The 72,089-nt window shown below is 38.1% G+C and overlaps 1 protein-coding gene and 1 long non-coding RNA gene across 2 annotated transcripts in view; one reads left to right on the top strand and one right to left on the bottom strand.

Moving 5' to 3' along the window:
• Nucleotides 1-29,583: 29,583 nt before the first annotated feature.
• On the bottom strand, nucleotides 29,584-67,636 carry LOC107078457 (uncharacterized). The gene is made up of 3 exons (XR_001479391.2): nucleotides 67,394-67,636; nucleotides 64,894-64,989; nucleotides 29,584-31,542 (listed from the first exon to the last, which is right to left on the bottom strand). It is a non-coding gene; the product is annotated as an uncharacterized lncRNA (long non-coding RNA).
• Nucleotides 67,637-71,294: 3,658 nt separating this feature from the next.
• LOC102694428 (protein Tob1) overlaps nucleotides 71,295-72,089 on the top strand; it is a 4,526-nt gene continuing 3,731 nt past the window's right edge. Inside the window, exon 1 of the mRNA XM_015356738.2 lies at nucleotides 71,295-71,455. The gene's annotated coding sequence lies outside the window, so the exon portion shown is untranslated. The remainder of the gene's footprint in view (nucleotides 71,456-72,089) is intronic.

Here is a 72,089-nt window from a genome sequence, read left to right as displayed (position 1 = left end):
AAAATGTGCTCTAATTGGTGGGGGGGTCCTAACATTTTATCCGGTGTGTGTATGCTGGCTTTAATGGTAACTTTATGGCAACCCCTTCATTTTCATCTCTCTCAATTTAGGGCCTGTCCAGCTGGAGAAAGTACTGTACGTACATCTGGGGAATGTGTTGCCTCTCATTCATGAGAACATAAACCCACAAGAAAAGTTACAAATGACAAAAGGCCATTTGGCCCATCTTGCTTATTTGGTTTGTAATTAATCCAAAAAATCTCATCCAGCTGTTTCTTGAAAGAAGCCGGAGTATCAGTTTTGATTACATGAATGGGCTTGTTGTTGAACACTCCTACAACCAAAACTGTACAGAATAATTCTAAATGAGGCCTTGCTTGTGTGTTGTGCAATTTTACCAAGATATCCCTGGATTTAAATTCTATGCTTTTCTCTTGACCCCTCTCTTCAGCAAATTGCAGGTACATATGAGTTAAATACACAATTAAACCAAACCAGACCCAGTCTGACCAATTCTAAAAATATATGACTTACTGTATAATCTCTCCTTGCTCATAATAACAACTTTTCATGTTTGTGATGCAGGTATAAATTACACTTTGTAAAAGCATCTATTGACATTTCAGTAATTACTCTGAATTCTATTATTCTCCCTGCTTTTCTGAAAAACTATTTTTCCAGTTTTTTAACTCTTCAATGAGGACAATATACTGTAGTTTTGCCTCCCTTACAGTACATACATTTGTTTCAGTGTGTTTTTGTATTTGCAGTCCAAAAAAGCAATGAAAGATCTTATTCTCACAGGTGTTATTGAAATAGTACATTTGAGATATCTGGCAATAGGACCAATTACTATGAATCTAGTGTTTGGGTCATCAATAAGTACAATTTTGTACCTGCAGAGATTCCTATCCTGCCTTTCTCTAACTATAATGTATTATCTATAGCTAAGGTGCTAATCTTCCAAGGCATTGAGACAGCACAGGTACAGTATTATACACAACAGAGAAAAACAAAAATGAGCAGAATATTATTAGAGGTGATATTTATCTTTTATAAGAAGTGGTGCTATGATGGGACACTGTACAATTCCCTTGTGCAGTAGTAGGAAAGCCGTTGAAATGAAGAATTGCCAATTCTAAATTGGAAAATATTAAATGGAGATTTCAAATTAAATAAAAACAGGTGTTCTGGTATCAACGAGTGAAAACTATATTATGCTTTTATATTTGGAGTTGGATGTGTGCATGTGCTTGTTTTAAATTTATTTAAATAAATTGTATTTTTACCTTACTATTACATTATTATATATTGTTCATACTGTTGTTATTATCCCTTGCTTATATTCATATAGAACATTGATGCTTAATCTAATATTGCTGCACATTATTTTAGGTACATTTGACAGCCAGGTTTTCTGGGGCTTGGTTTTTTAAAGAGATGGAAAAGTTAAGTTGGCTGAATTATTTCTTTAATCTTTGCATTATTCTGTAACAGAAAAGTATAATTACACACAGCAAATTAGAAGTGCACATCTGTTTGGTAAAACACACTTGTGTTATATTTATATGGTTATATAGTATGCTAATTCGGCAAAGTGGGACATTAAACAATCTGCTGCAAAACTGCAGCAAAGCCCAGTCAGTTCCATATCTATGTGTTGTGAATTACATTATCCTTTTCAATGCTCTTTAGCCAATGTTTAAATTTTCTTTTTGAAATCATAATGCACAAAATTAAAGAAATATTTTAAATACATGATGATGTATGATGATGATGATGATATTTCTCAGTTGTCTTGTGCTATATCTTTTTTGACCAAAGAATGAATACAGAGAATAAAACTGCCCTTTCACCAGTTTGAAGTTATTTCAGGAGGCTATGGTAAAGGCTGGAGTTACGCTCCCATAGGCCAGGAGAGATATTAAGGCCTCTGCTTTTTTTCTCACCTTAGCTTTTAATAACTTTGTTGATACATTTTATTTTGCCAAATAACTACTCTGCCACATCTTTATCTATTGAAGTTGATCAACTCCCTATAAAAAATGTAGGACCAGTAACATAACTCATTGGAGTCTACAGCTCCTATCTTAGAGCCCCTAGTGTTCAACACTATTCAATTTTCTAAAATCCCAAAACAGTATGACTGCTTTCAGTTCCGCAGGATACATTTGAGCATATAAATATCTGGGATAATCCCTGTATTAACTGTTTGAAAGCAACAGAGACAGCCCTTTGCCAAGTGAATTTCAGGTTTGTGCCATATCAACAGCATGTTGTGTGCATCCCTTCAGAATTTATTTCATTTCACTCGCCTACAAACCACTAAAAGTAAATAAGACAAATCTTTCGGTACAGAGGTTTAGTGTTCATTTAGTGTTCTATTTTTTTCCTTTACTTTTTTTTCCAAGGGATTTTTCCAAAGGCAAATCAACAGAAACAAATCCATCAGGGGTGGAAAGGCTATTTTTGCCTCTAGATTTCAGAAGGAATTACGTTGCAGAGTCTGAGTCCCCATAATCGAAAGGGTTCAGACGATGACAGATGGCAGCATGGCCCCAAGCTTTGTGCCTGCTTCTGTTGGTTTCTACAAGGGTTTCACAGGATTCATGATACGTTCATCTGAGGTGGAGAGTACCTCATTCTGCCAGTGTGAAAAAGCAGAGTCAAACTTATTAGCATTAACAATTGGCACAAGGGAGGGTCCGTAAAAATAGATATCCAATTAGTCATTCCAAATTAAACAAAGAACAATATGCCTAAGTAATAAATGAATAGATACCTTGTAATTAAGCAAGAGTGGGCTCCCCAGGTCTAGAGGAGCACAGTCGTCAATATTGGACTTTCCTAAATTATTACATTTTGAAGCACTCTGAAACCATGTGAGTTTTGATCAATTTTATTCATGGGAATAGATAAGTCTTGAATTGCCAACTGTGGTCTTTGAGAGCTGGTCCTTTTGTTTCAAATTATCTCTAAAATGATTTTGTTACATTTAATTTCTGAAAGATTTGCTTGCTTCAATTATCAAAACTAAATTGTTCATAGTGCTTTGAAATTGATGAAATAAGGGTGGACTGTAAAACATGCTGGATTTGGGTAATCCTGAACCAGGAATTTAAGTTGAAAAATAAAAAGTGATATATCACATAAAGTAAATGCAAATTCCCTGTATCCGCATTGGTAATGTTTATTCTACAGTAAGTGTGTATTTTTATTTTAAACTATTAAAACCTATTGGAAATTGCAAACCTTATAAATATTTTCAGTGTACTCTATGTTCTTAAAACTCCCAATAGAGTTTGATAGATTCATTTACAGTAGTGTATATCAAACTTTCATTCTGCTTTTTAATTTCCCTTCTCAAAATCTGTTGAAAGCAGGAGACAAGGAAAGCCTTTTTTGGCTTTAATGTACCATTAAGCATGCAATTTGCCAAGATCTCATGTTGACATCATGGGGACCAACTTAAGAAGAACATTAACAATAATAATGTTTCTTTATTAGTCCTATACAATTGCATTAGGAATTTGTCTTTTCACATACCCCGGCTTTTCTCCATGGAGACACAGACAGGGAGAGAAGCTTGGGGTCAGAGCGCAGGGTCAGCCATTGTACAGCACCCCTGGAGCAATTAGGGTTAAGGGCCTTGCTCAGGGGCCCAACAGAGTAGAATTCCTCTGCCAGCCACAGGATTTGAACTGGCAACCTTCCAGCCACCGCAAGAACATTGGCATGTCTCTCTTTAACTTCCTCAAGCCTTCTTAAAGTCATAACACTGCAAGCTCCCAGAGTAAGTTAATGGGGTCATTATCATGTAGCAGGCTGGCTGGATATCCTAGCTGACTCATGCTTGTCCAAACCCAACACTGCTTGCCCAGTTGCAGAATCCTGGGCACAGAAGGTTGAAGATACAGCCCCGATTCAAAAGGCTGTGGCCAGATTGCTTTGCTTAAACCATGCTCTGAACAAGTGCTTTCCTGGCTGAGACACAAGAGATGATCTCGCATTCACACCCATGAGCCATAAGTCGTCTTGCTGCTGCCTCTCTTTCTTATTTTTTTATTATACTTCCTTTTCCTTAGTTAATTTTTAGCTTGTGTCTTTTTTATCTCAGTTACTGTTTTATCTTTATTTTTGGTTAGCTTTTTTAAAGTAGATGTATGTCGCATCTGCAGCTAATAGAAGCCCTCCACACAAACGGTCTCACCCCAATCAAACACCAGTTGGAGGCAGTCCCCTCAAATGTCGCTGATCTATCCTTCTTCCAATCAGAGGTCCTCACTTGCAAACACACCCCTCCACTTCTAAGCCTTCTCCGTTTCACTAAAAATCGTTTAGTATTGTTAGCTTCTTCTGAACTTCTTGCCTTGCTTGGAAAAACTTTGGATCTTGCTTTTGGATATTCGAACCCGGAACTCACCTTTGACCTTGACCTCGTCTAGCACTTTGGATTTGTCTGCCTTTCTCCGTTTGGATAACCTTTGGTATCAAACCCAGAATTCACCCTCGACTACGTCTCTGCCTAATTTTAGATTCATTTTGGATTCTCTCCTGACTTGGCTCCCCAACTCCACATAGGGTTCTTCACTCGAACAACAGAGCATATTGTTACAATGTATGGTTTAGGATATGTGGGAGGGAGCATCTAGGGTCTGCAATTTAGGCGATTCGTAACTTGGAACTGTGATCAGTTGTTTATCTCAATATGTTGTTCCCCTTGCATATCTTCAACATTTGAATTAGGAGTATTTTTCATTATTTCTGAAAAGCAAACATCTATCCCATCAACTATTTTAAGCCACCTATCCTAGTAAAAGTCACAGCAAGCAAAAGCTTTTCCTGGAAGTAATGTACACAGAGAACTCCACTTCTTTTCCTCTTCAAATGGTACCAGTTCATTGTAGTCCTGTGGAGAATAGGACAGTTTAGAATCAATCTTGGCCAGCATGTCTTTGAAAAACGTGAAAAAATGGAGTACTGAGAGAAAAACCAGAGGGAGAAAATGAAACTCTTCACAGGCTGAGTGAGCCAAGGCTGGAATTGAACCTGTGACCTTGGAGCTTTGAAAGTAACAGTGCTATTGTATCATCACCCCCATATACACAAGGAAAGACAAAAAGCTTGGAGAACAGTAAGGGAAGCAAAATATCTGGTTTGAGTTTTTAAATTGTTGAACATGTTGAGCCTTTTCTATGTCCCCAGTGCGGTGTACTGTATGTATCTTTAAAATACAAAGATTGAATGGCTGTTTGGTAAAAAGAAGTCATTTTCCCAAAACTAAGAAATGGGGAAAACGGATGTCTTGCACTCCTGCTTCCATTTGTTTAAATAGATTTAGAGGTATTAAACATTGATCTGCTTCTTGTGTAGTTTTAAGCAAAACAAAGACAAATATATATTGATCTCTCTTGACTGTGTGGTAGTAGTGAAGAATCCATTCAAGACAATCAGAAGCATTTGGAATGACTTCCTGAGCTCCCATTCTTCATTACCACTTTACTGGTGGATGGAGAGATGGATTTTTAGAGCAGGTTTTACTCTTCAACATCATTACACAACACAATATCCATTGTGTGATGTGTATTATTTGAAGTCTGTATCTTTTTTCTAATTGACAAATTGCTTTTCTTTTAGTCCTTGCAGATCAAAGCAAAATTATTCTTGTGCGCATATCCTGCTCCTCCTTATAGACTGTGCAATGTCTCATGGAGGGAAATGATTAAAGGAATATACAACAATTTATATTATGTGTATGAAAACGTGACCATTACGTGCTTTCTTGTCATTTAAAAAATATGTTTTGTAGAGATAGTAAATATACAGTGCTGAAAACACCAAAAACTCCTTGCCAGATGGATCACAGTTCCTTTCGGAAGCCAGCTGGTTACATGTCACGTGAAGGGTTATGTCCTAATGCTCATGCTTGCGTCCGGTTTCTCTTACACTGTACAAATTCTGTCTTTGCTTCCTGCAAAAAGTTATCTATCACACTTCAGTCTGGAAAATATCTCCTTTCACTTGCATATACAGTCAGATGATTTGTTGTGCCAAATGATTATTAATTTTGTTTTTTTTATTTTATCTCAATCTATGTTATAAAGAATATATAGAATTTCAGTAAGAAATAAGGCAGCCTATGAATGATATAAAGAGAAGCTGTGCGCCAGATGTAAAGAACAAGGAGAGGCAGAGAGACAGAAACTACTGTAGATGGGGCCATGTGTTCATCTCTAGAGCCTGATCAGTTCTGTCGGTCAATCGAAAACAAAACAGTACTGTGCTTCACTGGCATGGTCATGGCAGCCTAGCCTCGCATTGCTGTACTGAAGTGTATATGCTGAATGCTGAATTCCGTATTGTACCAACAGGAAAGATAGAAAGACAACATTTTTATTCACTTGTAGTTAAGCCAAGCTGAGTAAAATTATTAAGAGTGGAATGATGTGTGGTTGGATTAACGAGAAGTGACAGAAAAGGAAATGAATGGGTCCAGGCAAAAATAAGCATGTGATATCATTGTAAGAGTGAAGAGAGTAAAATGGCAGTGGGGCGGACACTTAACAAGAGGAATGGATTGTCGTTAGACCAAAGAAATACTGGGCTGGAGTCCAGGAGACAAAAAACAACAAGCAAAAATGAGACCTCCTGTAAGAAGGCAATATAAAATCAAGGAGCATAAGAATACCTAAGACAGAACTGAGATTCAAATGCCGATAGATGAACATGCGAAAAAAATGCAAACTCCATACAGAGTCCTGGAATAAAACCCAGGACCCCTAAAGAAACAACACTAAACCCCACATCACTGTGTCACACTACAGAAAAGCATACTAAAATTGAAAGAGAAATCAAACCTCTGTATAGTCTGTTTCAAACCTGCTGTTGCTCTTTCAAAGCTGTTTTTACTTTTCTGCTTCTGAATGCCAACAGGACATTTCTGAGGCATGAACTCATGCTAACCCATTCCTCTCCACTCCATTCCTCACATCCCTCATGTAGGAGCTATAACGGATGTCAAGATTATTTCTAAGATTCAACTGTGACATTTTTCCCCAGAGAAGAAGTCTCAGGTACTACATCGAACACACATACGGTACCATCCATAAAGATGCCTCAGTCTTTTTGTTTCAGAAGGCCTTTTATAAAACAGATGTGCTCTAAGATAGCCGTCTCCCCAGAGAGGATCCTGGAGACGCTTTCTATCTTTGGTCTCGTAAAGGCACTAGTGAGCCACTGATATGGTAATACTAGAGACTTGTCCTCCAAACCTGGGGGGTAGTGTTATTGAGAGAAGCTTGCAGTTACAGTGACTTCACCAGAGAGGGCCACAAGCTCAGACTTGCCATACAGTAAAACATCTTCTCAAGATCTAGATATAGACGCAGGAGGTCTGGCCTGGGTTACTTTAGTGTTCTCACTCAAGTGTATAAGATTAGAAAAGCATTTTAATGCAAAACCAGATTCAACACTTCCTTAAACGACAGCATACAGGTATGTCTGTTGAAGAAGTTCCTTGTTGACATTCCACCAGTATATCTATGGACTGTGGGAGGAAACCCATACAAACATAGGGAGAACATACTGTACAAACACCACACAGATGGCACTCCTAAAATTGAACTCAGAGTCCCAGCACTGCAAAGCAGCAATACTAACAACTGCAACACCGCGCTGCCCCCATTCATAATGTTTCATGACTATTCCTATAGTACTGTAGGTATATATGTATTCATACTAACATATAACATTATCACTTGTGTTTTGGGGTATACTGTAGTTGAGGAAAGTATAAAGGTTAAGGTTAAGGATATATTTTAAGGCTGTATTACATATTTCTACATCTCTACATCTTTTCGAAAATTTCTGATCAGAAATACAGATTGGTAATGCAACATCTGTGAATGTGTTATGCTAGCTGCGTGACCCTTCATTTGATGAATGCAATATACCTAACAAACTTCAAACATGAATATTCTTGTAAAATTAGCTGAAGACTTTAAAGAATTCTCTGTTTTCTCATCAGTGTCACTCTTTTTTTCAAGTCTTTTTTCGTTATCTGTCTTTCACTGCTTCTCTCTCCCACTCCCCATGTGTATGTGAATATTGATTACTCAGACAATTGGATTTTTGTTCTTGTTGTCCCAAACTTGATAAACGGGCAAGTAATTTATTTTAATAGATTTTTTTTTAATCCACTATCCGTATCAAGATAAAAAATTTTTGAGGCTTAAAGTTTCTTTGGCAAAAATTGATCAATTCCAATTATTTCCTGAGCTATAAATAATATTTCAGTGATTACATTGTGCTTTTTGTCCAGTAAATTTTCTTTTTTTTAAATTGAGTACCACAATGCCTTACAGAAGAATGAATGTGTGCTTTGAAGTTTAATAAACCAATTTTAATCTTTAGCCTGCAAACTTCTTCCACAAAATTACACTTTAGAAAATTGTTTAATGGCAGTAACAGCAGTAACAAGTGAGCAATTAAGGTATTATTTCTATTTTAGTCTGACATTTGAAATTTAATGAGTATAATGGACTTATAGTTGATAAACCACTTCAGATAGAGCTCTTTATCCTTTAAAAAAATCAACTTCAGGTGTCACCTTCCTGTAAAGTGGATGAGTTTGAAGAAGATGCTGTGAACTAATATATTAAAACATAATTCTGGATTTAAGTAATAAAGATGAGATTTAGAGTCCAAAATTCATGAGATGAACTCAATACTTAGGTTTTCATTTATTTGACTTTTTATTGAACTTGGGGAAGAAAACCACAGACAGCTAGGTCTCAATTTTATTGGCTTTTTAATGGAATTTTTACTGATGATGAGACCTTTTACAGAGCAGTTGAAATTCCTCTAGTTTTGTACTATTGCCTCCGGATTAGAACAAGTTTTGCACAGGACAGCTACAATTTCAAGTGTGCAGTAGTCACATGTTAATGGTAATTAAAAAAGTAACAGTTATAATAAGGTGGTCAGATACTGGAATCTTGTGATGCAACTGTACAGATTGCAGGCATAAATATAATTCTGCTGAGCACATGAAATTTGTGTGCTGCTCTTCTATAAAAAGCATCCTTATGTCTCGAGGCTGGGAGAAACTCTAGCAACACCTGGAAGGATCATATAGTTTTCTTAAAGTCAATGAGAACACAGTATTCTGCTGCAGACCAAAGAACATCAGCACCCTTTTCTTACAAAAATCAATTAATTAGAATTTATTAAGAACTCTTAAACTACTACTTGGCTAGGATTGTAAATGGCTTATACAGTATACTGTATAACAAACGGCATTCAGAACATTACATATATTAATAAATAACATTGTTTCAGATACAGAGTGACATTTTTTATGTCTGCAGTTCTGTGTGGCTCCTCTAATGTTCAACATTCAGCATGTCAAAAAATAGAATACATAAGGGAATCCACGCTCTTTTTAGAATCCCTCCCTTGACAGAACTAAAATATCCTTAAGAGTGTGCAGTGTGATACTGAGGGTCAAGCTTTCATTATGCTATGTAGTATGTATACTACAGTCCAGGATGCAATTTAAATGTCTGTTTGCTGCTATCAGGTGATTGTGTCATATCCATTTTCTTCTGCTGCTTGACTTAAAACTACTACAGTATGTCTAGTCAGCTGTACTGGACAGTGAGTCTAATGCTCACACCATGCTGTTGCTCATTTTGAAATGATAAAATTCAGTCCAGCTCTGCAGCTGCAGGAGGGCAAAGATGACTGAAGATTGAATTTCCTCCACATGTCCTCTGATTTTCGTCCAGATCTCTTTTATTCTTCATCTTAAACTGTGTGGGTGATTTGAGCTTTTTTACTCTTTTTTTTGCTCTGTAATATCAAAACAACTTTCTCCTGCAAGTATCAAAGCACTATTCCTGGAAGCAGGGTTTAGTGTGCAAAATGAAGTGGCACTCATGTCGGCAATTGCCCCTCCGACATGTTGACTCAGTTATGTGATTGTGCAATGCAGCTACCTTCTTTAGCTCCCATGCTAGCCTGGGGGCAAGAAGTACATTTCAGAACAGCTGCTCAAACTTGCCTAGCAGGCCAGGGCTGGCAAAACACCAGCTTCTGCCAACTTCTGGCCACAAAGGGAAAGAGTATTAACAAACCAACTTGTCACACCAGTAGAAAAGATAACTCTTTGGTTATGAAAAGATTCTGAGGGCACTCTTGACAGTGCCAGAAATGCAATCTTGTTGTTTCTCACCTTACTTTCTTAATCACGAAGCAGGAGATATTTAATTATCTAAAAATCATATAATTCATCCTTTCATATCTAACAAGGAATAACAACATCCAAGAATCAGATCCTTTGCGAACGTTTGGTGGCTTAACCCTCTTGGTTAAGGCTAGTCTCCTGGCCATTGGAGGAGGAGGTGGCTCAATCCCCATTTAGAGAGGTGAATTAACCAAGGTGTAGGTGAAAATGGGACAGAGGCTGGATGCATGCAGCAAATTGCAGAGAGAGGTGTTTACAAGAGATATACTGGATACAGTACAGAGAAGTTCTGTAATGACTGTGATTTAAAAACAGCTGAGTGAAACTGGCTTTGTCTGTTTTTATCCCTCCGGAAAGTTGGTTGTGAACTTTCATGTAAAAAAATCTGGCTGGTAAAGTGCTGATATTTCCACTTGTCGCTTGCCATATGGAACCACAGAAAGTGCTGCATTTAATGCATACATGGTGGTTGCAATACGCCTCACTAATGCAGATGTTTATTTTTTTCACTTTCATTCTCATATTAAGGGAGAAAGTGTATAGGCTTTTAAAGACGTGGTGCATGCCGCAAGATTTAAATCAGTTCCTATATTCCTTGTCACATTTGCCATGGTACACAGTTGTGGTTTTAGGGGTCAACCACTCCCTTCCCATCGTAACATGCAGGAGCACTGATCTTGAAATTGAAAAAAGGAAACTGATGTATGAATAAGTTAAGATACCATAGTTAATTATGTGTTCTCAAGCTAGTCAAGAAAAATACAGAATTATAACAGATAATTTGTATTATTTTATTAATCATGGAAAAATGCACTAATAAATAAAATATTGATAAAAATGTTTCCACTTTATTCTCACCCCTCCCTTTATTGAAAAAAAATGCATTGATAGACAGTAGGGAGGCATGGTCGTGCAGTGGTTAGCATTGCTACCTTATAGTAGTGGGGGCCTGGGTTCAATTCTGGACCTGGGGTGCTATCTCCATTGAGTCTGGATGTTCTCTATGTGTTCACGTGGGTTTCCTCTTACAGTCCAAAGATATACTGTAAGCTATGTTATGTATACTGTTGCCTTCTGGGAAAATTGGCTATGGTTTGTGTGTTTACAGTATGTCTCTGGTTGCCCTGCGATGGACCGGTGTTCTGCCCGGGCTGTACCCTGCCTGGCACACATTGCTTACGGAGATAGACCCCAGCTTACCTGCAACCCTGACTTGGATGAAGGCATTAGAAAATGAATGGATGAAAGACAGTAAAGCGAAAAAACCAACATTTTTACATTTTTTCAAAATATGTTCAGGGAGATCCCTCCCACACTTCCCCAAACTATCTTTCAGTCTATCCATCGATAACCCCCAATACTTTTTTCTTAAAATCCTTGAGCTTCCTTGAGTTTTTTATTTGTTAAACATAAAGCATTTTTCATAAACTGCCAGAAGAAATCTTAAAAGGTACTTTAACCTCAGGTTCTTATGTTTCCCTTTTTTCTGGTTTGCTGAGAAGCTTCATTCAGTTGGGGACCAAAAAAAAACCAAGTGCCTGGCGACCAGACAATTTCTGCTGATGAGGTCATCCAATCCTGGTACAGTACACTGCATAGCCGACAAGGGGGAAAAAAATTGCAGAAATTCAATTCAGAACTCTGAACAAAGAAGCAGCCCCTGGTCACTTTAGAACATGTTGGTGTGAATGAATTTCGCTCACCAAAGGACAGTGAATACACACACCGTTGTAAACGGAACTCATTTGTACTTGTCACATTCTGAAAGCCCACAATAGCTAAAATGATTGAATTTTACATAGTTTCTTCACATGAAGACTTAGCCAATTGCTCTTTGTATTTGTTAGGATTCTGCTATGTGAACAGCAAGGCTGTTGGATTACTTTATTACAAAGCTGACAGCTTTCAGCTTTGCTGCAAGTGAATGAAGCTTGCAAGAGTACAACACTCATATCTGCTAAAAAGTTATCGACTTAAGACAAACTTTTGCAAGGCTGTGCAAAAGTACTTTTTATTTCACTGCAGGCATATGGTCTTGAATGAAAGCACCAACCTGCAGGTTTAGTTTAATTTGTGATGCAGGTGGAAAATGAATATTCTAATCAATTCAGTGCTTTGCATTCAGCACTACACACTATTCAGAACGTGTGCAAGTGAAACTCACATTAACTCAGCACAGACAGCTAGATGCAGAAAGTCACGAAGGCATAAGTGACTAGGCCTGATAAACTGCTCAGAGCTGGTCACTTTTTTATTTAATCATATGGTTGTGTTGATTCTGATTATTCATAATATATCACCCCAAAGAATTTAAGAGCACTCCCTATTTAGGATGGGACCGCCTTCATCCACCATTGAAGTGCAGCACCTGCTTTGTGAGAAACATGACAGTCAATCTGCAGTCAATAGCCCCAGGAAAGTAGTGAACAGTTACTTTACCAGTTGAATTAAGAGGGAGCTTTAAGGAGGGTAGATTGTACAAAATCCTAGAGTAAAATACATCCAGAACCCATAAAACCCTTACAAACAATACTATGATTGACCAATGACAAATTACTGCTTCAGTTTAATGTCTCATTCAAAGGAGGTATTGATTTAGAAATTCATGTTTCTCCAGTCCTTCTGGTGACCAAGCCCAGCCTTACTTAGCACCTGAGATGTGATGAGATTAGGCTAGAAGGTGGCAACACTGCTGTGCTGTTGCTGCTGCTCATAATACAAGTCATGGAAGAACCAAAGAGAATTTTGGATGCAGTAAATGAGAAAAGTTACTGTATAATGGATCTACTACCATGTGTGATCAGCAGAACATTTACTCAAAAGCTGCTTTACCACATCAAGTAAACTTCGATTTTATCAGACATTTTCCTGATTAAATCAGCTGATTTTGCTGTTAAAAAAGCTTAGTGGTGCAGCCAGAGATTGAAAAGTTGTCAATATCTCACTCATTACTACATAACTACAGTACTTTCTTTAAATGTTACAAATCTGCAATATTTTGCAGCGCGTTTACAGTTCATGCAGGGTGAGAATTCTAGGCTGCTTAAATGGAAACCTGCAATAAAATATTACCTTGCTCTCCTTTTAATAATGCATGCCTAATTAGCTGAAACTGAAACAGAACGAAACCGAAGAGAGGTCTGGAAACAGAAGATTGAAAAAGAGTCCAACTTCCTTTCCCACTGGGAAATACAGTGTATATCGGCTTCAAGTCAGGTATCTTTCAGACAGTCCTGAACACAGAAACACACAAAGCAAGCCATGCGCCTTCTAACCAGTACAAACTGTACACTGATAATGAGCTACTGTATAGCAGCATAATCTGAAAGGAATAATTACTGTATATTTGATTCTTTACACGTACCTTGGCGATACTTTTAATACATATCTAAAAAGAGCATAACCAATCATTGACAAGAGACAATGTTTTTATTTTTTATGACAAAACACAATTTTGTTTTGATCTACTGACATTTTATTATTTAAGTAAAGAGGTACACCTGACAGATCTATAATTTTGTAGTATAAAAAGTAGCCTTTCAGCTATGTGGATGTGTAGAGAGGAACAAATACCCAGTTAATGTCCAGTTTCTTGTTTTTTTTTCTGATACATGTACCTTGTATTTTCTTATTTTCACATATGCTCCCTATCCAATCATGTTTTTATACTCTCACACATGCAGACAAGGAGCCATTCATTCCTTTAAATATGCACTGGCTTCAGTTTGCACACTGCAATCTCCTCTGTGCTTCATGGGAAAATTAGCTCTGAGTGGAGGAGTGGCGGCACCACAGGCCACAGGGGTCACAGCAACACAGAGAGCTGGGGATCACTGATAAGAAAGCCGTTAACCCAGTCTCACCCAACCCCAACAATGCTCTATCAATATCATTAAGAATCCTCATACTGTATGTCTATTCATCACCAAATTGTCTAGAGTCAATTTATTGCTTAATTTATCCACTGGGTCCCAAGCTCATCTCTTGTATACATAGGTAGATGGTTTACAAAGGGACAAAATCCTAAAAATAAATATTTTAATAATTCTTCCTTTTGCTTGCTGGTCAGAGCTAGAGTCTCTAGATACTCTATGTCAAAGGATAAAAAAGAGTCCTTCTATGGTAGGTTAGGAACAATTTGAATTAATGTGAGAAAAACCTATGAGGTGTTAATGGAGAATTTTAAATAATAATAATAATAATTGCTTACACTTATATAGCGCTTTTCTGGACACTCCACTCAAAGTGCTTTACAGGTAATGGGGACTCCCCTCCACCACCACCAATGTGCAGCATCCACCTGGATGATGCGACGGCAGCCATAGTGTGCCAGAATGCTCACCACACATCAGATATCAGTGGGGAGGAGAGCAGAGTAATGTAGCCAATTCATAGGGGGGGATTTTTAATGACCACACAGAGTCAGGATCCCGGTTTTACGTCTCATCCGAAGGACGGCACCTGTTTACAGTATAGTGTCCCCGTCACTATACTGGGGCATTAGGACCCTCATGGACCACAGGGTGAGCACCCCCTGCTGGCCCCACTAACACCTCTTCCAGCAGCAACCTTAGTTTTTCCCAAATAATAATGCAAAAATGCTTTTTAGACCATTTAATAATGAAATAGATGCATCCTTTCTCTGGTCCTTTTCTGGTTTGAAAAGCTATTGTTTGCTTTGTTTTCTAAATTGTTTTTTTTAACCTTTTGAAAATGTCAGGGGTGCTGTTTTTGGGAAGTAGGGAGGGAAGCAGCAAGGAGAAAACCGCAATGCTATCAGAAGTGCACTGAGTGTTTTTCATTGCTTTGCTGTTGTTCTTACGTAAGCAGTTTAAATCGAAATCCTTTCAGACTGAAGAAGAGTTTTTTATGTGGAAACTTTTAGAGCAGAGGGGTAATAGCATAGACAGATGGGGATTACTAGCATAGCATTTTAAAAGCCAAAAAAATCACTTTAATTTTGTGCAAAAGTCCACAGTCACATATTTATTATTGTTGGATTTGATTTTGAAGTGTTTCTGTTTAAAAGCTTTTTTTTACACAAAGCTGTTTATGTGGAATTGCTGGTACTGTAGCACTTTTTAATAAAATAATTAAAAAACTACTAGCCTTTGTTTCAGATGTTTAGCCTTATTTGAATTTTCCTATTTGACGTAAATGTGGCACACACTTCAGAAACAAATCTGTAATTAATCTGAATAATCTGAGCAACATGATTATATTTCATACCCTTTGTATTTTACTTCAGCTCTGAAGGCTGACAAATGCATTCTAAGTGACTACATTTAAGCCATACACTACTTACTCTTACTACTTACTCTAAAACAGAGTTTTAGAAAAGCCATCACCTCCCACTCAATATGGCATTTAAGTTTTTTGTATTGCTATTACATAATAATATACAGTATATACTGCATAAGTGGATTTTTTAAAAGAAATCTGGTTATCCCCAGTATTGTGTTAATAATTCAATGAATTAATCCCCAGCATCATCATTTGAGGGGTATGTACAGTATATGCCTTAGATTCAAATTAATGCATTTCTATTCCTGTGATTTATCTCTCTTGGCCCATCAGATAAACCCAGACAAAGAGCGTTATAAAAAGTTCTTATTATCCCTCGGACTCTCACACTAGAGAAGTAACTTAAAGTAGCTCTCTTCTCCCTCAAAGGAGAAAAAACAGCTAAGTCACAGCTGTGGGATTAATAGTCCAGCTGTCGTCTAAGCACACGATCAAGCCTGTCAAGCATGATGAGGACCTAGACACTCAGCATAGTTCTTAACAGCTAAAGAAGCACAAATCATACCCAAAGAGCTTTAGAATTGATTCCCTGCATCCCTTCTCAGATAAATGAAACACTTAAGCTCCTCTATTTACTCAGATTTTCTGAATATGGAGAAAATGTGAATTATAATAATGATGGAAAGGACAAAATAAAAAATCTCACATGCTTTTTTCCCATTTTTATACTTTCCCAATGTGGAATTAATCAGCTTAGTTTGTCGCTGTACCCATCACACAGGCACAGGGAAAATAAGGACTCTGTGCTTTCCTCAGTAATGTACAGTTTTCAGAGCCACTTGCCTTGTTTCTACACTCTGAGAGCCATACAGGTGAGCTAGAGTGACGTACTGTAGCTCCCCTGATTGCACTGTCAGCTCACAGTCACCCATGAGGTCACAGGGGTCACTGTTACATGGTAAGGTCAGTGTCTATTGGTTGAATAAATCTACTCCTTCAATTAGAGTCACAGCTTTTGTTCCTTACAGCACAGCCCAATTGAACCGTTTGAACTGGTACCATTGCTTCCTTCAAGAAATTGTATCAAATAGTGACTTAAAACCAAAAAAGATCATTGGCTTCCTCTCATTTATTAACTTTCTTATGTCCATGTTTTCAGCGAAGTCTGGGCCTGTGCTGGGTGAGCCATTCAGAAGATCCCCACACAAGGTCATTGTAATGAGGAATGAGACAGCAAATTAAGCTATATTATTTGTTTTAAAATCTGAAATTGCTTCTTCAATGTTTTACATCATATATGCTAAAGCACCAAACAAAATATCTCCAGCCAGGGAAATAGGTTTGAGCATCAGATTGGTTTCTGCATGATCATCACAAACTTTAAAACCTCCCTGTAAATGCTAAGTCACTGTTTCTATAGGTCTATACTATATGTGTACCATGCATAGATTTTTCTGCTTAGGATGTGGAAATTCAGTTTTTTTTGTTCCCAAGCAGAGGGAGAATATTACTGTGTCCTCAGAAATGAAAGTGCTTTGCTATGCAAGGAGGCAGAGGGCTTCTCTCTAGAGCAGTTTTTAAGAAAATAGTGATGGAATTGTAGGGATCTGCCCTCCACAGTAATGCAATTGCCACTCAAACTCTGCTTGCCCCCATCTTGGGCGGAGCGGTGGCTCTGTGGCTAAGGATCTGCGCCTATGACTGGAAGGTTGCTGGTTCAAATCCCGCGGCCGGCAGAGGAATCCTACTCGGGTGGGCCCCTGAGCAAGGCCCTTAACCCTAACTGCTCCAGGGGCGCTGTACAATGGCAGACCCTGTGCTCTGACCCCAAGCTTCTCTCCCTGTCTCTGTATCTGTGTCTCCATGGAGAAAACACAGACACAGAGTATGTGAAAAGATGCATTCCTAATGCAAGAAATTCTATAGGGCTAATAAAGAAACATTATCTTACTGCTGCATTAGTGTGACCGCCTGGAATAAATGTTCCCTGCCTTGTCCCAGGTAGCCCTCCCTCCTTGAGACTCCATTGCAAAACTTTACAGAGGCCCAGCACCCCGCTGCTTTCACTGTGCACCTGGAATAGTTCCAGTGGCTGAGACAGCAGTACAGGAACTGCATGTCCCAATTCAGTCGACTCGCTCCAGCGAAGGACAGCTCCTCAACTTTGTGCTGTGATTACTGAAGCACTCACATAAGTCAAAGATTTATTCCTGTTCATGCTAAGCATCTAAAGAATATATTTTATTTAAAAGATTACGGGTGTTAACCCTGTTGTCCTGGCTAAATAATACTCTATGCTTACACAATCTGGTCTACCTAACGTTCCTGCTTAATTCAAATAGTGAAGCAGCTTCTCACTTCTGCAGTGTAATGGGCCTGCTGGTATGCTGCCACAGATTCAGTAGTAGATGAAATTAGTCCTATCCTATACTGTACATGAAGTGTTTTAGGATCCTTTGGAATGAAAGGTGCAATGTACTGTAAATGCAAGAAATTATTGTTGTTTTTATATCTAATGTCTATATATCGTGCCTCCAGGTTTTACCTGGTGACCTGTCCAGTCTTTTTAAAGATAACAAAATGCCCAGTTTGCATATTTTGCAAACACCTGTAAATAATCACAACATAAAGTTTCCTTGGTGCTACTGTGCCTTGATTAGTGCAAGATTTGCCACATTTGCTAAAATGGCAGAATATAATCTGAGGGAGGGTAGGAGTTATTTCCTTTGTCACTTACAGTAGCTTGTTTTTCCTAGACTCAAATCTGTTTTTGTCTGTCTTATGCTGTTTTGACCGACAGGGCTTTAAGGACTGATATGTTAATTGCTGACCTGGTTAACACTACTCATGGCTCAGAAGGAAATGAGTATGTTCGTTAAACAACCATTCTAACCCTGGGTCCTTTGCTCACTGGGTGAGAGTGTTTTTACACGTGGTCAGTGACACAACAAAACTGTTGGCGTGTTTGTTGCTGACGAGCTCCCTTCACGTCAGAGCAAAGTTTATCCTGATAAACTCAGGACTTAGAGCCCTTTACTGTGGTATACACACCCTGTCCTGTTGCTGTTGGTACATGACATCTTCACTAGAAAACCTTTTATTACTGCCTTGTGGTGACTGTGATTGTCCCCCTGTCTTCCATTGTAGTATGTGTGTTTCTGCAGTGTTTTACATTCTTTGCTTCATTTGACCTGTTATAAAGCAATATTGTGACAATGTTAGCTCCATTCCATTGTAAGGCGTAGGCACTGAGTCTGGGGAACAGAGTAAAGAACTACACTAACAGGCATTCTTTCAAAGTTAAAGCGATAATCAGTAGTTCTAAAAGAAAGTCTCATTTTTTTAAAAAAAAAAGTGGTGTGTGATAGTTGGTGATTTCTTTTCAGCCTGCACATTGGTAGCGAAGAGTTGCCATTCAACATTAACTTTTTCTCTTCTATTTAAAAGCCTGAGAAAGTGAAGATTTCAGCAGAGCACAAGGTGATACACAGCTGGAACACAAATGAAAGATTTACAAGAAAAAAGCAGCTGAGGCTAACCTATTCTGTTCACCCTTATAAAACTGAAAGCCTGATAAAGAAGACCCTCCTGCCTAATCTGATCTGACATTCCTCATTGCAGACAGATTTTATAAAACTTGAACACGACAAGCTGATAAAGGAAGGTTACTGCAGTTCATGATGAAACGCAAAATAAAATATGGACAATAAGTGAGCTGATTAAGGCAAATGCATTTCCCTGAAATGCCTTTTTAAAAAACTGCCAGGCTTGAGTAGATTTTTACCAATGTGAATTCCCTTTTTAAATGCCCGGTCTGTCACAGATGAATATCCTCTAAAGCAACTACATAAGAAAATTTAAAAGACCTTTTATTTTTCACTTTTTGGCCAGCCTCAAGGAGAGAAACACATTTATTCTCATCCAAAATTAAAATTCATTCTCTGTATTTCAGACAAAGGGCTTGGCAGAGAGCACAAGAGCCTGTCCTTGTGAATGTTGTACAGACAGAATTTGATTCTTACACTTTCAGTGGTAACTAGTGACACCCATTTTATTATTATTATTATTATTATTATTATTATTATTATTATTATTATTATTATTATTATTATTATTATTATTATTATTATTTGTAGGTGTGTTGTTGATACTGGTTACTGATTCATTGTTGTAATTTCTGTCCCTCCTAGACATTTCAAGATTTATGGATTATAATCATTACATTTTAGTCTCTAAAATGTAATGCTGCATATAGCTGTAAGGCAAGTAGTGCTATAGGGTACTTTGAAAAAGTAAAACAATTGTATTTAGATATTCACACAAAATCCAAAATATACAGTTCAAGACACCATGGGTGTCTACAGCAAATACATTACAAGGTTACAACAGATTGGCAAAGAGTTAGACAACAGAAAAGTGTGATCCAATCTTTTGTCAAGAAGGGTTTGAGGCACAGTCATGCTGGTGATAACAGTTTGTTTAGACTTTTACTTGAAATATTGCTGATTTCGGCCACTGAGAAGTGTACTGCAGCTGTTTCATAATGCAGAACTAATGGGAAGAAACGCCTTGTGTCTCATTAAGTTGCATCCTCGGTCCACTACACAAAAAAATATCTTCTCTCTATTCCAACTAGAAGAGGTTTTAATGGTTAAAATGTAAGTCTTATACTGTAGATATTCTTGTGATAATAAATTATAGTATTGTTATTTAACAAGATAACATACACTTGGAACTTCTTTCAGGCAAACAGATTCTTTCTTGTTTATTTTACAGCGTTTTTGATGTCAGTGGTATAGAATATCACTTAGTAACATCTTTAAGTGCAAATTGTGGGACATGCAAATGTTATTGAGGACAAGCTGCAGAATAAAAATGTACCAGTATGACATCTAGATAATCTTTGATAAATAGCTATTGAGAGTCAGTTTTCTGTTCCCATTCCTTGAGGTATTCTGCCTACATGTATGCTGTAAAACCCATTTCTGTGACAATGACTTTCATTACTTTATGAAGGTTGTTGAAGTTTTGGAAAGTACAAGACTTCCATTGGATAAAACAGGATTTTATCAAATGAGAACTACAGTTTACAGAAGTACAGATTACAGTTGGCAAACTGTTAGACTGACAAATATATAGTAAACCAAACTTCTTTGCAATTAATAATACTACTGGTGCTGTAGGCCTGATGCCGACTAATGTCTGCAGAGCCTGGTCTGAGAATGTCAATTCCAGAAAATCTTTTGCAGACCACAGCACAGTGTATCACAGCACATGTGTCTAATCAGTCCACTTTGCTGACTGAACACTTACAAGACTTCTTTATTTCTACCACGCGTTTTGTTACACCTCATTCCTGGTGCTTTAAATACCTGTTTAATACTACAATGAATAAGCTGACATATAAAAAAGAGCTCAACAGCACCTGAGAGATGATTTTTAGGATTTACTTATCTTTACTAGATGGATTGGCTATCTTATTTTGACTTTTCCTTTCATCAACAGTATTGTATCCTGGGAAACAGTTATTGCCATATAATGCATAGACTCTATTTCTGCTGTTTTGTAAATTGTATGTTCTTTGTGTTTTCAGGAATGTCAGCAAGTTAATATGTCAATGATTAAACTGATGTGAGTATAGAGCCTGAGCCTATGGCCCAGCTCATATGAAACCACCACTTGAGGTTCTTTGTCATCTAGCTTCATTTTGTGAACCATACGCCATAGGCTCAGGCAGCATTCAATGAAGGACCCACTTTCTGTTGCAATCAAACTCTGTAATTCCCTCAATTATTTCCAATTTGGTTGTGCTTTTAAGGGTGGCACAGTGGTCAGCATTGCTGCCTTGTAGAGGTGGGGACTTGGGTTCAATTCCTGTCCTGGGATGCAATCTGTGTGGAGTTTGTATATTCTCCAGTGCTGGTGTGGGTCTCTTCCAGGTGTCCTGTTTCCTTCCACAGTCCAAAGGTATGCTGGTGTTAATTCCCTTCTGGGAAACTTGGTCCTGGTGTGAAAATATGCTTGTCTCTTTGTGCACCCTCTGATGGACCCATCAAGGGTGTACTGCACTTTCATTACTGAGATAGGCTCCCTGTGACCCTAAACTGGAAGATTTCACGAGGAATGACAGCAGCCGAAAGCTCGGGAGAAATTAGAATTGTTTATTGTGATGTGGAGATTTGGCGTAACCCGCTTGGCTGAGGGCCAACCTCCCGGCCGTTGGACGGGGAGGATAGGACCCCCATGCAACCAATTGGGTAGCTGCAAAGGTGGAAAGGGGGTGGAGGAGGGATGCAGAAAAGGAACGAGGAAGAGGAGAGGGCGACGTTTTATATTTATGGAGACCGGTTGCTTACGTCAGGATTAGTGAGAACTGCAGCAGCTGTGTCGAATGAGCGCGGCTGCCTTCATTCCTCCCGAACTTTCATTAAAAACTCCATTTTATCATGGATTTAAAAGGCGCTTGTACACTGTTTTTCTTCCTATTCTTTATCTAATCACACGTGTTTTTCTACCACATCATGATTTTTATTTTTGGTATTTTATTGTGTTTTTAAAAGGAATCCATTTTTGAATCCACTTTTGAAATGGGCTGCACGGCACATTTGCTGTTATTAAGATTTTTAAGTCTAAGGCATACGGCTACAGTAAATGGTTTGTTCTCACTTATGAGGTGCGAATGATATCTCAGCACCCACATACAGTAGATAGAAATTATTCTACCTCCAAAGAGCGTCGCTGAGAGAATGATGCCTTCTTCCATACAGTCTGAATTTTTCCAGAGCATTCTTTCCTCTGTTTCAATGTTGTTTTGTTGTCATAGTACAGAAGATACAATGGGTGCCAAGCATTTGCCAGTCAAAGCATTTCAGAAGAGTGGACTAAACTACAGTTATGTAAAGCCAACCTAAGGTAGTTTTTGTTTTGATTGTTTTCTTAAATAATTTGTCCAGACACTTGTGAACAGATTTTTCAAATGCATTCATTAGTGCCTTCTGGTGTCTGTTGTAAGAGAGTTTTCAATGACTGTCAGCATTACACTTCGGTATCCAGTAGATTGTGTGCAAGGACTTCCTGGTGTTTTCCATGCTGGGAAGATGAATGAAGCAGAGTGTTCCAGCTATGTCTTTTTTACTGCAACTGAACTTTCAGTTATGTTACGCAATTAAAAACTTTTACTTTTTTCAGCTTGGACTTAAAGACTTTCTTATCACCTGAAAATGAAGAAACCTTTTTTTTTTTTAATTAAGCACTATTACATATCTGCAAACTGACAAACCAGAAGGCGCTGAGGTCACATGGAGAATCCTTTGGATACTGTTTGTGATTGTTGTCACCTGGAAGTTCTTCAACACAACGTGTAGGCCAAACTTGACTGCAGACAGACACAAGACCACAAGCCTGATTGCCCACACTGTGAGTGACATTTCTGAAAATAACTTTGAAGGCTTTCCAACAATTCATGTTTGCAGTATCTTTTCCAGAAGGCTCCCCTCACAGAGACATCTTCACAAAACTAGGACACAAAACCAGAGATAAAACTGAAATCCACTTATAAAACCACTTGCTTTTTGTCTTGGGTTAAGTAAGACATTAAAGAATCCACAGATGCATGCACTCCTAAGCACATGTATTAGAAACACTGGCAACAAAAAACAGGTCTACATTTGTAGCACATGTATTCAAGTATTTTTAAAAGGCCTTCTTTGTTTTCATGAATCTTATTCTTTTCAGATTTAACAGCAGTGAAGGATGTAACGGGGGGAGGCATCTGTGTCTCTGTGTTTGTTTTTCTAAAATAAAACGGTGTTTATTTGTTCATTTATATGTTTTATTTATAAGCAGAATCTTTTGATGCTTTGTCTTTTGGCACGAAAACAGTATTATGGCTTTCTAGATGGATTTAATCAGATCTCAGAAGCTATACTAAGGCAGGCTGGTCAATACAGGGATTGGAGAATTCTTAGGAAAACCAAATTGTTGCAGATGCTGGAAAAGTAAGTAGAGGTCTTCCCTCTGGATCAGGAATTCTAGCATGGAGTAGCGAGATGGCAAGAGACACAATTCTGCAGGAGGTGTTGTTATTTGGATGTTATGCTAAACATAAGCCTTAAGTACATTACTTGTAAATCCCTTGCTACTGTTTGTAAGATAGGTATTTACCATACCTAAAGCTGCCCTTATATTCAACTATTGCAGCAAATTCTTGCTTCTATATCTGATATGGAGCGTAGAGTGGTTGTAGAAAAAGAATGTCTGCTATGCATTTCCTGGATAGGTACTGCTCTTCAATGGTGGTCCAAGTGGGTGTTATACTATAATGTAAGTGTTTTGAGATACTGCGGGGTGAAAGGAATAAATTTATGGTGAATGACAAATTTACAACTTTGCATAAGAAATGTTCTTATCAATGTTTTCTCTAATTCTTTATTAAGAAATACTTTTTTTTATTTACTTTTGCCTTACATTCTAAGCTCACATCTGGATTGCATTGCATTGATCAATTGATTGGCTTGAACTCATCTTTGGATTATGATTATGATTTTAATTCTGATTCTCTGATTCTCTGGACCATGTACCAGCTGGATTCCTTCCCCTTTCTGGATTGTGAATTACTCGTTCGATTACTGGACATCTTCTTTTTCTGTGGCGGTAGGTCTACACAGCTGCCACCCAATCTTGTGTTGCACAACAGGGTATTTCCTACTGTAGCTGTACAAGGTGCAGAGAGCACAAGCTTTGGAAACTTTTCTTACTGGAGCAGTCTATTGTTCAACAAAGGCTCCAGCATGTCCTGGTAAGTGCCTTGTATAAGGAGTTTCATACTTGCAGGTTGACTCACAAATGCTCAGGAGGTTTTGGTGGTATAACTTATAGTGTCATATCATATACTCCTAGCTCATCTGGTCTGCTGGCTGATGTCCAATTCATCACCAATCACTTGCTCCACAACATGGTATTCAATTGCTGTTGGATACACCTGAAATTGATAAGGTGCTCACTTGATTTCAAGGGCCATCAAATTCCAATGCCACCAAGACCAAATGACACCAGTTCACCTGACACAAGTTTTTGAGGTGCACAACCCGATACCTAATTCTTGGGACTTAATTCCTTGTCCCATCTTAACAGTACCTGAATTCCTGCAGTCGCTGTGGGATGATGGGAAGGCTTCCTCTATACACAAAGGCTACTGTCCTCACCTGTGAAGTCTTCAGTGCTCTCTTGAGACCTTCCTTAGATTGTGAGGGCCTTGATACAGGCCTCATTTGAATCACTGAGCATAAAAGCTCTGTACATCTTGGCACTCAGGGTTTCCTTTTGGTTGACCATCACCTATGCCCAAAATGTGGGCAAGCTTCATATGAGGTAGGATTGGGACTTTTCTCTTTGCACAGTGCCTGACAGGTCCTGGGACTCACTGTAGCCCAATCCTACAGTCTAAACCAAAATCTCATCTTTGCAAAGAGCCACCAACCAGATTTTCTGCTTCTGCCTGAGACATTTGACAATTGATCTATATCACCACATGCTTGGTCTTTTGTCATGCCTCAAAAGGGAATTTAATGTTTATGTTTGTCACAAAGTACCATTCAGCTGGTGCACTGCTTTTCTGTTTTCTCACTTTGGGGGAAAAATCCTAGGCTCTGCTATCTCAAGCGCAATCTGTCTCACTCCATCATGAATAACATCCTACTGTGTGCAACTTCTGGGACTCATCCAGCTACTGTATATCCATTGGGTCACCTCCCACTTCCCAACCCTCTTTCAGCATTTCCATTATGGCTACATGGTCTTCCCCAGTACATTCAGCAAGTTCTACAATCTGAATGTAATGGATAATCACACTTTTATATCACACACTGTTTATCACAATGTAGTCACATTGTTTTGGAAATGTCTGACTCTGTGCCCAGTGTTTGCCTTTACCTATTTGCAAGGGTTTGGGAATGGCTATCCTCATTGGGATGACTGCATTCCACTGCTGGAAAGAAATGCTAGGTGCTTTTAAAATTCAGCCCCTTTAGAAAACTTAAGCCCTATTTCCTTTTTTTTCGGTTTGGGAAATCTAAACTAGAGGATGAAAGAGGTGTCAGTAATAGGATGTGCTTATGCAATTTAAAGCTCATAAATTCAAAAGCCCTTTGTAGGCTTATCAAGCTGCAGAACAGTTCCATTGATAGTAAACTGGCAATCGCAGGCATGATTGTCATAACCTTGAACAGTTTATTTAATCAAATATCAAATCTAAATAAAGGACTTTCTTCGGCAAACATTTACTCAGATGTAACTTTAAAAACAAAACAATTCTCATTTTGTTTTGACTCACACACAAATACGTACATGTGTTCTACAGCTGTAGATGTTCGTTTTTGCACCCAGCAAAACGAAAGAAACTTTCTGAAAGAAAGTTATTCATTCATTCAGGAAGCACAAGTATACTGTTACACCACAATTATGTGTAAATGATGCTATATCTAAGTGTTCTGAACACTGATTCATCTTAGCAAGTTGCAGTTAGCTTAAATATGTTAAGCTACAAAGTGCCAGCACTTACAGTATATAAATTCCTAGACATCCAGCACTTGTAGATATACGTACTTCTGGCACTTACTGTCTTAAATTAGTTAATTCAGCATGCATGAATGGGTGAAGAGTATTATAAGCTTCATTACATTTAATGCATTGGTAAATAATCTTATTCCTTCTACATCAAAAATATATCTTCTAATGCAAAGGTGCTTTAGATGGTGAGAATAATTGTTGTTACAGTAATACACAGCCTCCCGTCTTTGAACCAAGAATACAACATTATAATCTCTTCTTTCAACTCATTAATTAAAGTACTACAGCTTTTTCAGATATTTATTCCTCCATTGAACCAGGAAAGTCACTTGAGAACAAAAGCTCATTTACAATGATGGCCCAGAATCTCATTCCTTCATCAGGGCATTTTGTGGGGCAATTTGGGTGAAGTGTTTTGCTCAAGGGCACAGCAACAGTGTCCCACCCAGGATTTCAGCTCACATTCCTCCACCCTGGAGACTGAGGTCCTTACCATTACATCACACAGCTGCCCCTGTGCATAATCCTGAAAGAGGAAATAAAAAGAAAGATCTCAAATATCTGCCTTCACTAATGCACGTACTGTACGCGTGTTTGCATGTCTGTTTTGCTCTAAGTATGGCAAATTCCTGTCGCAAGGGTATTGAAAGAGCTGAAAGGATGATTTCTATTTATTGCATGCAACATTTGCGATGATGGGTTTTGCTTTAAAGAAGATCAAAAGCAGGGATTAGTGCTGGTGTCTTTCCAAGCTCGGCAGTGACAGCAGGGGTTTCTGACCGGGGAAGAGTCTGTCAGATTGAGGTTATCAGCCCCGAAAGCCGCCTTGCTCTCCTACCATTTGCAACATTTTTTGTAATTTCCTGCAACTTTGAACTTTATTGTTTTTTTCTTTATGTCATTCTTGGATTATTTGTTATTTTTACTTTTTTTTGCTTCCTGTTTCCTTAGCATTCATTTAGTTCCTTGCTAGGGTTTATCAGTGCTCCATGGATAATTCTGCCTCCCCTTCACAAGGAATGATCAAGAATGATCAATATCAAGACAATAAATGGGAATAATACTGAAGATCAACAGTTATATTTGTACTGTCGACGCCAATGAATAATTAAACTCTATTTAGTTTAGAAAATGTATGCTACATCCCTTTTGGCCAATCCTTGAAAATTAAAAAGTAGTCTGCATTTTATGATTATTGAAGTTACGAGCCCAAATTTGAGTGTTTCTTTACTTCTTAAGTCTTGCACGCAAAAGAAATGACTTTTGGTGTCAGTATGTTGAAAATGTGAATTTGTAAGGGAACTTCAGTTTACTGATCATTATAAAAGTTCTTTTTATATGCAGCAGTAATTCTGCCCTGCAGGCATGTGCCAGCGGGCAGAGTTCAGATATGCTTTCAGCAGCAAGGTTATGCATGGGTACCCATGACACAGGCCACACTTCTGGAAGTGCTCTTGCAGACAACACAAAGTAGCACAGTGTAGGAAGGTGCTCAGTACAGACCTTTTCCTGTGAGGGTGTGTGATTTAAATAACTCAGGAACAAGGACAGGCTTCAGAAAGCAGTCACACCACACATCACTGGGTTCATTACAAGCTCAGTTTGCCTACAGCTGCAGCTTCACTGAAACTGTTCTCTGAAATATTCAGATGCAAAATCATTTGCTGCAATAGTAATAGAAAGACTGAGTTTTGAACATCTATTTCAGACTGAGTTCTGGTAAGAGAGATAAATTCCAGCACATGTCCCTTATTTGCAGCCTGGTATAAAACAAATAAAATAAAGTGAGGAATTTCCTTGTACCTTGCACTGTCTGTACTCCTTACCCTTGGCTGGCCTTTCTGTTACTGCAGTTCTTACCACCTCAATTTCCTACAAGACATCATCATAAACTGCACTTGAAGAATTTCTAAAAAATGACTTAATTGCTAACTAATGAATCTCACATTCAGCTTTTTTTTATTTGCTTTGTATAACACCATACAGTATAGGTACCACTTTGGGGATGCAGGCATTCCCAACCTCAGGTAACTAGGGTAGTCAGCAGGGATGCAGAAACTCTTTGACATGCCCTGGCAGATTGCTAACAGGGATAAGGCATGTCAAACTGATATGTCTCTCTGCCATGCCAACCTTAACGGCAGCAGGCTTATTCTTTGACTTAGGTATCAGAAGACACAAGGGATCATTTGCTCCTGTTATTAAAAGGACTGGCTCTACAAAAGGAACTTTAATGACGTATAAATAAATGATGGCAGGGATTAAATGTCATGATGTTTGAGATCCTCTTCTCCCTTCTGTGGATTGTGCTCCTTGAGTTCTGGCGCTATGTTCTCCTACACCACTGAAGTCAATGCTTTTCCATTCTTTATACAGAAACACAACTGAATGGCAATCTTCTACTGGAATTTAGCCATTTTTTATCCAAAAGTGAAACCAGAAAGATCCGTATTCTGTCACTCAAAAAAAGTTTTGTAGCTTTATGGATGTGAATGAGGAATCAATTATTTTCGAGAGGAGGGATGCCTCACAATTAGTCAATTACATTTGCCCAGATTAGTTGGCTAAGTATGGTTTTGTGGTAGTCGGCTTTTGAACAAATCTGATGAATGAAAATTAAGGATTGCTAAATGATGAGATAATTTTCTTCTCATGCAAAATTAAACTGTATTATCAGCAGTCAATATTGTTCTTATGGTAAAAATCTCTAGTGGCTTTGAGTAAAATTAGACTATCCAGAAAGCTTATACAAGCGTTCATACAGGGACTTAGAGTTACCGATCACCCCAGCCAGCATGGCTTTGGAATGTGGGAGAGAAACTTAGCCCCCACAGAAACCTTGCACAAAAATGGAGAGACCATGTAAACTCCACACAGAATGTGCCTCAGTCAGGAATTGAACCCAGGACATTAGAGAGCTACAAAGCAGCACCAACACTACCCACAATGCCACATTACACACGGTCATCACTTCACCAGCATCATCATAATCAAGAAAAGGCTGCTTTTGCTTGTTTTATTTTTCTTTGATTTTTTTTTCTTTGTAATACTGTACTGTCGTTTGAACTTTCACTGTTTTTCTATTTAAAAATGGGAAGTTTTTAATTCACAGAGAAGCAGCACATGCGTTTTACATTTGTGTTACAAGGAAGGGTTTACTGCCATCTGTACAGTTATTCGACATCAATGTGCTTGTTCCACTGAAATAATCTGCTCTGTTTTAATATTTTTTATTAATGTGATCCGAATCTCAAATTACCTGGTATGAAAAACAAAGCTAATTTTAAACCTTATCTAGTATCTGATCACAGAAAGCAGAAAATGGTATGGTTTCTGCCTTGTAAAATGTACTGTAAGTTTTCGTCTTCTGTTTCCTCTTATATATAGGCGGAAAGGATATGTGGGAAACTAAGTATTGCAGCTGTTGTTTCAGAGATGGTTTAAACGAACTTGACACAGAGCAGGAAAGCTGAAATAGAAGCAGGAGAGAAAAGTGGGACACATTCACCCCAATTTACAGTGTGGCACAACAATAAAAACAACAGAATCCTTTAGATTTTTTCAAGTAGATGGGATTATCACTACAGACAACTAATGTAACTCTTCTCAGCTGTAAACTCTGCTCATCTAAACAGTTTTGATGGTACTTTTTTTACTCACATACTCAGCCATTTTATAGTCCAGATTTCCTTTAAAAACAAATGAAGCTTCAATAAGCAGCAATTTGATTTAATTAAAGAGGAGTTGTGCTTAGAATGCAGAACATAGATCTAAAGAAGGCTGTGTAAAGGATCGGGAAAAGCAGAATCTTTCTTTCATTTTGAATGTCTACATTTGTTATCACTTCTTGCTGCTGTTCGACAAACTATGGGGTTACTAAGGGGAGGTCAGAATTAAAGCAGTATTAAAAGAAAATTAAATTCATTTACATTAAGGCAGTGCATACAAGAGCTTGTTGTAGGTGTTTTTCAAGTCCCTGAACCTTGGATTGTACACCAGTTTATTACAGGACAAACACACACATGTACAGGCGTCAGTTTAGAGACTAACCTAGAGAGCTCTGATATAAGGCAGAGAGAACATGAAAACTCCAGACAGACAGATTCAAACCCAGTTCTGAAGTGACAGTGCTACCCTAGGCACCATATTGGCCTACAGACTATTTAAAATAGAACCACATTTGAGATATTTGAGGTATAATCAGGGGATGGGAGTAGATTGCTGAAATGATGATTGATTCAGTAGAGTGACACGTAATAACTGTCTTTATCCAGAGGTTTAGATTAACCAATTTGTGCTTCACATGCTCTATTCTATTAACAAACTAATGTTCACAGATTTTTTTAATCATGTATTATGCATATGCTGTGACCCACATTTTGAAATAAAAATCAAATAATCAGAAAATGTGAAATATTGATTAAATACAAGCAATAATTACAGTAGTTTAATAATTGTAAAGATTCTCATTTTCATTTGTTTCTTCCCAGACATTCCCTCTACTTGCTGAATCCCATGTTCCTTACAAAAGAGACTAGATGTGCAGACATCTCCATGTTTATGGTTTTGGAGTCAGTAAAGGGAAATGAACTCCAACCAACTTTGATTTACGTCTCGCGTTAACATGCTGAAAAAGAAGGCCATCATTTAGTCACAGATACAGCAACAGCAAAGAATTGCCCATGACACTATTTAACACAGGGCTTCTTAAGAGCCTCACAGCAGCACTTTCTAAATGTTCTGAAGATCACTATCTGCAGGATTTGCATATACAGTAGTAGAACAGGCTTAAAGTGGAACTTGGAGAAACCATCATTGAGGACTTGGTTTGCCTCAATGCACGCAGATTTCAGACTTGCTGGTGCTTGAAAAAGACTTGTTTTCTCCTAAGGAAGAATGCACTCCTTTCAAATGAAACATTTGCTTATTATTACACTCTGTCAGTCAACTTTAAAAGTGACATACTCTCTTAAAAATAGAAACTTAAATCTGAAAATTGCCAGTGTTGCATGCTAACTGATAAACTGTTGAGTTGAGAATCTGAACATTTATCTACAGCTTCCTGAGGATCTGTCCTGCAGATTTCCACATTTCTCTCATCCCCTTCTCACTGTGCTATCCACATTCCTCTGTGCCCTAGAAAAAAAAGTATGTTCATTTTCAAAAATAAAAAATGAAATGAAAAAAGATAGTGCCACAAGCTGAAATATACATTCACTGGGAAGTCCACTGAGACATTACATATGTGACCACTGAGTCCAAAACTGACTTTTTCTTGCTTGTATTAAACCATTTACTGCAGCACAGTCATGTACTGGATAAACATAGTGTTTGGAAACATGTGACATTTTTAAACGTCATGCAAACCCCATTGTGAGATGACTGAAAAGAAATATATTATTTGCACTCCAGCGCACTGTTTCTGCCGATGATCGCAGTCGCTTTGGGGTTGACCAGGGGAAGAAACCAGCTGAGTTCTGTCACACCTAAAACACAAGAAAGTGACAAGATTTAGACGGGGATAGTTAAGGCTATGAAGAGATACAGTACCTCTTCCCAATAAACCATTAGATCTGACAGATTTACAGGCCTTTGAGGTTAAGCATTGTCTTTCACAAAGCTGTGACTTATACTGGTAAGAAAAAATGCCTCTGTGCCATTAGAGTTTAGCCTCCATTCGCAAGCTTCAACTTGCACAAACGGCCACAAATATTTTCAGCACATATGTGGGAGCAGCCACCTTCCTGTGAAGTTTTTACTGACGTTTTGCACATAGCTCAAGGTGAGAGTTGGCTTTAACAGCATTTAGTTTTGAAATGGGGCGGCAGTGATTAGCACTACTGCCTTGCAGTGCTGGGGTCCTGATTTCAATTCCTGGGATGCTTTCCTGGAATGTGCTCCAGTTTCCATCCAACAGCCCAAAGAGTTACTGCTAGGTTAACTGGCTTCTAGGAAAATTGGCCCTGGTGTGAATTTGTGTCTATGTGTCTATCCTGCAATGAAAGGGGTCCCATCCAGGATGTATCCTGCCTTGTTCCTGTTGCTTACTGAGATTAGGGAACAACTCCCCCACAACACAAAATTGGATAAAGAGGTTAGAAAATGGATGGATGAAGAGTTTTATCATTTGAAATTCCAGGCTCAGGGTCTGTCAGCAAGAAGAATCAGTGTCCAAGTGCATCAGAAATCTCTAACCAAAAACAGGAAACTGACCGATAAATCCAATATGTTTGTAGACTGACGTAAAAATAAAATATTTACGCAACGTAATTTAAAAAAGTTAGTTGCTTGAAAGGTACAGTATTAATAGAATATTTCTATACATTCATGTGCTCATACTGTATACAGTCCCAGTCCTAGATTTGATGATAAACTCATATTGCAATGGGATGCTATAACCTAAGATAACCAACCACTTTTGTTGACTTTTGAGGTATAAGCTGCATTAAATAATTGTAGGAAACTGTATGAGTGTGGAAAATGTTAAAGCCATTCCCCCTTTTCACCAACATGATGCGTCTTTATTTTTCTCCAGGAAAGACCAGAGCAAGCATTGGAAGATAACCTGTTCTGGGAGTATTAGACAGATGTCTGCCAGAAATGATACTCTCCCTTTTTGTCTCCCCCCCGCCTTTAACTTTCTTCCTTGTAATATGGGGTTAATCCACAGCACTGATCCATCTCTTTGATCTTCAAAGGACCGGGGCTCATTCCATTATGCTCATGTACTGTAATAGCTGCTTTTCACAGTGCAAGTTTGTGTCATTATTCCTCAATGGACATTAAATTTGGCTAAATCCAATTGCCAGTTGGTGTTCTTATATTGACAACAACCTTTTAATTGATCTCAGATATCACTGAAATCACTGAAATATGCGCCTGCAGTGGTTGTAGTGGTTGTAGTGTTGTAGTGTTTTAAAAAAACAGCAAAACACCTACAAAACAATTGGTCAGTTGCATCTCAAACATTTGCACATTAAAGAAAACAGATTAGTTTAGTAGAGTTCTTTCTTTAAAGTATTCGTGCATACCTTTAGACAGTGAAAATGTTTTAAATGTGATTATTTTGAGTAAGTTGAAAGCTGTGGTGGGACACATGTGAGTCTTTGTGTCTGAACTACTGCTCCCTCATCCGACAACCACTCAATAACACATATAAATAGAGAAAGTCATTGGGTAAAGGTAAAAAGAATAAAAACATTTGCATGTTCTTCATCATGTTAGTAAAAGAACCTTATTACACTCTCTTGCTGATGTCCAGGCCTGTCAAATCTGTCCACTGTGGCTAGTCTGCTCCTTTATCACTGTATGAGAATGTGTCTTTTTATCCTGAACAGACCTCCACAGCCCTTCGGCTGTAGAAATCACCCCCGCAAAATCTGAAGATCAAACAATAGGAAGGTAATTGAATGTATAAGTCAAAACAAACAGGTGAGGGCTGCACACCCTGTTGTTTTGTATTCCACACTTCGTAGATTCTCTAACACTTTCCACTGCCATCATTACGCTGATTAGTCTACCTGCTGGATATCTGGATAATATAAATTTTCATTAGCGAAATCAAAGAGGAGCACCAGAATTAAAATGTTTCCAGCAGGGTGCAGCCGTCACTTCCACTTTAAACATCATGTAAGCGCTCCTCTGTGATTTCTACTTCACAGAGAAACAGAAAAGGCTTTTTTATCTTAAAAGGAAAAGTAATATTCACAGATAAAGAATGTTTTTATGAGATTTTTTAAAAGACAGAGAAACCAGTGGTGGTTGTCAGAGATGGGAAAGTGTTGATTAATTTGCAATATATTCCATATCTGTTACCATCATTATGAAAGTGCATATTTCAACAATTTGCTCAAAACCATTGATGCAGATTGAAAATTCACACCATGCTGGGACTTCTTATTACCAAGACTCTTCAGCTCATGTTTACTAAAATTTGCACTTAAGAATGTTCTTAAACTCTTTGGTTTTTAAATCCATTGCAGGGTGTGCACACAGGGACATTTCAGACACACTGATTAACAAAGCCAGCGTGCCTTTAAAAATGTGAGGAAATTGGAGCTCCTAAAGAAAACCCACACAAAAACAGACAGAACATGCAGACTCCGTAGAAAAGGATCCCCAGTTTGAAAACAAATCATGACACAGGAGCTAAATCCACACATACATGTTGCGTTTTTATGATGGTAATAACAATCAGAGAATTAATCGAAAAGTAACAGAAAGTATGGGATGATGGTGAACAACGGTTCTGCATTTTGAGTCCTTTGGTCTGGGTGCTCTGCCCTGGAGAGAAGGAGCTGGCTGAGGCTGATGGGCCTCCCTGTTGCCGCAACAAAACTGCACATCCTGCAAGGTCAAACCGACAGGGTCTGAGCCTGAAGTCTGACCTCCTGCAATCAGCCCTTCTCCAATCTTATTCCAGGACATGTGCCTGATGCACAGCATCCCCATCAGTCTAGCAGAGGGATCTCAAAAGGGTTGTTGCCCATGGTGTGTTTCCTCTGTTGTGAAAATCAAAAACCGTTGCCTGTGCCTCAAGCTCTGTGGCAAGTGTGAGTGATTCCCATTTTGACACCAGACTTAAACATGCCAAGGAGCTGTGAACGAGCACCTCTCCCAAGGTCACTCGGGGCATTTGTGAAGCCGTGAACCATTCCTGACCTCTGGTGTGTCTTTTCCCTTCCCTTTACACAACAGCTGGATGGTGAAGGAGGTTCGATACCAAGAGAACAGAAACCCCACCTGTAAATCTACTCTCCATTTATACCTTTATTCATACAAAGAGTGATGTTTTTGAAAGTAGCCAGTAGATATTTAAGAAGCAAAATGTAAGAGCACAGCTGGGTTTCTTGCTGTTACGCTAAAATGTATTTTTTTGGTTTTCAAACATGTATTCTTAAAGCTCCTTTCAGCTGCTGTCATGCCATATATTTAGCTGGGAAGGGTGGCCTTCACTTCTTACTCAGGAGGCTGCCTTCCCCTCCTCTATGGCACTAAAAATAGAGCATCGCTTGCGTAATGAGTGTGCCTGTAGTAAATCAATGGGCAAGTTCACAGAACAATCAATTAGGTTAATAGAATTTTCAGTTGCCTTGGAGAAGGAATAATTTCAATCTTTTTTTTTCAGTGCTGCCATACCCAGTTTGCAGAAATGCAGGTGGGGTGAGGGGGAAAAGAGCCATGAAGCTAATAAATTCATTACGTGGAAACTGCATCCAGGGGAGGTTTGCATGGCATTTGACTATAACGTTTTTGTCTGCTCATCTTCAAAGAAGCTCACATCAGGTGATTTCTTTTTGGAGTTCAAATTCATTGAAATAGAAAAAAAATTTTTTCAACGTGTAATTTTTTCAATGTCAGTTTTTCATGAAAATTACAATTATGGAAAAATGTATGTCAGGTTGGAAGCACACTATGTTTACCACAATATGTTACTTCCAAAATATTATTAAAATGTAGTTTTGTTTTATTACATACTGTAAATATCAGATTGGTATACTCTACTGTAGGTCAACCTAAGTTCATTTATTGCCAATCGAAAACTATTAGAATGTTTGTGGAATTGTTTTTAAATGATTTGTGGAAAAGGGGGTGTAATGACAATAATCTTGGGCTGCTCAGTGGTGCATTGATTAGCAATGCTGCCTTGCAGCACTGGGGTCTCAAGGTGCTGTCTGTGTTGAATTTGTATGTTTTCCCTGTGTTCATGTGGGTTTCCTCTTGATTCCTCCCACATTCCAAAGACATTCTGGGAAAATTGGTCCTGGCGTGAGTGCCTGTATGTCTGTGTCCTTATGATGGACTGGTGTCCTGTAGAAGTTCTATCCTATCTTGTGCCTGTTGCTTTCTGGAATAGGCTCCAGCACCCCTGTGACACTGGATTGGACAAAGAAGTTAGCATGGAGGAATTTAATAGTTTTTTAATTAGATTTAAAGGTCTTAAACTAATTTGTGCCAAGCCAATTAGTTACCAATAACCAAAAATTCTGATTGAATATATAAGTTCCACCAATCAATTAATGCAGATTAACACTCAATAAAATTAAATAATGTGCCAGTTGTGAAACATGGGAATCTACTGAATTATGTTTTCAAAAGAAAATTATTTAACTTTTTGAAATTATATTAAGCTGCATTTTCTTTAAAAAATAACATTCTTGACTGAAGGGTTGGTAGCTCTTGTTATTGGCCTATATAGTAGTTTTTAAGGAACTGAAAAATAGCAAAAGTCTCACGTTTTTGATGAGTTGGTCTCAACCCTACAGCTGTCCCGCTGGCCTGGCCTTCTACTGCAGGCCCTGATCTCACCAGTTCTTTCATGTTGCAAACAGGCTCACATACACACACAGAGGTACCACACAGTGTTGCTGCCCAACAGGTAATTACACATTCCCCTGGGCCAGTGGGCTCAGAAATAACACTGAATGCATTATGAGCAATATGATTCTGTGCTGTGAGTCATACTTATATAGCCTGTTTATCCACTGCAGATTCCCTGCTGTGCTAAGCTCTGTCAACTCGATTTTCTTTTTAGTTTTTTTTAACAAGACCCCTTTCGACTAAACCCATTGACTCTCCGTGGGCTGCTATCCGAGTATCTAATTTAAAATCAAGCCTTTAGTGCTTAGCAGTGTGTAAAATAAATGTATGTATGAAGAGGAGTGGGAATTAGCTGCAGTTACATTAAATGCCAAATGACAAATGGCAGGTTTCTTATTTTATAGATATAGGTAACAAAAGCTCTTTAGACAGAAATCATAACATATCATGATGAACTACAACACTATTGAATTATAAAATAAAATGATTTGCAGGAAAATTGCCCCATATAATGTCCTCATATCATCTACACATATTGTTGTTGTTGCTGCTAATTTTACTTAAATCACCAAAAGTGAGAAACTCACAGCCTGAAAGCAATAGTCACACTCATCACATTTCTATCTTTTCACTTTGGTGAACGTACTGTATAACAGGCTATAAAACATGAGGGAAGGCTGATGAGCATATAGCAGATAGTAGTGAAGGAAGATAGTTTTAGGCTCTTTCTAAACCCTTGGCAACCATCCATGGAAAACTGACAAACTGGAAACCATCCATGTTTGTTTCAAACAAAGGATTTCATTGAACACAGTTGAAGTTGTAGCTTATTTTAGCACTGTAAAACACTTACCCACTATCAGGAAAAAAAAAATTAGCAAGCGCTTTTTAATACCTCTCCTAGGAACCCAAAATGTTTTTTACAGAGGCATTGCTGAAAAACTCATTTGCTATTTTTGAGAGAGAAACTGACTTGGAAGATATAAAATTAGACACAAACATTTTTAACACTCCTGATTTAATCAAAAAAGCATTTTCAAAGCTCTGTTATTAAAAGAACAACATAGCATATACTGTATGATAAAAAAAAACTTTTAAACTTTTAAGTGATAAAGTGTACTGCATTTATTATATTCCTCATGTACTTTGAATATCAATGTGCCAACAGCTGACATAAACACCTAAAATCCAGTACTGCCAGTGTGACACCCTAGTTTTAAGTTTTAAGTGGTCTGTCTTTATTTTCTAGACTCCCTAAAGGATTCTAGCCCTTGCGTGATATTCCCTTCTCAGGGAAGACTACAAGACCCTTCTCTTCCTACATTGATCTTCAGTGCCTCTACTAGCACAAGTCACTAGATTTTCTCAACTACTCCTCCAATATCTTAACAAATCACCAGGCACTAGAGTATCATCAAATTAACTGTACATCTCCTAATTCTTAATCTTCACTTATCACTATTCTTATAGCACAACCAGGCACTAAAGTAATCAATTAAAAATTAATTCTGTTACACAGTTGCAATCCTCACTTAAATAGTCTATTTTGCTCTAACTCTTCACCAAGCACCAGGACTTCACTAACAACTAGTCAGTCATCTTATATCTAATTTTTCCTGGCTGATCCTGTTTGGCCAGGGATGCCACTGTAACAACACATATCTCTGACACAACAGCAGCAAATTTGTGGTTTTTTTGTGCTCTCTCACTTTGCACATTCAGGGACCGCCCATCAATTTGTGGGTGGAAAGGAAAAGGATGTACACTGGACTCAACCTGTGCCTTCTTCACTCCTCTCCTTCTCAGCTGTAGAGAGATAATACTTTCTTATGCTGATTCCTTTGAGTAAAGTGTAAACTGTATTTCCTCTAGCCTCCCTTAGTCACATAGTTCCAAGGCCTTCAGGTTAGGAGAAATGCTAGAGCCTAGAAAAACACTAAATCTTTTTCTTCCCCATCAGGACTTTTAAGCATCTTAATTGACCCAGACCAGTGGCAACTTTCATTCAGAGCTCATGATGGCTCCTTTCCCTCACTCCCTTTGAGTGTTAATTACTCATTTAGAGCAGTTGTGCTCATTCTACAAGTTTTGTCTGATAAACAGGTGATCATGTGGACACCACTGGGCCTGGCTTTTGAGTCAAGATGGTGGTTTTCTCATAAGGCCATCTCTCACTTACTCATAACCAAGAAATTAGGAAGAATTCCCATTCTATGGAGTAATAATGCTTTTAAAAAGTTTAGAGGGTTTGGATTGAATCTGCCAAGTAACACGCTGCTGTGATCCTGAATTGGATTAGTAGTTATTGAAAGTGATGTGATGTGATAATATAATATACAAAAGTGCACAACTTGATACCCATTTTATCACTAATGATTGTAAAAATATTGACCTAGGAGGACAGATAACTAAAGAAGCTTGTTTATGTTGTAGACTCCAATTAAATGATTAAAAATCATTTTATGACATTTTGGACAAACATTCTTCCAGATAGTCTTAACAATGTAGCCACAGTGCAATACAGTTGTTGTTTACATGGTTACAACAAACTTTCTGCACTGTGATTCCATTTTATTCCCCCACAAGGTAGACTTCATCTGAAATGTCATGAAACAAATGATCTGTTAAACTTTGTGGAAAAAAGAAAGTCTTATAGTTCTTTGTGTAATGCAGTTCAACCTTTTCTAAAAACTTTTAGTGTAATAAAAAATGCAGAATGCGCTGAATATGTGATAGCCTATTGCTGCTCATACTGACGCATTAGTGTTGTAACATGAAATATTACCCACCTGCAGCTTATGTTCTTGGCACTGGAACAGAATGTGCTCCCCGTGCCTGACTGTTCATTGTCCAACAAAAACCCAGGACATGCAATCTAACCTAGGTGAGTCTGCGAGTTAAGAGAAAGGTCAGAGGGCAGTGCAGTGTGGCAGAAACTATACCAGACCTTTAGAGCCCTTTAAAAGCAGAGAGTAAATGCTGAGAGGGCAGAGAGCAGTGGGCTGTGACAGCAGACAGCTTTACTTAGGCCTGGGGGCTATTGACATGAGTAGCGCATGACATGTCACAACATTGAGACACAAGATGTCAGCAGGAGAGGCCTTTGAAGCCTGGGAGGTGCTATAGCTGCTGTGCCAGTAGTCTCACTGCTCATTGTTCACTTAAGCACCACCGAAAGTGTATTTGTTTTTTCCCCCCAATACAAACTTTAATAGCACAGTACATGTCAATATAGTCAATACGTGCTACTGTTTGTTGTCCTTAACTGAAACCACTTTAGCCATTGAGAGCAAAGCAGGTTTACCTTATCTGAGTCTTGTTGATGTTCTTGACTAGAACACAGATATTTTTCTTGTACAGAGATTATAAGTAAATACGAAAGGTTACAAATGACAGGATTTTTTTCCCACTCATCCAAACTGTTTCTTGAAGGAAACCAGAATATCTGCTACTGCAACATGGCTGGTCGACTTGCAAAGTCCAGATGATGTCCCTTCCACAAGGCAAAGCATGAGAAGGTTCTTTAACTCACACACATAAAGAGCCAAGGCTTATATAGGGAACCTCCTGGTAGCCTTTCATCTTAGCCCACAGACACACCTCTCCTCTACCAACACTCTGAAAAGAGAAAAGAAGAAAAGTATGGGTGTTGTCCTGCAAATTTGAGGCTCCATGACCTCCACAGTGTCACTTTGATCAAATGTTTTTATTATTCACATTTGGTGCATTGGGTTTCCAACTAGAGCTTGGCAGTATTCAATAGAACTATTGCATTACAAAACAGTCCTGTTTACTTTTTGCAAAGAAGGGCTAAGGATTGTTAGAGAAGCCTTCAAAGTTAGTCACTCTTTAAATCCTTTTAAAGGGTAAGATATAAATTAAACAACCAGTGCATAAACAGCATTTATCACTAATTCAATACCCCCCACCACTTTCCTTCAACATACATCTTTCTGTTAGAGTGCTGCTTTATTGTACAAAAAAAACAATTCATTTTTTTAAACCACCTCTAATGAGATCCTGTGTGGTGATGAAAGAAAATAGTACTTGAACACAGCCTGTACAGGAGAGGGCCCGAGATAAAGCATAAGAATAGTTGCTATGGATACGCTGACATCATTACTGGCAAACAGGATTGAGAGTCCAGTGAATGGAGGTTTATTTGTGTAGTAGAAAGAGCTGTAGCACCATCTTAAAGAGACAGGAATGGCAAAAGAGTACAGTGCTTCTTTCCAAGCAGGGGTATCTTGGAATCCAGCTTAACTTAGCAAAGAATTGTAAAACACAAACCTTTGGTAATGTATTTCCTCTATGTTCATTTGTTATGAAACAAATGGGTAAATAAGATGCATAAGTACCACGTGATCCTTCTGACTTAATATATTATTGATTTGTCCACTACCTTTAGCTAAACTACTGCCGCGTAGTTGCTTACAAAGCTCGACAATTTACTGAAGCACTGTGCTCAAAAATACAACACTAAATGTTCTCCCACATAGGACTTGAACCCACAACCTTCTTGCAGCAACTTTCCAGAGCTCAGACATACTGCCACCACTGCAGTATGTATACATTACAATTTTATCCTTAATGCCTACTAGTACCTTATAAAGACTATATATATTATTTTGATTTTTTTATTTAGCATGACGGGAGGAAACATTGCACAGTGAGTAAGTCACTGGTCTCCACTGACAGGTTATGGGTTGGAGTGTGTGCTGCAGACACTGCTGTTGTACCTCTGGGTGAGCTACTTTACCCCAGTAGCTTCAGTCCACCCAGTTGTATGAATGGGGACCAGCATTGCCAGGGGGTGAACACTGTGACAGACTGATGTCCCAATCAGGAGGAATCACTTGCACTCTGGCCCATTCAACATCATGGACACCAGAGTGAGCAATAAATCAATTGTGAACACATTCTGACTTTCAATGACAGGCTAAAGAGTAGTAGGGAAGCCACCCTTTTATTGAGTATCATGGCCAGGGTTTATCCACATGAACCATAACCTTATCTTTCCATAGCCAGTAAGCATCTCAACCCAGATAGCAGTGGCAATAACCTCTCTCGGTTGATTCCAGTTGGCCAGGTGCACCCATTAACCATCTTTTTACTTACCAGTGTCCCAACCCAGAAAACAACAGTTGCTATCATAACCGAATCCCACTACATTCAACTGCTTTATAATCTTGAGGGTTCTGTTAGAACACCCACCTTTACTGCCTCGGGAATTGTTTTTATAGGGTCACCAGGTGTAGCCAATTCCCTGATGTCCCTGTGAGAATCTGAAGGATGTGGCTTTCCTGAAAACAATGACTCCGCCCCTTGATGACTCACCTGTTCTTCCAATCACACCTTCGCTACAAATACCTATTTAGAGAAAGGGTTTTACAGGAGTGGTTAGTTTGTAGTTTCTTGTTTGTTTGAGGGGGTAATATCCCACCTGTGATTTGAATACAGGCCTCTCTGGTCCATAGTCCTGTATATACTCTATTGTATGTGTACATTTAACTATTAATGTACTCCCTATTTCTGAATGAGTGACTGTACGTGCTGAGACACTCCAGGCATTTCACCCGTGACTAAGAGCTATTCACCATTTGTGCTGTTTTTCATTAGTAGTGCTTGATTGAGTTTGGGTCTCTATTGTCATCTAAAGTATGTCTGTAAATTATGAATACCCAAGATTAGGAGTAAAGTCTCTATCTCTAAATTTTTCCCTCTTGGAAAATACAGCTTGGTTTTGTATGGAACTAAGATTTTGTTTACATTTCACTATGAAGTATAAGCCCTACTTATTCAGAGACATGCTGTAGTTCAGTATGTACTTTCTTCTAATGGAAAATAGTTAATAAAAACCAAGTCGCATAAGGTCTTCTTTTTCATTTTGTTACTTTGAAATATTTCTTGATGCTTTTTGATTTGTGTTACTTATTGTCTTTGCTTTGTCATTAGAAATACATGCTAACCCCAGAGTTTGATAACCCAGGGAGACCAGGGTCCTAATAAGCAGAAATACAAAATTGTTAGACTGCAAACTGTTGTGTAAATGTCAAGCCGTAGCCTTTTTTTTGCCTTAACAATAGACAAAAAGAGTCTAGCTGAAACTCCGGAGATTAAGGCGAAAGCAATTATCCTTTATCACTCACAATAACACCTATTGAAAAATGATAGACAGCACCAGCAGTTCAAATCCCAATGGCTCATTTATATAAAAAATAAAACATGATCAAGTTTGAAAGGAATCATCTCAATGTTCCTAAATGACCCACTGTGTTCTGTTCTCATAAAATGTATGTTTATAGATATGTTTCGTGCAGAGTAACTGGAAATTATACTCAAGTGACATGTTTTCAAGGATCTTTGTCTTCCTTGATCTGTATTGTTGTATAAATGAAGAAATTCATAGCACATTTTGGAACATGTCACAAAAGGTGTAAATTACCTGGGATACTGATATTGGAGTTGCAGTATTTACTGTTCTCTTTTTAAGGAAATACCTGTCTCTTCATCCAACTAGCAGGCAGTTAACTGGGTGCCAGCTTTAACTGCAACCATTTCTAAATTAAACAATTTTTTTACATGTAATTATGAACACTATTTTGTTTAACATTCGCCATCATGCCAGGTTTAGAAATTGTCCATTTAATAAAACTCGTTTTCTTTTGCTCTTTGCAATCTGTTTCATAATAGCATCCAATGTTAAAAATAAAATTTTAACAGCCTTGAACAGCTAATGTCTTACATTAAAAAGTGGCACAGAGATATCTTCTGAAAGTGTCTATGCGTTATGTCTGTAGTGTAAGATAGTAATTAGATTTTTTTTAGCAATTTTATACATCACATGACACATTACACTCATTTTATTTTTTTTCTGATTGAAGATAGTCCTACAGGGTGAGTATTAGACCTTATCAGGACTTTGTTTTAGACATTCAGGCGCTGTAAGATTGCCAGCTTCACTGTACTCTCCAAATTCTTTTCAAAAACCTTTTCCTTTTATCTTAGTTGCCACAATATTTTAGACGGACACAAGACCAGGGTTCAAATACAGGCCTAGTGAGGATTCTCACTACCTGAGCTCATAATTTTCATAATGCTTGTGCAGTGATCCACCTCAAAGCTCATAAAATCTTCAATGACTTCTAGATAAGACAGGCAAACTGCATAGTAATGCTGTGTTCAAGACTCCCATGAATATTTTAATTATCCGATTTGCTCTTTTCCCTTTAGAATCCCTCTGGAATGATTAAATTAGATTTTGATTGCAGCGCAACTCTGACACTAAGTATGAAGGTGATAAATATGTCTAAATGGCAAGAGGTTAAAACTAATGGCAAGACTACCTAAAAAAACCACTAATACTGAATATGAATTTTGAAATTACATTCATCCACAACGGTCTTATAAATCCAGGACAACGATGTGCATAATTCTTAACTATTAACACCCAAACAGAAATTAGGATGCATAGAGAAATTCATAGCTTTCATTGTTAATATCAGAAATTAATTTCAAATTTTTACAGCCGTTGTCTTTTATGACTGTGAGATATTAACAGACACAATACAGCAAAGTGCTGTGTAATGATAAGAAACTATGCTCAGACCAAAAAATATAATTTGTAATGTATTTTGCTTGTTTTCAGCCTCAGATAAAAATGTCAGAAATTGCCTTGGGTCAGATTTTGCAGACAAGGGCAGCTCAAATGTGTTTTTTATATAAATATCTTAACGTTTAAAGCTCCAAACACGCAGCTTTTGAGCCTTTGACAATAGAGAAAATGGATTCTATTTTCACAAGGTTTTTCATTTTTCTTCTCAGGATGGCTGCAACGTGCACTTTGAGGTAAGGGCCTCAATATAGGAGGATTATGATAAACTTTTTAAATAAATCCCTTACTAAAACCTTGTCTGCCAATCTTGACCTCAGCCTAGATAGTTCCAGCTCTGCCTGTGGAAAGTTTCTCTGTTCCTGTCAGGTACAAACATAGGAAGGCCTTCTCTAAGATCAACATTAAATGTTGCTGATTTCAAAGAAGGCCCAAAGTCTGTGGGCTCAATCAAACAGTAATTTACTGATACCTGCTGGGAGTAAAATGAACTATGTGGCAATATTCAGAGAAAATAAACTGAACAAAAAACATGGCTCTCAAATTTAGAAAGTCTTCATTTTTTAATGTACATCTTTCAGTTAGCAGGGGGTCTCTCTACATTTGCACCCAGAGCTATTCAACCAGTCCTTAAAAACTGATGACTTCCAGGTTACTTAGTGCAGGTGATATAGACAGACAGGCTGGAGAAGGTGACTTCAGGATCACAAACAGGTTTATTGTCCTGTTGTTAACAGGGAGGTGTGCTAGTCAAGGAGAGAAGGGCATCCACTAGACAGACATAACACAAAAAATAAAGTAAAGACGAGTAAATACGCCACCCAGTTTTTAGAACAGTTTTTAGAACAGGAAAAAGAAAGTGAGTCTTGAAAGGGGAAAGGGAAGATAGTACTGAGACAGTCCACATCGGCAAGAGTGGTGGGGTGTGTGTATGAGGAATGCTACAATATTAATGAAAGGAAAAAAACTCAGAAAGAGAAAAAATAATTAAAGGAGAGGTGTAATTTTGTAATCTGCTGCATGCACAACAGTGCACATTTGCTCTATCAAAGATTTCTCCTTTGCTATAAATACCAACAACCTCCCAGTAATTAAATATTTCTCTCTTATTCTGCCTGCAGTTGAAATTTTGCAGCAGTGGAGGAAAGCAGTTCCAGGCTTTAGTGCACAAGCCCTTAGTTCTCTTGAGTTTTCTTGAGTTTCATGTTGAGTACTCTTGTGTTCCAGTTGTATTACTGGTCCCAAAGCATTGCATTGATCTGACTTTGCTGACACCTTTTAGGATTTTGAATGCATGTGTAAGTGTCCTCTTAATGCTGGATCTAGTTCTTTGCCAGGTTGAGTTTGCTCATTATCATTATTGGTCCAAAGTACCAACTCAAAATTCTTCAGGTACTGATGCTTATAAGAAACCTACAGACACACTTGCCATCCACAACCAAGGCAGAAGATGTCTACTTTAACTTTCTTTGTGGCATGCCTTTGGGATCAGGAATTGCTCTTTGAACCTTCCTGCCAGTGTCTTTTTCAGACAGATCTGCATGGATCAGTTCTGCTCTCTCCTGGAGTGTTTCTAAGAAACAGGACAGTTTCTCTTCAGTATACCAATTGTAAGGCTTAATAGAGCATGGCTGAGTTTAATGAACCAGTGCATTGAACTGCATTTACAGAAAGAGTAAAAGTAATTCACAGAAGACAATATAATAAAACATTCCAAGGCTATGTCAAAACAGAGCTCTCTTCCAGAATTTGTCTTACATTTAGACTCATAGACTCACTTTGATTCATATCAGTTCTTTTGAAAATACCCATGAAGTATAAGGCTCTGCAAGCATGCAATAAGACAAGAGAAGAAAACAGTCATCTAGTCTTTATTATTTTACAGGATGCTCAGGTTCTCCAAGCAATTCTTGGCTTTAACGTATGTAATGTATCTGTTTTATGAACTTCATGGTTATAGGTCAGAGGGTAAAAATGGGGTTTCTTACATAGCAGAGTGAAACCAAGTAGCTAAATCAATTAACAGCTGCTGGATACCCCAAAAGCCTGCCTCAGTGGGATAACTGTCAGATTTAATTGGACAGCCATGTAAAACTTAATCAGAATCAACACATGCTACCTCTCAGGAACGTTCGGAGCGTTTCTTCACTGGAGAGCGAAATGTCAGGGCATGTGCCCTCCTTCACAGCAGTCCCCTGCATATTTCGAGAGAGCACTAAACAAATCTTAGGCAGGGGAAAAACTTCAGAAAGCAGACCTTGCAGTCAGCTTTAACAAAGGGGAAAATAAAATAATGTAAATCGAAATGGCAGATTCTAACCTTGTAGGCAGTAGAAGGTTCGTGTGTTTCCACAAGTGTGTAGAACAGGAGTGATGAGTCACTCTGGATAGTGCAAGAGATGGAAAACCCTCTGTACAATTCAAAACTAGCTAATTGCAATAACCTTCACGTAGCTTAAAAAAACAATCCCCACAGCACATGTGCAGGATTGCCCTCAGTGAGTCCAAAGAAATCGAATGTTTGCACAGCACTGGTTTGTAAATTGTACCATAAGCTCACACATACAGTAGGGTAAGATGGTGGCACTACATGCATCTACATGCAGTAAAAACAATTCAAGGACAGTAAAAATAAACAATTGCAGGGTCCATTCAATCACAGGCACCTTACTCTGTGACAATCAGGAGTTTACTGTACTTTTTTGATGTTCCTCTTAAAGAAGTTAAATTTGAACTTTTCCCTCTTAGAACGTGTTTTGAGAAAATCCTTATTACTTTCTAAAGTCTTATAAAAAAAATAATCCAATTTTATGTTTGAAGCATTTGCCAAAAATAAGGTTTCTGTTATAGTTTTTGGATATTGGCCAACTAATATTGTTGATATAATTAGTATACATATTTTTTAAAGCGTCCTGTCCAGGCAGAAAAATAATTCTGAGCACAATTCTGAAAGATTGATCTTTCTGAGAAGTCTGTGCTGTACAAACCATCTGACTGTAAGTGTTCTCTTAGCGTGGGAAGAGGGAGCCAGGAGTCACTGTGACGTGAGCAGCCCACTAGTATTTCTAATTTGGAATTACTGCAGGGAATGCCCAGGAATAGGGCTCATTCATCCTTCCAATAAAGTAGTGTTGTTTTTAAATAACAGCACACTGCAAAAACATGAAACTGGAACAATGAAGCCGATATTCATGGACCAAAGTATTAATGTGCTGTATTCTCTTTAAGTCTTCCCATTTTAAAAATGCTTGTAAAGTTTCTGCAATTAAAAACTCTGGCTCCATGCATGAAACGGTCTTACAGAAATAACACGGTGATTCATTTTCGAGGTGGGAACTTTCTCCTTGTTTCGAGGCCTACACTATAATTTTGTGAATGGAACACATAATTAGCTTGCATACCATTGTTTTATCAGAAAATGTATTTCAGCAAATGAGAAGATTGCAGGTTGCATTCGGGCACAGGAGACGATGCGTACACACGAAGCTGGAGTTGAAGTAGGATGAAACCTAATTCCTTTTTGTTTAGAAAGAGAGGCATCACTTGATATTGGTTTCCTAACTGTTGTTTCTGTAGTGGGCAACACACAGATCATGCTGCAGAGAAATAATAACTCCCTTTCTTGTTGAGATTTTTCACTGTGTTTTTCAGAAATTCTGTGTTGCCTAAACAGCTTCTGAGTGAAATTAAAACAGGGGAAAACCCCCGATCCCCGAGTTTCAACCTCAAGGTGGATTTACCCTGGGCCATTAAATAGAAAAGGAAGATGAAAGGCTAAAAGAAATACCATCAGATGTTACTGACCAAAAACTTAAGCCAGTTTAGAGTAGACTGTGTTTACTCTTTTGGTTTTCCTAGGGCTCATGGCTTCAGGAAGGTGCTACAGTTCAGTAAGCAGTTTCCATCGATTCTTGCCTGGAATCCTGGATGAAGGCTGGAAGGTCAGTGAGTGGAGTTGTCATTTTCTCTGCACCTGAAAAGGCTATACATTTAACTAATTATGATAGTTTGTACAGTTTGTAATTTTCAAACAAAATTAGAATGTTTCAAAGCTGTTGTCGGAACATTATTGAAAGTTAGTTTTAACAATAATGTAAATGCAACCAACAAGAAAAAAAACAAGAGCCTCCATAGTGCTGAATGAAGTAACAAAACATATGATAAATTCTGCAAAAATTTACAGTATATTACTCTTTAGAGGAATATGTAGCAGAGAGTAACAAAAACATTACTTATACCACCAGTTCACAAATTCCAACCACAGATTGTAAAGCTGTCACTTTAAAAATAATAAAGGGATCTAGAAGACATTTGAATTTAATAAAATGTTAAGGAAACAGTTGCAAACCAAAGACTCTGGACATTTATATAAAACAGAAGATATTTATGAGTTTCCCGTGAACTGAAGGAGTCCCACTGGGAGGTTTTTATTTCTTAAGCAAGTGATCCTCTGAATAAAAAGTACAGTGTTCCTCTGTTCTCTGTTGCCTGAGCTAATGAGTCAGAAGGGCAGCACGTAGCTCTATCAGGCCATCGTATTTTAATTCTCCGGACTCGTGAGGCTCAGCTTCTTAGCACTAGAGTAGGAAATCAACGAACAAATATACAAGGTACTGTATATGGAAACTCGGAGACAGAAAACTGTCCCTATGGCTCCACTTAGCATTATGCTTCAGTGCAGATTTTAGGGATTACACTGGCCATTACTTTTCTGTGAGGCAGTGTTTCTCTATCTCAGAGACTATCCAGGGGGTCCCCAGAAAAAAACCCGTCAAGAATGACCAGTAGTGAACAATAGGGATTTTTATAATGCATTGCTAAAAAACCAACCCTGATCACCCCTGTGTACACGTACTGTATATCCAATCAGTCTGACCATTTAACATTTTAAAACTTTCTTCACTTTTATGACGTTTCTTTCAAATGTGTGATTTTCTTCAAAAGCAAGGCTTAGCTTCATTATGTTCCTTTTCACACACTCTGATTTGCATCGGTTTCTAACTCCAGAGCCCATTGCCCTGAGCCATTGCAAATGAAAAGCCTTCTGCATTAACATGCATGCGCTACCTGGCCAAGCAGTGGTCCCCTGCTATGAGGCATGCTCTGAATATAATAGCCTGCTTTAGGAACATCTTGTTCTACATGTTTTTATGACTTGCTTAATCTGTAAATGCAGCATGGGGAGTCGGAACACATATGTTTCTCTCTTTGACTGTTTTGAAAGCTAATTTATCCCTCCACCTCCCAAATTTTCTACAGAATGCAGCCATACAAGACATTTTTTTTGTTTTTGAAACTGTAGACAACTGCCTAAAAGAATTTCTTGACTGTTACAATAAATTTGATTTGTAATGGCTGTTTCTTGGAGTATTTAGATTTATTGTATTTCTTTAATTCTGTCACAGCTCTGCAGGCTTTGGCATTCAGTTCTCATTCCCTGTAGCTGTGGCATGATAATTAGCATGATTCATTTTTATTGTCGTTAATATAATGCCTTTATTTTTGTTCTGTTTTGACAAAATAATGTTGGTTTTGTTCCGTAATAAATTGTATCTAGCTGAAAAGGAAATTAATAGACAGACAGCACAATGATAGTTTTGGGATAGTTTTATTATTGGGAAATGGGACATTTCTTTGCGTTTTGGTGTTGAGAGGGGGAAGTGCAGGGGATTCAGGGAAAAAAAATATTGTGATCCACATGCCATATACTGTAGAGCATGTGTATATATATTGTACTGTATACTGCAATATACTGTCAACTCTTGAATATAACTTCATTTGGAGTAATGTCTATAAGGTACAGTTTTTCAAGCTTTTTTTCAAGCTTTTTTTCCATTGCAGGAACCAAAGGACAATAATATCATTTCCTTTTTTTTCCTGACAATGTAAGATGATCATGGGAGAATTAAACATACCAGTTATACTGCTTTACTAAATATCTGACACTTTGTGCAAGCAAAGCACACAGAAGCAATTTTCTGATTTCCAAACCCTCCCTTTATTTTGCACAAGGTGACATTATAATTATTAATTATGAATCCCACACCTGAAGAAGGCTCCACTGCCGAAACGTTGTTTTCTTTCTTCTTTTCTTCAGCATGGAATAAACCAATTACTTGTTCCTTTGCATGCCTAAGCATACTGACACAGCTACCTACCTGAACTTATAATTATTAATTACTTTTGCAATGTTGGCATAATAGCATCAGAAATCCCTGGAAAATAGTCATTGTCATTTTGCCACTTTATTCACTGAGGTTCATGAAGGGAATTGGGGCAAAGCTTGTTCTTTCTTCCCACTTTTAGTGAGGCAGTTGAGTCACCTGTCTAAACTTGGCTCCCTTTACTCGTCCCCCTGAACACGGACAACTTTCTCCCAAAGAACCACTGTTCCCTGTCCAGAAACACCTCATCGTTTTCACATGGTTTTTCAAAGGGACCTCTGTATGGAAAGAGACCAAATGACCTCAAATGGATCCATAGTTAAGACTTAAAAATGGATATTTACTGACTTTTGAGAAGATTATATGACAAACTTCTCAGTCAAGCTGTGGATTTCAGTTTTCTGGGTTCCTTAAAAATAGTTGTATAAGAGTTTGGTATTAATGAGCCACTAGCAGCCACCCAGCAAGATTTTATTTGCAACCTTTGTTAGGACATGGTAAAGTATGTGGAATAGAATGAACTCTGATTTGGTTATTGTTAGGGGAAAATTCAAATGCTCTTTCTGCTGTTTAAAATCAAAAGTCTGTTAAAATTTCAGAACCTGTATTGCTGTTTCAATCATTTCTGGCCTTTTTTAATCATTCTAGGATTTTTAAACATTGCTAGAGAACCTGTAACACAAATAAACCTCACCCAGAACCATGACATGCCTTTCAGCAGTATTATAGACAGCCATCTGTCTTTCAGGTACTCCTTCTCTTCACTAAAACTTTAAATTCACAGATAAAAATGCAAAAGCCAGCCTTCAAAGAGCCAAATTTCATCGGAACAGCCTGCCAAGGGAACATTTGGACTTAATCCAGTTTACAAGCAACAAGATATTTCATCAGTAAAGTGATCCCTGCCCCTAATGTCTCACACAAAACACCTTCCCTTTAAAGACAGAAATAGAGGTGGGGAAAAAAGCAAAAAAAGTTTTCAGGCTGGATTTGAAACTGAAATACTCAGGTGTGTTTGAAGTATTAAAGACTGTAGATAAAGAAAATCTTTTAAAAAACACTTGAGACTGGTTTTGATTAGGGTGTAGGGTAATGCTATAATGTTATAAAAGACCCTTTGTGAGTAGTGTTGCAGAATAACCATGACTTCCTAACTCATTTTTCTATGGACAGCTTTGGTAATTGGAATTGGAATATTCTTTCTTAAATTATTTGAATCATCATTAAAAAAAAATGCCACAGTAGCATGTGTGAGATTGGGGTGCAGGACTGTTCAGACTCCCCTCTGAAACATGCAGCTGTAGGAGCCAGTGGCCTTTTTTCACACCTCGAATCCTATTACATAGACAGCATCGAGTGGAAGACTGATGTGACTCTTGCTGACAAAACTTTAATCTGAAAACTCAAAAGTGCGAAAGGTTGGACACAGGCCTTATTCTCATTCTGACTCATAGCAGCAATATAGTGCAGTGGGTACAATATACTTGTGTTTTCCCATTGTCCATGGCCCCTCCCAATTTCCCCACCTCCCATAACATAAAAGCACTTACATTATTACAGTAAGCAGGTTAATCCCACAAAATATGAGGAGTAAAGCAAGAATAAAGTATACCCTAAGGAATTGTCATACGTTTAGCAAAATGTAAATTTTAAAATTTTCATTTGAATTCTTCCTTTGTTTACAGACAAAGAGGGTATTAGTAGTTGTTGCTGCTGCATTTATCATTAACCTTTAGCATTACACTTTAGTATGGATGTTTTTGAGTTTTGTTTTCCAGTGGGGCAATTAAGGACAAAATTAATAAAGCCAGACCATATTCATTAGGAAGTGATGATTGATCTCCAGACATATTTGTCTCCAGTGAACAGAAACTGACTCATTCTTTAGTCAAGATCGTGTCTAATGGAGCATATGTTCCAGGTTTGAATTTTTGTCCAATACAGCAGACCTATCAGTTTTATATGAGCGGCAACATCTTACAAGAGGGAGCTATAAAGCATTTTATATGGACACATATGACGGTAATGGCATTTTGGACTAAAAAGTATTTTTTTTCCTTATGAGAAATATTACTTTATAGTACCTTAAGAAGGCTATATTAAGTACCAAATGGCACAGAGTGAGCTCTCTCCTGTGAATGAGCTATTTATATAAATGGATATGTTGACTCAGAGGTCTTTCATAGGGGAGGGTAAAGATGGCATTTTGGAACTTGTAATTGTCAGAACCACTGATATTTCAAAAGGTTATGTGCCTCTCAAACAAAAGATTCAGCAGCACTGGTTGAGAAGCCTAACAGTTCTTAAAATAACCAGTATGAACTAAAAAAATGTAGGATTCCTAGAAATATAATACCTGCATGCTACAGTTACTGTGGGACCCTGGGTTCTTTCAAAGCCACATGTCTATTCCCTTACAGTTACCAGAAGAGCATTAATTCCAGATGATAGTGGTGTCCAGTGTGACTCTGCTTTAACACACATACCTTGCATCTACAGCTCTGTTGACCTGGTACTTCTTTTCCTCAATAGAGCCCGTGTGTTGAAGACCAGCTGATCTGACTTACTTCCTGACCAGGGCCCAGGACAACAGAATTGTTTTTCCTCAAATCAAGGGTTTTTCCTTGACCACGTAAAAATCCTAATGAACAACTGCAATATTTTTTCTCATTTTGTCTTTTACCAGAAAGCCATATTTTACTGTCGATTTTGTATTTATTTCCCCTTATAATCTTCTTTTAGCCTCTTTTTTATTAATTTCAAAACGTCCATTTGTTTTTATAACTAGTTTATCCAATACAGGATTGTGTGGGAGCTGGAGCCCATCCTGGCAAACAACTGGTGCAAGGCAAGATGCACCCTGTACAGTTAACCGGTCCTTTGCAGGGCGCACACAGATATCCACACACTCATACCAAGGCCGGTTTTCCCAGGAGCCAATTAATCTACCAGCATGTCTTTGGACTGTGGGAGGAAACCGGAGCACCCAGGGAAAACCCATATAAAGATGGGTAGAATATATACTCCACACAGAAAGAACCCCCAGAATCAAACCCAAGGCCCCAGCACTGCAAAGCAGCAATGTTGAGCACTGTGCCACTGTGCTGTCCCACAAACCCAAAACATACAGTAAGTACTGTATAAGAAGTGCATAAGAATAGAGGAGCTCACACAAAAACAAAGGAAAAACTTAAACAAATTCAGAAAATGCAAAAGGACATCTGACCACACTGTCACAGGTGTTGCATAAACAAAATCTAATCTAGCAGCACATCTTTCCACAAGAACAGTTTGTGCAAACGAATGCAGCAGTGTCTGATTTAAGGATTTCTCATCCTCCATCAGACTCACAAAATTGTAAATCTAATTTGGTTGCAATTAGACCTGTGAACAAAAGACATTGTGCTTGTGACTGATTGGAACTTGGAAAGTTACTGCTCCAAGGAAGGGATATTAAGGGCTCAGGGGCACAGTCACATCAGTCACCTGTGAAAGTACATTAAGTCACATGCATCGAAAATCGCTCCATCGTAGGCCACTCTGAAAATGCATTTTAAAAACAAAACTGAAAGACATAGATGCATCCTACAACTGACATTTCACTAGCATTAGTGCTCAGTATAGAGGCCTGTTGTGGTTCTTGAGGACAGAGGATTTTCGAAGATTAGAGAACACAAAATGAGACAATGCTTTATAAATATTTTCTTACTGTGTCTTAAACTCAAATGGCATCTGTTCTCCTTGGAACATAAAGCAAGATTTGACACAATAAAATACTGCATCCTAATTGATTTGTTCTCTTTTTAAAAATGTAATTAAACCTGTGAAATGGGCCTTGTCAGTTTTGCATCCTATGTTGTAGAATAATAATCAATTTGCATAGAAATTGGTGCTTAAGAAAGAAAAAAAGGCTGTTATTTTAAAAGACATTTCTGTGCCAACCGGTGATAAAGGTCAATGTCTAAATAAAATAGCTCAGAAATAAAAACACAAATCATATTGACACTAAATTTAGGCTACTGAATGGCAATTGAGTCAATTCTGTATCCTTGGGAGAATGTATCTTGGGAGAATTGGGATAAATTATCTCTGAAGCTGAAGTATTTTGTCAGCACAGTTCGTTGGGAAATTACAAAACATAATTTAATCTCTGTAAGACAAACACTGCTGCTTTCAAGTCTGTTAGTCAAGGTAAAGCTCCATGACATCATACCAGTAATGCAGTGAAGATGTTAAAAAAAGATAGGACAGAGCTTCTATTGGTGCCATTGAAAAGTCATTAAGTTTAATGTGATTCTGTGCTGTTCGATGATTCATGATACTGCAGTCAAAAAGGCAAGCATAATCCCAAACATGAAACAAAATACTGGAACAGATAGCTCTATGAATTATACAAGAAGCACATAATTGATACTTTGGATATTGCACTTTGAATCAAGCTGAAAATGATGATTTTGTTTTAAAGAAGCTGACCTTATAGGTTTCATTAGAAAGATAAAAAGTCAGCTAATGTGAAATCTAATTTACTTCTTGGTTCTAACTTTAAGGAAAGATTGTGAATATTATTTTCAGATTATCATGTTTGCCATTCCCTATATGTCTAGGGTCATTTACCTAAAAAACATACTGAGAGACAAGGTATCTGAGGGAGTCAAAGAAAGCTGTGGATCTAAAAAGCATTAATTTTACTGCTCTCAGAGGAGCTTCTGTGTTGATTTTGTATCGAGGGGTAAATTCAAAAGGAACTCAGGGCAGCATTTTTAACCTTTTTGGGGGGGTTGGGGGTTTTGCTTTCTGCTTTGTCTAACTATCACACCACAGAGCTGAATCTTAATAGAAAAAAATGGACAGATGCACATTTGCAAGCAGCCTTGTTTGCTCCCAAGAAATTGAATTTTATTGCAGAAAGTTCCTATTTTTATTGATTTCCTTTTTTTAGTCTCACAGAGCTGCCCTTGCTATGCAAGATCTCTAGCTTGCACTTTTGATGCTTTTCTGTGGAATAAAAGCTCTAAGGTTAAAAGACATTGACACAAACCCTACACGTCTACATATATAAAGCCAGCATTAAGATACTGTTCGGTATTAATGTCATTACAGAGACTTGGCAAGGGCATTTCCCTGGGCCGAATGCCGTCTTTCATTTGTAAACATCTGTACAGGAAACTAGTCACCATAAGTCTGGTTTGCATAATTTATCAGTGGGGAATACAAATGTTTGTTTCACTGTAAGATGTAGCCTATATTTTTCTCCCTTTTTCTGTCTCCTTTTAAATACTGCTCACACACTCTGTTCCTTTCTGAATCTTTAATTCATCTCTGCACAAATCTATCCGTTTAAGGTTTCAGGATTGATTGCTTCTGCTGATTTAAGTTATTTCTTACAGCAGAATCAATAGGATAAGTACATAATTCATTGACATTTTCCCAGTCAAGAGAAGACAACAACTTTTATTGCAAGTTTGGTAACACCATGGTTAATTCTTTAGCCAAAATTATATTATTATATATGATTTACCAAGAAAAATATGACTCTGAATACATCCATATTGAACTGCATAGTTTTGAAATTAACAGTTATTAAGTTTCTACAGCTACCGATATTTAATATAGTGTGATAACTAACAGGACATAGAGGTTACCTCTACTGTGCTGTATATGAGATAAAATGCTTATGCAGTAAGGTTTAGGAAGTCCTCTGTATTCCTGGTACAGCTTTAAAACTATCTTAAGAGCCATAAGAGCTTAAGTGTCAAAGTAAGTCACAGGGCACAGTATCTCACACAATATGAAATGCATCATAAAATGTGATAGATAAATCAAGGCTAGGCTGCCAGATAAGGTATACCTTATAAGGTATAAGTTCTTCAGTGCTTCAGAGTCTGAGTATTTTTTCATTGATTTAAAGAAAACACGGGGCACATTCCCATTCATCAGAGATAATTACTTTCATTTCTTGTCATTTTTTTCGGCTCCTACTGTATGTACATGAGTTAGGAGAGAAAGCTTCCTACTATTTCAATAAGCAGGCTGTCCTCACCAGAGCTGAAGTAGAACCTGCACCCCAAAAAAAACAGATGGCACTTTTCTCCAGTTTTCCAGTTGGAAATACTGTATATTGTATGTATGTCAGAAACTCAAGCAGGGGAGACAAACAACTTGTTTCTCCTCAGAAGTTACAATAGGGCCTAAAAGTGTTAGTAAAACACGGAACAAAAATGGAGATGAGGTTAAACAACAATCATTTAACTCTGCTCTATAACTCTAGGCTGAAAATACCAAATGCCCATTCTGTACTTCCCATTTTGTTTTGCTCCAAAAACAACAGCATGCTTATGATCACCACTCTAAACACTGTAACACCTCCCTGTCTTTTCTTCACAGGTGCAGTCAGGTTGGCGGGTAGGTGCAACAAGCTAAAACCAGGAAGGACATGACCAAGGGACCAAGCCTGGCCCAGACTGGGACTTTCCAGTTCTGGTCCTCAAAAGTCCCACACCTGCTGGTTCTCTTAATTACAGTAAGTAGTTACTCATCTCATTACTTGACTAAATGTAATAGAAGGGAACCTCTACAATAAATTACATTTTTCCAGTTGCACAATGTTTTTATAATTGGTACAAGTAAGTAGAAAAAAGTTCAGAATGAACAAAGACAAACAGGATTGGGGATCCCTAAGAACCTGAATTGGAAACCCTGGTCTGGACCTTCAACTGTGATTTTTTTTACTGTTTCACAGCAGAACGGAATGAAACCGATTTGGCTTTTTTTCCACCGGTTTGTTAACTGTTGCATAACATTGCTGTCCCTTTCAAAGGGGCAAAGGTGCCTGAGGTTTTCTCTTATATGGGACTGTAAACTGTACAGCAGAGGAATTTACAGCCTCGTTTACGTCAGTCTTTTCACAGGGATCTGTGAGCTCAAGGAAGAATGTGCTGGAAAAGGAATGCACAGATACACAGGCTAGCTATGAACCCTTCTCCAGGGTTACAGGTTCATAGTTTAAAAATCTGATTTAAATAACATGTAACTGTGTTAATATGCTAATATAACAATAACGTAATTATATACAACCATTTAGTAATATGTGTAACCATCACAACAATCAATTTAGTTGTGATGGTTATCTTGTTACAGCCATCAACAATTTCAGGTTTGAGAGATTAGGTGTGGACCAAGAAACTCCTAAAGGCAAGAGGGCCCTGACCTGAAGAAGACATTTAATTGCTAATGCAGTGGCTTTGAAGTCAAATCAAAACCTCACAGACAAGAGGTGTAAAGACCTTTTTCACCCATATTTAATTACTTTCACCCATAAAAGTGTGCAGTTTGAGGTCTCAAGTTTTGATTGCACATATGCACATAATACCGAAAATGTGTGTCATAATTCATAATTGTCATAATGGGAAATCACTGGAAGTGAATACTTCTTCAAGGCACTGTATCTTCTACATTGTTTTTAGACTGACTACCTTCTGTCATGTGGTGGAATAATGCACTGGTGATTGTGGCTCCACTCTCCATGAAATGAGTAAAGATTGACCCCTGGGAGACCACTGACTTCCTCCTACACCCTTCTGACAGTCCAGAGCATGCTCTCCCCAGAGGAAAAAGGATGTCTAGGGCCCTTTTTGAACAGACAGACTGCTCAACTGCAGTTCAAAACAGGTACAGAACCACATCTTCCAGATTGTTAGCATTAAACCTATTGAGCATTGGAGTCCGGAAGTTGCAGAGTAGCAAGATGATACAGAGCCACTCAATGAATGAGACCAGGTATTTTCCTTATTGTATTTGCAAACATCTTCATGCAAGGCGTTAGGGAGAATATTTCCCCCTTATAACATTTCCTTATCCCTTTTAACACCCCCAGTCTGGAAAAACCTTGGGATCACCCTGTTAACCAGCAGAGAGCACAGTAGTTTTCATGCACTGCTTTTCATACTCCAGGCCTTGGCACAGCAGAGTCATATGGAAAGTCCAGGCAGACCTGCTCAGCCCTGCCATCCTCCTGCCAGGTGTGTGCATTGACTCAACCAGCTAATGACATAGCCCAGACTGCAACCCTTGACCACTTGGTTACAAGACTGCCTCTGCTCTGCAGAGAGATCTTCACTGGCTGAGCCCAGTTATATTCTTCATATGTTAATGTTGTCATTATTAAGTCATATTTATTTAGTGATAAATCAGGGCATTATAGTGGCACAGTTGCTGCCTATCACTGCTAGGGCCCTTGGGCCAATTCCTGGGCTGCTATCTGTGTGGAATTTACATGTTCTTCCTATATTCGTGTGGGTTTCCTCCCACCATCCAAAGTTGGTTAAGTGGCTTCTATAAAGTTGGCAAAGGTGTGAGTGTGTGCGTGTCCAACCTGTGTTTGTGTCTGTCTGCCCTTTGATCAACTGGCATTCCATTCAGAGTGTATCCTCTCTTGCACCCACTGATGGCTGAGATGAATAAGATACTGAAATGTATAAGCAGTTATTGTGATGTGATAAGTGATGTGATTATTCAGTATTAATTTAACTATGTAAAATATATATTGCCTTAAGAGAATCTTATAAATGATTTCTCACAAGGATAATTTCAATTAAGATTATTAATAGAGAAATGAAGTATCTTTCCCAGCATATTTTTGTACTATAAAGCAAAACAAACCAAAAAAGGAACTATTATTTCCTTTAACCTGCCAAATTCAACTCTAATTCTATATTACTTTTGCTTTGTAATTCTGTTATCACATTATTGTGTGCTGGATCTTTGGATTCTAACTTTATCAGTGTTTTTTTTTATATCTGATGATATCTCTCCATTTTATATTGACTTTTTATTGAATCTTAAGTTACTCTTTTACTTTTTTAATTAACATTGGTCTTTTAAAGAGTGGTATGAATTTACCTTTGAAGACCATATTTTGCTACCTCCAAGATTCCCTTACAAAAGGAAATGTGAAACTATCATTAATTGCCATTCACAAAATGAAAATTATAATAAAACTGGTTTCTTTCAAAATATGAAATTAGCTTGGAATTGAAAGATTATCAACACTGATTTATTATGCTTTCATGAGATGTTCTTCCAGTTCATCAGTTTTTAAAATATAGTTTTTTGAGTGAATTTGTTGTTTTCTGTGAGCTGGTTGCTCTTTGGAGAATCCACAGTGGACTGTTTATGCCACTTATAAGTGCCTGAGGTAATAGGTACTGTACCAATCTCAAAAGTTTCGCACCAAGTGATTGTGTTGTATTGAAGGACATTATTGCATTCTAAAGAGAGATCTCCCATATTTTAGAGGTACTTATCCATTTTTTCATTACCCGAACACCTGGAGTGGAATGCCAAGTAGCTCTTATATTACTGGAATGTGTTTGCTCTGTTTCCTTTGGGAAGTTTAGTTTAAACACTGCTGGCTTCTAAGGGGAAAAAAGGGGCCTTTTTTTAAATTACACTGCTGAAGTCAAATATTGAAAGGATGATTAGCAACTTCCTATGCTCTGATTTTATTAAAAGCATCTTAAAAGCAAAGCATGTGTCCTAGGTTGAGGATTGCATGAGTTATAAAAGCAAAATGTGTCTTTTTATTGATTTTTCCCATGTTTGTATATTTTTATTCCTCTTTGAATAAACAGGATTGTAGCAGTTCTTGTCGTATACCATTTCTACTAACATTCTGGTACCAGTTACAACCAGCAGCATGTAATTCAAAACACAAAAACACTTTCTGATTGGTTTGACAATGTATTATCTTCGCAATGCTGAAATTGTTTTTTAAAATAATAAACAGTGCCGACTTCACAGCCAAGAATCGGAGTGATAATGTCTGTAGGCTTTGATCATTTATGGAAAATTTAATCTCACGTGTAGTGCATTTATCCAGAAGGGATGAAATGTCACAGTTGGGTTTCCTCCTATGTGTACACCACGTGCTCCTGTCAAGGTTATTTAGAGAAGGTGCCTGCCTTTAGCTTGTTATGAGCACACAAATCCTGATCCAGCCCTAATGAACAGTGAAGATAACCTTTGTATAATATATATGTCTAACCCAGGCCAAGGTTTCCTTCTTCCACAATGAAGTGTATCGTGATGATAAAGACAACATAGAAAGTTTACCATGCTGGTCATTGAGTGGAAATGTACAGGCCCTGTTAAAATTACCCATGTGGTGTCTGATATTTACATTAGAAATGCTCTTCCCTTTGCAACTCAGAATGGGTCCTCACATATTAAGTGAATACATTGCTGTATGAAAAACCCCATATGGGGCTTAAGAACTTGGACAGCTGGCAGATACATGACAGATTCGGGGGAAATTCAATTTTCGCTAATGGCAGGGATACAAACACAGTCTTATTGTGAGAAGTCTTCATTATCTAGTTCTATACAAACAGTGCTGATACTGTACGTCAAGGTATCACATTGATGAAATTGCATTGTGGAGATCTCGTTCCTTTAACTATTCCTTTGTGTGACTGTTTTGCATGTGGTAGGCCCCAAACCACAAGGAGTTTGAAACCAGATGGCAACAAATCGGGCTGGCATTTGGGCATTAAACTCAGATACACCAACGCAATTGGCATAAAGAAACACAAGAAATTAGTTTTTGCTTCTAACTTATCTTTTAATCTGTCTATAACAAAGTATTTAGAGGAAACAAGCAAACAGATTTGTTTCTTACTCAATTATGAACTCAGTCCTGAACCACTCTTTACAGGTGTCATAAGGAAGAACTCGATATAGACATGAATATAGTTATATAAACAGAATGAGCTGTGTTGTGTTCAGAAGAGCAGTTTAATTATGCAATAAACATTGTTGCCTGTTACAGAACAGTACTGGTATTTATAGCCATGTACCAATGAGTGATAAGACCTTGAGGCCTTACTGTGCTTTTTGTAGCACAGTACTACTTACTGTGCCTTACTGTGTTTAAAAGCTGTTAACCCAGAATCGTTTGCACAAGTAATCTAATAAGACAAAATGTGCCTGTTTCGTATTATAGTCAAGGTGGAAAACACAAACTTACAAGCTTCCCTGATTTTCCTCCCAGTGGTTTCTATCAGTGAACCAGGTGCAAACATTGGTCTTGGATTCCTGATTGTAAACCCTGCTAAAAGCTTAAGATTGATTCTTCTTGCCATGGTGATAATTCTGTTTCCATCCACCAAAACATGCAGACTGGAGGAGGCAAGCATTGTGTCTGGAAATCTGTTAGTGGTTGTCATTGTTCAGAACTTTCAATGGTTTATAAATTAGTAAGCAGCTGAGAAACCCAAGACTCTGATAGATGGCATTCTCCCTTTCTTAGTGTCCTGTTATTTATTACCAAAATATGCTGATTTGTCACCACATTATAGTCGTGTGCCAAACAAAACTGCTTCTTCTTCTTTGGAAACGGTACAGTGCTCTATACTTAAATACAAGGTGTTAAGAAATTAGAATACAGAACATATGGTGGATATTGGCAAAAATAAATTCTGCTACTGTGTGAGTGTGTGTGTGTTTAATGCCTCTTATAGCAAGAGTGAGTCAGCACAGACCTTGCACATACAGTAGACTCCTGGGCCTGGTTGGACCTGTACCATGCCCTATTGTCTGGAAACTGAAAAGCTAACTCCTTACAGTGCACTTTGGGCTTTGGTGATCTCCTCACTAAGTGAAATTATAGTAAGTTGATCTGCTAGTGTGAGAAAAATCCATGTTATTTATTGGATGTCATAACATGACATACAAAGAAAGCGTTTAGATGGCTGTATAGCTGAAGTAGCACATTGTTTGCACAGACATTTGCTTTTAGTCCCACTTCTCAAGCACGCTTTCCAAAAAGCCAGTGCTGTGAAGGAAGGTATGGGGGGATGGTGAAATCTTATTTTAGAGCAATGGCTCCTCTCTCCCTCTCCTCCTGTTCCTCTCCTTCTCTCCCCATTCCTCTCTCTATCTCCCTCTGTCCCTTTCCCTCTCTCTCCCCCTCATTAGCTCTCTCCTTCTCTCCCCCTCTCTATCTCCCTCCCTTTCCCTCTCTCTCCTTCTCCCTCTCTCTACCTCTCTTCTTCTCTCTAGGTATTATTCATAAAAGAAGCAAGCAAGTGATGTGTTTATTGTGCAAATAGAAAACTCTGAAGTCCATGTTAAGTAATAAGTGCTGATGTCAAACATTCTCAGCCCTTCGCCTTGTTTACTTCCATTTCAGCTGCTTCCCTGGCACTGAGAGAGCTGGGAACCTTTGTGATCCGCAGCCCGTCACCACCATGAGAAACCTGCCAAATAACAGGAGCTAGCTGCTCAAAATCACAAGCAGGGTTCTTTGCATTCGTTTTTCTCGGCTCTGGAAGCTTTGTCTAGAGCACCTCTGCCGACAGAATTACAAGAGATTTGAGTTTGCGTCTGTGGTTCAACTAGAACAGCCATAATAGCAGCACTTATGATAGGGTTGCCTGAAAACACTGGTGTCGCTGGAGCCTTGCCCGTTTGGGAGCAGTAATATCACAGGCCATTAGCCTTCGTGTATAGTGACATTTCATCTCCTTACGTACTGAAACCACTGATGTGAGATATCACAAGGCGCTGTGGGTAATGATGTCATGCCACTGCTTTGCCGTAAAAGTCTTTAACTCGCATGACAGACCTCATTCCGCTCACTTGCTCTGCATCCATAACGTAATTACGGCATGCTTACAGCGGTGCTGTGTTCGTGTGCACAGGGTGATGGGATTCAACATTGCAAAAGGTTACAGAAAGAAAGAGGAATGAAAAGCCTTTCTGTGGAGTACCATTTCCCAACTTGGGTTAAAGTATCTGACGCCAAACTATTGAAAATTTCAACAAATTACATTTCTCCCTAAAGACAATTCAAAGACGTAATAATTACTGACGTAAAAGCTGAACATAAAACATATAGATATACAAGCAGAACACTTCAAAATTGTGGAGAATATTAATGAAAACAAAAACAACTCTTTTTATTCAGCAACAATAATAACAGTTCAAAACCAAAAAGGTCTAGCAAAGGATAATGCAGACTTAAAAAAGAGAAAATCCAGTCATTGTTTCTGCTTATCCACAGGTTTAGAAAATCAGTTCGGAAGAGAGAAATAGTGGTACACATTTGGAACAGGTGAAAAAAGTTTTGAGGTTTGCTGTTTGTGTCCATTCATAACAGAACTGCAAAATGTTTCAAAGTATTAAGTTTTGGCTTTGTTTGGAAAAGACCTACAGTCTTTGTAAACACTGTGGTGCTGGGGCACCACTGTAAGAACAAGAAATTCTTTGGGAATTATCATTTGTCATGAAGCACTCATGCACTCATATTTAAGGGACTTACAGTATGTGTGGTGATGTCCAATTTTAGACATTCATACCGGAGGGAGAGAAGAGAGACTTCAATTTTCAATGGCCTGGAAAACTTGGTGTTAAAGTATATCCCAGACTGAGTGCATAATCCTTTGGACCCCTTTTAAAACAGTGTGGGTAAGAAGCCTAACACAAACATTTATAATGCTGCTTGATGGGTGTCAGCATATAGTATCTCATATCTGAGATACACAAAACTGTATGGCACACATGTTGCTCTTCACTCACAGAGAGTTGAAAAGGGCTAGCGTTCTGTTGAACACAGAGAGGACCCCAGTACCTTCCTCAGTGTTTGAAAAGCAGTATGAAACAAGAAACCCAGTTTGTTTTGTTTGGTTTGCTGTTATGCCATTTGAGCTGTGTAATGAGATCAGGACTCTTCTAAATCAGTGGAAGACACTCAACAAAGAATTAGGTTATTAAAGAAAAGGAGGAGCATTGCCTTTTTTCCCTTATCTTGTTTGCCTCCACCTTTCCTCATTAGAAGACTGGCTGAAGCAGTGTAGTACAGGGAAGTTGCAACCCTTTTTACCATGCTTTGAGCACATCTCTGACAAACCTACAGAGAAAAGAGGTTAAACTGCATATCCACAACATTAAAGACAGTTCAGGGCTGAGCTTAGTTTTTTAAAGCATAAAAGAAAACCACCTTTTGGTGTTAAATGAGTCACTCTTTTTTCATTGTTATTGGTCCCCTATTTTGTTGTTAATAAACCAGGATATACTGTACTGTACTTCCCCAGTATTATCAAGTGCCTGTATTAAATGCCCTGCTTTCATTCACTGGAAGGAAAAATGGAATCCCTTTGAAGACTAATTAGTGATTAAAGATCTTAAAAGCATTTAATTCTCCATTGGAACTAGTTGTAGCAGTGAATGCAAGGTCCTTTATTGGATTAACTTCAAGACAACATACCTGTCTTAATGTGATTACTGACAGTACTACTGTTTCAAAAGTTCTCAGACAATACGATGGAGAACTCAAATGGCATAACATTTTTGTCCATATTGTTCAACTGAACAAAGAAGGAATCATATTAACTCAAAGTCTGAGTATTGAAAATAATTAAGCAGTGGCGGATGAATGATCACATAATCTAATGCAGCCATTCACATTTACACACAATGAAATAGCAATAAAATAGGTAACAAAATAGACAAGCATCCTAATTAACAACTTGGGTTAAAAAACCATAAGTGGTTTACTAACTAATTAACAGGGAAGATAAAATAGTATTTTATTGTAAATTTTGAAATGTTTGGGGAAAAAAGGGGTCTCTCTCTCTAAAATCCAGATCCAGTGAGTGAAAGTATACTAGTCACGGGGAACAGACTGACTCCCACAGTGAATATCTAGGCTTGGTTCACACATAGTGTCACACCGCTGCACTGACCTGATAACGGAGCGGCCATGAAGCATGAGGCAGAAGATTGAATCCAGTTGCAGGTTCCGTAGTTGAGCAGACTGTAGTAGGCAGGCAAACATGAACCTAAAGTCCAAAACAAGAACCAGAGTCGTGGTTGAATAAGCAGGGGTCAAATCCAATGATTTCCCAGACAAAGCATGAAGGAGTAACGAGTAAACAACCTGCGGTTGAAGCATAGGTGTTAGTCCAAAGCAGAGCCGACAAGCAAGGTTAATGCACAGAGAAGCAATTGGGATGTGGAGTTAAGGCATGTGGGAGTGTCTGAGACAGTGGCTTGAATCTGGCGTCAAACTGTACACTGCACTGTGGTACTGGTACATCTGTGAGTCTGGATGCTTATCAGTCAGTGGGCTTGCTGCAAAGTTTAGGGAAGAGGGAGTGTGATGAGCTCACACCTGGAGAAGGCTTCACACCCGAAACGTTGTGTTTTCTCTCTTCTCTTTTTAGCATGGAATAAACCTATTACTAGTTCCTTTGCAGACTACACATGCTGATGCAGCTTCCCATCTGAACTACATTCTACAGTAATACTGTATTTCTTTCCAAGACACTCAGAAGCATTAAATTCACACTTTAGAAATGACATGTTCCCAACATGAAAACTATGGATGAAAGTGCTACTTTGTGAAGACTCCCTGAATATTCACAGGAGTGTACATACTGTATACAAAATAAATTAATTATTCAGAAAACTAATATACCAAGGGAATATAAGGAAATTTACACACAAGCAATGGCCAATCAATCAATCTAGCTCATTCAGTTGCTAGAAGTTAAGTGATGCAAGGATTAATATAAATTAAGAAAAACAGTGGTCCTAATACAAAGCCTTTAATATTCCGTTAATACATCACCCCAAACTGACCTCTTTTCTGTACTCTGTTTTCTATCCATTAACCAGTGCCCAGTCCAAACACCCACATTACCTTGAATACCCTTGACTTGAGAATTAATCTCTCAAGTATAAATTAAAATAATTAATACTCTAATTGTATGAGAAAATGTATTAAAAAAAACTTATTAAAATCAAAATAATTGTCACATGCTCTGGCATATTACTGTTGTTGCTCATTCGAAGTACTCTAACAAGTTAGTTTAATAAAAGCTTCCTATTATACCATATAGATGATCCTCTGTTTAGTTCAAATTGTTATTTAAATAACCTAACATGTAATAGAGGTAGGACTTGTTGGTGTACAATCACTTTGTTCAGTTTAGTCAGCATTTTTTAAGGATGGGTGCTACATAAGCAATTTTCCAAACAATGGATATTAGCCTTGTCACTGGTGATTATTGGACTGTTGGGGTGCTTAACAGTCTATCAATATCTTTTCTACTTATGCCTTTTCTATAATAAAACTTTTGAATACAGAATTTAGTTTTTGCTCAGCCTGAGGCAAGTTATTGATTACTTACACAATAGATGTCTGAGCTAATTGTTGATTTAATATACAGTTTTAAAAGTTTGCCATTATTATCTCTGTGTGGACTTAACTTTATTCCTTACTGTTCTTTTGCTCTTGCAATATACAAAATATATATATATATTTTAATATTTAAGCCTCCATTGCAGCTTCTGTCTTGGTTTGTCTAATCACCTTTTTTGCATATGCTAAAAATATATTTATTCAGTTTCTTTAACTGGATCTGATTATTTTTTAATCATTTTATAGAGTGCTTTTTTTCTCCTTATGTTTTTTTTACTTAATTGATTGGTCTGACCATTTGGTCCACTGCTTTCTTGCCATTGATATTATTACTCTTGTTCCTCTCAGTGTATTCTCACTGTTCCTTGCTTCAAGCAGAGTATTTCTAAGCTGTTTCCTCCATCCTGTGCTGATTTAACATGTATTGTATACCATTCTGTTATGTTAAACTCTAGTTTATTTCTTCATAGTCTTTAGTCCAGAAATGATAAACTTTTGTGCTTGCACAGCATAACATATGATCACCATTTTTTAATAGTTCCATAATGAGTGACTGACTACCTCAATGGTACTGAATGTACCTGAATGAAGACTAAAGTCCATCTCTGTCATTTTAAGCTTAATCATGTACTAATTCTTAATTTAAAAAGAAGATCAAATACTGTAGTTAACTGCAATTCATGATATGATTTCTTTTCTACAAGGACTGTGTTTGATGGCTGCCTAGTTTAATCTGTACTGCATTATCATCCTCGGCAGTCTGAAACGTTACAGTCATATAAACAACAGTCTTGTGAAAGATGGAAGAAGGTGGTGGGGAGAGAGGCAGTCAGTATTTAACTATACAGAAAAAAAACATTTTTTAAAATATGACAATTCATTGCAGTAAAAATGGATCTTATCTAGCAGGGTAATAACTTTTGTACAAGTTTAGGCATTCCTTCACTGAGCAATATTAATAACTTTTCTTCACAGTTCGTAAGCAGGCGTTCATCTTAGTCATTTTGAAGCAAAGGTATTTTTTGTATGACATACTGTACCGTAGAAAGCGTGATGCGATTTCACCTCTCCTCCTTGAATGAATGCATTGCTGTTCTCAGGAATCTAAACTTCACAAAACAGCCAACCAAATGAAAGTGAGCAGCCAGGGAAATGTTTTAGATTGCTCTTTGTTTCTGATCTTAATGGTGCTGTGACTAATGGACTCTCTGCTTTCAGTGCAAAAGGACTTGGAAATATGAACCCTGTCCTCTCAACAACAAAAAAACACAAGTAAAACAAACAAAACAAAACAAATATAGCCATCCATTAAAAGTGCTATTAGCTGAGAGGGAGTTTCTTATTTACTTTGTGGTTCTAGCTGAGCAATGTCTCAGAGTGGGCATCTTCAGATTAGCCCATGATGCTTGTACAGAGGGCTGTATTGAGAAAGAGCCTTGGATTAAGGAATTTTGAGCTAGCCAAACAAAATCAGGTCAGTCGAAATATGAAAAAACTCTTCCTTCAATGTTCTGGGCTTTCAAATCTTAAGTAAAGGTCCAGTCACACTGCAGGTTTTTACATTTGTTTAACATTTTGCTCCAGGCTTGTCACGGTGCCTGCTTGGCCCATGATTTGCCATGCTGTTTCAGAAAGCACTGCTTCGGCAAACAAAGATTCCTTAATGTGGAAATGTGAGAAACAGTGCAGGGGGGGCTAATACTGGTGTAACACAAGGTTCAGGGAATGGGATCGTCCCTATTGGATTTCTGAACACTGACATCAGTTTGATTCCTCAACTTTCCCTATGAGCGTGTCATCTCTCACAAGGCTGCTCAGAAGCTGTTTCCTCTGGCCTATTTAATTACTGTAGTATGCCAGATAAGCTTCCGAGCAGGCATAAAGGAGGAGGGTGCAGGATATAGGATATCTCACAAAGAACTAGCTAAATAAGAGACATAAATGGTGCTTCTAATTTCAGCTCAGATGTGTACTGAAATCTGCCACATCTTTCCAGTGTGCTATCTTATCTTACCCAGAGAATCAGCTGCTGGTATTTGAAATATTTTCTTTTTCTATAAAAGTGCTATTTTTTTTATTAGGCTTTCACCAGGGTGCCTGTCTTTTCCCCGGAGCAAGACAGTTATGATGCAATAAAAGCCCTGTGAAGTTTAAAGAAACAGAAAAGGCTGCAATAAGAAAGAACAGCTAGGGATGCCAGTAAGACAGTTGCGGTTTTGTCTGTTTCTGGCTGACCATCAGCCCACACTGAAGTAACATACTTTGGTGAGACAGACTTGTAACAAGAATTGATAATAGAGCATTTAATAGAAAGGAGAAGTGGAAACAATGGAGGTCTTTCATCTGTATTATTAGTATTCTACCATTAAAATGATTACAATAATACAGTATGTGAGGTAGACATACTGTACCTGAACAGTACTTGCTATAGTTCTGGTATCACACCTATTTATGCTATTAGTAACAATTCTGAAGCCTGTACTGTATGTGTTTAGTGACCTGTGACGTGGTCCCTGCTGCTACATGAGAGGTTGCTTATCACACCCTGCAGCTCCCCTGCTGGCCTGAGTCTTTCACCTGAGCTCTACGTCTCAACAAAGTGCAGTGAAGCTCCTGACAGTGATTTGCCCCTATGGATAACAGTTCTTCCTCCTCCCTCAAGCAGGTTAACTCGGCTTATAAATAACTATCTGTGTTAGAGTCTGTGATTCTCTGATGTGAGTCATGCTTATGCAGCATGTTTTTTCTGCACCGTTCTGCTCCTGCTGTGCTTCCACTCCATGTTGTGTAAGTTCAGTTCTCGATACAGCTTGATGATTTCTGTCCTTATGCTGCTTTCAAGTGGCCTAACTGATTTTTTTATGGCAGTTTTTTTCACCACCTAGGTCACAGGAGGTTATTTCATTTAGATATCTATTTGTGTTTATTGCTGTGGTTGCTGTTTGACTTTTAAGCTTGCCTGAGGACAGCAGGGATGCACTGATGCCCTAAAGAGGAGGAGACCAGGCTATTGTAAAGAGGTTCATTATTCTAGGTAGAAATGCAGGGCATTATGAGAAAGGAAGATTCTGCTGCCAAGGACAAAGAAACACCCGGGGGATGAATCTGACAGAAATCTCCCAAGAACTAAGAAAAGAAGTGTATTGACAACAACATCCCTCAGTCCATATTCCAAGTTCAGTATGCAGATTGGAGTGAGGATGGGAAGTGGGAGGCAGATCTCTCCACAAAGAGGAGAGGAGGTGTTGAATAAATTACCAGACCATGCTGTTGGGGCTGATTCACTGGGATTGCACAAGAACCAGCCTGCTGGCACTCTCAGATCAATAATCTCCCAGCAACCTAATCAGCAACAGGAGCTAAATGTCCCCTTTTCATAACTTCTCTTTCAGAATGCTTTTCATTTGCCAGTCTTTAATGAAATCAAGCAAGCACCTTGCACAAATGAATATTGTACAGTTAAATCCAACATCCAGTTACATGCTGCACTTGAATTGAGGATAACAACATTACAGCCTAGATGGTTTTATAACCTTTTTCTTAAATTAGATTTCATTGACAAGATATGGGAATTCTAGAGTAGTCAAGAGGCACTCAGGAATCCACTTGACTGACTTGAACAAAACAATGCTTACTCACATAGCCAACATTTTACACAAATACTACCACAACTTTGGTTGGACGTTTTCCATATAAAATATAACCAATAGCACAGGCCATGTATACAGTACAGATCACTTATGTCTTATGTTCAACATACTTACTGTTCAACTTGAACTTCTGCTGTTGTCAGTGATAATGTGGCTCTGAAGTCTCATTGGGCAGAGTTTTGGAATAAAGCTGTTCTTGTATTTTTAGAAACTAAAAGATTAGACCACATTTTGGCCACACATGGAAGCTCATCTATTGTTCCAGCTGCCCAGGATACTAGACTTAACAATTGTAATTTTTTTATAATTTTGTACATTTTATTTTTTACCTCAGGAAATAAATGTATTGTTCATTAAAATGTACAATACTACACAGCCTTATAAAAGGTCACTTATTTTTATATGGCCACAAAATGTATCAAAAGCCTTTATTTGAATTTATATTCAGAATCACTTAGTTTAATAAAGATTGCTTATAAATTCAAAAAGTCAAATAATTTTGTCTTTATTGTGCCTTATTGTGCTTAGTTAATTCACTTGTATTGTTCTAAGAAACTGAGGAAAAATCTCATTGATGGTTATAGTTTTAGTAAATAATATTTATGGTATTTATGAAAATAAACAAATTACTGGTTTCGTGACTGTGTGTAGTTACTGTAGTACTTTATGATAGTGAAACAGGCGCATAGAGCACACACTACTGTAGCGTGTCACTGTACAGATGCCTGGTCACTGCCAGGGAACTGCATTATTTAGGTAATGGAAAACTGCGGTATCACAGTCCAGGTATATTCGCCGGATTAAACATTGATAGCTTTTCGTTTTGCTTGGGTGCTCCACTGAAAGTTTAGATAAATAATTATGTTAATGTTTTTTTTGTTTGTTTTAAAAGGTTACTTCGAGACTATTTTTTCTTACTGCAAAACAATCATCTTAAAAGTCACTAATCATAACTGAATAACCTTCAATTCCTTGTCAATAATGAATGGTTTGGGCCTTGAGGCCCAGAAAATTGCTACCTCAGGGTTGGAAACTTTAGAATGTGTTTTTCAAGCAAAGCATGTTACCGTGCTTGTTTTTTTTTATCGCCAAGCATATGACAAGTTGTCCCTTTAAATTCAAAGATGGGCGTTTACGTGATCCCCATTCATCTATGTATGACGTATAAATGGCATCAGCACCTTGGATACCAGAGAGCCAGTTACGGATGGTTACTACCCAATTTTTATCCAATCAGCGGCGGCCCCGGACTTCTTCTGCAGGAGCAGCCTGACGAAGTACTACTCCACTACAAACTCCTTTTAGTGTATCGCTCCGCAGAGGGCCTTTGCTCGCACTCTTCAAGTTGATTAAAACCAAATAAAGCTGCGTTTTTGTTTTCTCTGGCAATTTCAGTTCTTACAAATTATCTTGAGTGTGATCTAGCCTTGGATATTTTTTGTGTAAGGAAAGGTAGGTGTGTATTTTATTATTTATATTGAAATATAGGAAAGTCACTGTTTTCTTCCGGCTCATCTTTTCTCAATCCTCTTTACTAAATGGCTTCAGATCACAGCAACCGAATTTAAATTAAATGTACCTGTTAAATTATGCAACCTGAAATAACAGTGTAAACACTGCAGAACTGTCGTGTATCTAGTTCGCTTTAAAATCTGATAAATACACAGGTTAACCTTAGATTTAAAAACAGGAGAAAGCACAATATGCTTCATGCTAGTGTTATACCTTGCTAATTTGTGGGGAAAAGGGGAGTTCCACGTCTAAAATTGTATTAACGTAACTAGGATGAACAATCTGGTAATTTCAGGAGTATTTAAATCCCTAAATATACGGGTTTAAAGCTCATTTTATTGTCAGGCACTGCGGACTGTCGTTTCTGTCCTTCCATTCGGACAGCCAATGACTGGTTTGAAGGGCGGTGCTGGGGTGGGGGGAGGCTTTATGACGCAAAAGCTATCGCGTTTCTAGGAATTCGAGAATCTCGATTGACTGTGGTTCTTAACCAACGAGAAAAGAGGACTGCTCGAGAGAGTAGGCGGGACAAAGGGAAAGTGACCAATGGTGGTCGTCAGAGTGAAGCTCTGCG

The sequence above is a fragment of the Lepisosteus oculatus genome, chromosome 9 (genome assembly GCF_040954835.1).
Source record: "Lepisosteus oculatus isolate fLepOcu1 chromosome 9, fLepOcu1.hap2, whole genome shotgun sequence".
NCBI classification, from domain to species: Eukaryota; Metazoa; Chordata; class Actinopteri; order Semionotiformes; family Lepisosteidae; genus Lepisosteus; species Lepisosteus oculatus.
This window is presented reverse-complemented; position numbering and strand designations above follow the sequence as displayed.